The sequence below is a fragment of the Sardina pilchardus genome, chromosome 6 (assembly GCF_963854185.1).
Source record: "Sardina pilchardus chromosome 6, fSarPil1.1, whole genome shotgun sequence".
Taxonomy (NCBI): Eukaryota; Metazoa; Chordata; class Actinopteri; order Clupeiformes; family Clupeidae; genus Sardina; species Sardina pilchardus.
Genome location: NC_084999.1, coordinates 32,058,678 through 32,119,625, shown reverse-complemented (window position 1 = coordinate 32,119,625; position 60,948 = coordinate 32,058,678). Strand labels below are relative to the sequence as shown.

Genomic DNA, 60,948 nt, shown 5'->3' with positions numbered 1-60,948 from the left:
TCATTATGGGATGATAGTATCCTTCCACTATTCAATTAGTCATTGGATGATATGGATTGTCCGCAACGGTACGAAGGTGTGATTCTAGGAAGGTCCGCATCGGGGTGTCTCATCCTGAGACTGGTAGATCTAAGCAATGCCATGGCCCCGAGGGGCAAGTACGGACTTACACGCTGTTACACATTGCAAGTGTTCATTTGGTATATATACTCGACAATCACACGATGTTTCATACTGACGGTGTGTTTTGGATGATTTGTATTGACCTGAGCATTCTGGGTGAACTTCACTCCCAAATTCGGCGAAATACCGGAAGTAGAGCGGTCGCCCTGTCTGAGGATTTTAAGTTTCGTTTTCTGTTGTGATGATGAGCAGACGGCTGTGCACAAAAAACATAGATAATTAATTTACCCTTAGACAATTCCTGCAGTTATCCTGAGTAATCCAGCCCTTTACATTCAGAGATGCGATCATTGACAAAAAGTAAGTTTGATACATACATCGTTAATTCACACTGGTATGCAAGAGGTTTGCTAATACACTTAAACTTGCTCTTGACATGATTTCCATGAAGTAATATACTGTAAGTGTTCTCTGAAATTATAATACTTCATGTGTTTAGCTTGAGAATCTACTGTTTAGCGTTTCTACTGTAAGGACGTAGACTAGAACTCATAGACTGTATTCACCCCTTGCTGAAACGTCACAAAGTGACGTGACAGTGCCGGACGGCACCATGACGGACGGCAGAAAGATAGGAGATGTACGGCAAATTACATTATGAAGAAGTGAACACCTTCACTTTAACATCTTTTGTAGTTCAATGTATTACTTTGGTAAGCGTCTGGTAGTCAAATAAACATGCCAGATGTGTTGTAAGGTGAAATGGGTTGTGATCGCAAATTTACATAGTTATTAAACTAGTGATAACAGCACTAACATAGGGCTGCTAGATCGTAGTCTACTGCTAATATTAGCCTACTGTATATTAACACCCATATTAAGTATTTCTGGGCTAAAATATTTCAAACCGATTTGGCCACTTTATTTGTAATGCTCTTAACAGATGAAACATAGTCAAAACATAACATATCAGTATATGAAATAACGTTAGCGGTCATTGAACACTATTATTAGCTAACCTAGCTTACGTTTATCCTAGCACTGAACTCGTTGAACGTGCCGTCCCATTCAGAGTTTATGGTTGCTATAACAACCCTTGCTGAGCTAAGTAGACGGACCAGATGACAGTGCAATCGTGGTTGAAATACTCCCGAAACACTCAAGAAAACAAAGCAAAATATATCTGTTTCAAGTAATCAGATGTTGATTCATTACAGACAATATGCTAACAGTGGTGGAAGGACATTATGAAGGTACAATTTCAATATAATCTTTGAGCTAGCGCTATACGTCCCATCAGAACCCATTGATTCGACTCGTCTTCTTGCCGTCCAGTTAGCTATTTCGCTGTGGCGCGAACTTTTATGACATCATTGGCAAGGGGTGAATATATAGAACTGGACAGTGTGGCTGCATTCAGCAGTGTTCTATGGAATTGAAGCAACCGCGGCGACGCCATCTTGCAGCCAGTTTGAAGTACGCTTGCGCAGTAGGATTGGACGCATGCGCAGTGATGAGGAGGTCGGAGCAGACACGCCCACACAACGAGTGAAACACGCCCCTCACCGCACCGCGTCGACGCGCTGGCTGAGAAGCTACGGTATCGTTGACAGTTCGTTCGTGTGCCTAGGTTTACGTTGGTGAACTTTCTCTGGTAAGTGTAATGTATGTAACACAAACCTCTTGTCTGTTAGTGAAATACACAGCTTATATTTTATATTGTAGCCACCAGTTTACTAGCTAATAACTTCATTTAAATAACTTAGGCTATGTTAGGCTATATTAACGTTGTCAGCTCAAAAGCCTTGCCAAGCACATCAGACATTAGCAGCTAGCTGCTATCGTTTACGTTAGCATAGAAGCTAACGTTAGTAGCGATAGCTAGTTGGTTAAGTTAAGACTAACGTTAGCACACAGACGCTGACAATGTTATGTTTGGCTCGGCCTATTTTGTTTTGCCGTTATCAAAAGGCTGTTTTAATATGCCACCTCAACATGGAGAGTGAATCTATGTGTTTGGCGTAGCTGCTAGTTAATTTTAAACACAGCCTGCCTGTTGTCGTGCCCATTGGCAGAGTAATGAAATGTCCGCATTGAGAAACAAACTAATACGTTACTGCTAGTTTTGCATGCTTAGTATGCTTACCAGTATGTGTTAACAGTAAAGGATCAGCTATAAAACTTTGCCTTTTCTTGTAGGTGGCATTTCCCATGTCCTTTCTCCAGTCCCCGGACGTCCATCTCATCCACTTTGACAGGAACAACCTCAGACATGTCGAGCGTGATATTGAAAGGTGTAGATTGCCTGAACAGTGTAGGACACTTGCTATGTTCATGATCATGAACATATTGTATCATATTTTAAACTTGCAGTATATCCCTGAACTCAAACTTAAACTATTCTCATTTGCCCTCATTGTAAAGGTTGCTGGACTCTGTGTGCATTGGAAACTGACAATAAAAATGAAAAACTTAATGTTTACTTGCTATCAAAACCATTGTTATTCAAACGTTGACATGTTCACATTATATATGGGTCATGGTTATAGAATTTAACATGATATAACATGAACAAGTTCAAATTACCAGTAAACAGTTTTAAATGGTTGGTAAGCCTACATTAAGCAAAAATAATGATGATACAAAATATCCACAAATGACCATGTTTTATTGTGTTTGCCAAGGGGTGAGGGGGGGTTAGTCATTAACTTAGAGAGATTTCAGCTCTGGTGGCAGCAGCGTTGTAGACCTTCAGCTCTGGCGATGGTGGCGTAGACTTTCAGCTCTGGTGATGGTGGTGGTGTAGACCTTCAGCTCTGGCGATGGTGGCGTGGACCTTCAGCTCTGGCGATGGTGGCGTAGACCTTCAGCTCTGGTGATGGTGGTGGTGTAGACCTTCAGCTCTGGTGATGGTGGTGGTGTAGACCTTCAGCTCTGGCGATGGTGGCGTGGACCTTCAGCTCTGGTGATGGCGGTGGTGGTGCAGGAGGGAGGCGGAAGACAAAATACCCCCTTCCTGCACCACCACCGCCATGTGAAAAAACATACATAAAATCAAAACTTCCAGGAGGTATTACAGTTGTATAGCATTACAGACAACATATAAAAAAAGTTCTAAGTTTGTGTTATGCCATGAAACTTACTTTACACGTCTTACTTTCTCATCCTCTTTTAATATTTCTCCACAATCTCAACCATGACATCATTCTTTCGTTTTAATGTCTTGGGTGACACAAAAATGTAACTGCTCACTACTGACAAGCCACATTTTGATCTGATGTATTAACAGCCACCATTTCACATTCCTTCTCATTTGCAGCACTTGACAAAGAAAGGATAAGAAAATAACCACTTGCCTTTCTACTAGCAGGTCTCTTCACCAGGTGGTCAGGAAGGGAGAACACAGTTGGTACTGCAGTGCAAGTCAGACGATTCCCCTTAACATAATGAATTGGGTATTCATGAAATGGGTTGAGTTGGAATTTACATCACCACACAGTGTTGGTCAGGAAAATGATTGGCTTACATAGGTATAAATGGTGAATTCATGGTCTTCAAAATGAAGACTACAGAGATGAGATGACTTGCTGGGCTCCCAGTCTTGTCGTCTTATGTTCACCAGCCATCGTCTCAGTCTGTCTGCATGCTGCACACCTAAAGGAAAACTGTAAAAAAAAAAAAAAACATTCATATGTCAAGCGGTTGTGAAGGGGCATAGTGTATTTATTACAACCATTACATATTTAACTCATAATGCCTCCGGGCTGCTGATGACTGGGGCTGTAATGCCATGCTTTGATGTCTGGCGAGGCTGCTGGTTAATCCGTTCACATTTATTAATTCAGTCAGTCGTTGTATGACATTCATTTGACTACTACTAGGCTATAGTTCTACGTTCAAGAAACGTAGCTACGGAATCGCTGAATGCCGAGGTAGCACAGCTACATTAACTCGGTAGCATAAAGTTAGCTAAGTTAGACAGCCTTCATCGGAAAAACGGCTGTCATAACCATAGGGTCATTACATAGTGTTAACATATTTAATCTCATTAAATATAACCAAGAACTATTAATGTTAAAGTATACACCACGTACACGGCTTCGTCTAAGAACTATCACAACATTGTTAAATAAACGAGCAGCTAAACTGACAACAAGGCTAAGATAAATACCTGGTAAGGTAATGTAGCTAGCACCCGGTAACCTAACGTCAGCTAACTGGACCGCTATTCCTGGCACAATCAGACACATTGATATACTAATAACTACAACCATTCTTGTACCTAATCCTTTTAAGGATGTCTGACACAGATGACTGTAAAATTAAATTACCTTGCTAAAGTAAACGGCTAAGCGATCCCTAGAAGACTTCATAGCCTAGCTGCTACATACTGTAAGTTAGCAAGCTAATATTAAGTTAATATTCACTTACCGAAAAAAAACTGCACAGAGCTTCTCTGGGATGGCCCGTTAGTACAACCAACAGCACAGCACGACATGACTGTCAATGTATAAAGTGTAATAACAGCAAATAAAACAAATATGATAAGTTGCCTGACGAACGAACACCACCACAGCCGAGCCTACAGCTACTCCACGGACTGAACGGCTGCAAGCGGCTGACGCTGCGGTCACGCACTGTCAATCAACGCCCGTTTTAGAGTTGTTGAAATAACTTTAAAAAAATTAATTTCACAGAGAAAAGAAAAATGGTGTGTATTGAAGCACATTGAAAACAATTTTTTCGAATAACATGTTGTAAATATAACATTAGTTTTAGGTGAGAAAAGTGACACGGAAAGTTGGCTACTTGGCCATTGAAATACATGGGGATGGGCGGAGCTACGAATTGTACTGCAGCCAGCCACCAGGGGGCTCTGGACTAGCGGTTGCTTCAATTCCAACGGACGACACACTGTCCAGGTCTATGCTAGAACTAGTCTTGCATCTCTGTACTCTTCTTCTGTTGAGGTGTTGTTGCCTAGTGACGCCCTCTCGTGCAGCCTCATGCTAGTTCATTAGAGACGTTATCTAGTAGTACACCACAGTGTTGGTGAAGTTCATGACGTTAGTTTTGAGTGAGTTTACTGCCAATTACCTTAAGTTGAAGTTGTGTGCGTGTATGACAACAAAAGTAAGTGACCGTAACCTTCGGTCATGTGTATTGGGAGTGGGATGTATCTTTCACGTTGATATGCAAGGACTTAGCATGCTAAACGGAGCATTAGCATTAAGGGTTTGAAATGAAGGAAGCCTGTGTTACTTGTGTGAGAAGTTGAGCTTATAGAATGAGAGATAGCGATACAGTTTATTTAGTGACCATATTAATGACAGTTTATTTGGTTCTTTACAGACCACTATACATTATAAGTTTATTCATGCTGTTGTATGGTGGAAGAAAACTCAATAAAGAAACTAAGGAGAAACTACTGCTTCACAACCAGTATTCTAACCAAAGATTCTAGCGCTGTATGATCTTTGGTTCAAACTGACGCCACCCAAGCAACACAATCAATCAATCCAGTCCTTTAGCCCCATAGACAGTAAAATATAGCCCTCATTAACAATCTCCGACTGGAGGAAGTTTGTACCTGTGCTGTGCGAGTTAACGCTATTACACAGTACCGTTTACGCCGCTACATGGCGTTATTGACCACATAATAACTGTAGTCACGAACAAAAAGGTTTCTTTTCTTTCTTGAAGGGGTTAGCGTTGCCGTTGCTGTAGCCTATGTGTGTCCTGGCTTACAATTCAGTTTAATGAGCTTAGTATTCAATGCATATCTGTATGCTGCAGATATATTATCTATATAAATAGCCATCTACCTATATTTCTCTGTATGTATGGAATCCTGAATGTCTCTGCTGGAACAATACAAAGTTAAACCCCATCTCTTCTCCGTCCTATATTCTAACCGATATACCATCCAGTATAGTGCCACTACCCTACCTGAATCAGTGCAAACCTATAACCTTCCCAATAATAATAGTAATAATAATTAGGTAAAAATAATAGTTTCTGCTTTAGGGAGAAATCTCAGAATTCCCCTCCAGCTAAGGAAAGTGGGAGCTATGTTTTTAGACTCAGTAGGCAAGCTTATGTGTGGAGACTTAAACTGTGAAGTTTGGCCCACTTATTGTATAGCAGTTAACAATAGGTTCAATGAATTACATCCAACACAAAGTGTTATAGAAAGTATTACTGTGTGTTTTATTTAACTATTGTTCATAGTAAACATTTAATTAATTTAGGCTATGGGTGGTATAGGTGAATTATTACCACACAGTTACTATCTAAAACTACGTAATCCTTAATTGAGATTTCATTGAAAGTGATAGGTTGAACTTTTAAAAAGGGGTTTTAAAAACTGTTTTTGTACTTTCATTTTATTATGTCATAGCCTACTGAACTGAATTCTAAGAGTTAAAAACAAAGGATAAAATAAATGTTTTGTGATGCTTGCATTGCATAGTATTTCATTTAGGATACGCTATATCAAAGCAGTTAGAAGTAACAGTAGTCACTTGACATTTCTGAGGATTTGCATATTTCCACCAGGGCAGTGGTAAAGACATTCTTCAGTGGAGGCACCACACAGTTAATCACACTATCAACATCTTCTTACCTTTTCTTCTGTTATTACTATTCTTTAACTTTATGGTAGACAGTGAGTCCAGCAAATTGAGAACCTAGGATCCTGTTTATGTTTATGAATGTGACTATGTGTATAGTAGCCTATATGTTGAGACATAAGGGTGGAAAAATAGGTTACATTTATATAATGCAAATGATTAAGTTAACAATGTCATTGAATATGTTGTACAAACAAGAAGAGCGAAATGGTAAACTTTTAAGAAATCATCATCCACATCATAGTTTGACGCTGTGTGGGGTTATGGACTTGACAGTTTTGCATGGAATTGCTCATACAGTATATACATATATATATATATGTATATGTGTGTGTGTGTCTGTGTGTGTGTGTGTGTGTGTGTGCCTTGTTGCCGGTGTACAGTATTTCTGAATCTGAATATGGACAGGAAATGGCATAGCTTTTATCACATGCAACCAATCCAAAATCGATTTCATATTAGGGATGTTAACCGGTGACTGTTTGACCGATGGTTGACCGTATCCACGTTAACCGACCAAAGTTGTCGCTAGTCGGTTAACAAAAAAAAAAGAGAGGCATCTTTAAATTAGCCTAAAGACAGTGGACTAAACGTTACTACAGCTAGCCATCTCATTCCAAGAAGATCTTTTTTTCGTGAAGTTAACAAATTATCCCTCACACTCAATTTTTCATAACTCGCCTGCTTGTAGGCTAGGCTACGTAATAAACCAATAAAAACATTTGGCACGAGGTCACAGCGGTGGCCGGTGCGTCTTTTGCAATCTGGAAGTGCGCTGTTTTATCCATTGGTTTTATCGTGTTGCAGTCTAGGCAACTTTCCGCATAAGATGGGCTTAGATTTGGAAAGACATTACATCTACATTTCAGGAAGGGTCATCAATGGCAACAGATAAGGTAATGATCATCTTTCGTTATTATTGTTAGCACTTCCTCAAACTAAACTGGCGCTGTAGGGGATTTTAAAAAGTGATGTGAGTGAAAGGGCGGCGCCGGGGCTGTGTGTAGCCTATGAGCGGGGGACAGAGAGATGAGAGTTGGGAAATTGCGTGGCTGTTATTTCAAATAGCATAATTTATTTTAAACGAACCGGTTAACCGGTTTCAACCGGCTAATGAGCCTCGGTGGTCGGTCAAGAAAATTTGTAGTTTTCGCCATCCCTATTTCATATTCAGACACGTTAACCAGTAACAGCCTGGTTGCTTTGACATATCAACACCAAATTTGATCCTATTACACCATTTGAACAGGTGAGTCGTCCTATTTATTCTACCATCAATTTGAGGCTATAACACAGTGGTTCTCAAACGTTTCTTTCATTCCCCACTTTGATCAAGGGGGCTTTCTCGAGCCCCACCTGTCCATCATCGCTCTAAGAAAGTATAGGTCAAGCTCAAAATTGTCACATTTATAACGTCACTTCCTAAATATACATCAGTAACAAATAACAGTTAGGCTACTACAGATAAATATCAGTTCAAAAATAGAGAAAAAATAAAAATCTAAATCAATGACCAATAACATCAGTTTTTTGTCATTGACAAGGTGTCAATCCTTGCTTCAAAAAAAGCTGATTTCCAAAAATACAGCAAAAGGACCAACTATATGCTACCATTTTGTTATAAATTAAGTTCAACACTCTTACTATCTTATTCAGGTCAAGCCTTGACGCGAGCGCTTCCCTGAATGAAACAATCCGTCTGTTGCGCATCGGGCACTACCGTCTTTATCACGAAGATTGCATTTCTTTTACCTGCTATTATCTGGGCCCCAACCGAGCAAAGTCCCTCACAGTTTTCCCATTTGATGTCCTGTTCTGCCAGGTAGACTAATTGTTGAGATCAATGTTGAATAGTTCATCTGAAGTGGCCCTACTTTTGGCATACTCGCAGAATATCTTCGGCCGCTGTCAAGTTAACAAAGCGGACATGATACCTAAACCACCTTTGTAACTGTCAGTGGCCTTGTCCACTTGCAAGGCAAAACATGAGTGTTTGCGTTTGTCAAGCAGTTGTTCTTCGAGATCGCAGAACAGCAATTATGTCGTCGGACAGATAGCCAAGATATCCTTCAATTTCACTGCGCTCGTCTATAAAATGAATGTTTTTTTTTTCGTTTCCGCTGCAATTAAAATTACGACTTCAATCATTTTTTTCGGACTATGATTCCAGGACAGACTAACATTTTCATTTGGTCAATGATAAGCCTACAAGAGTCTAGATTACCTTGTTTGTGTTTGTTTTGTGAGATGGAGGTGCATTCTCGTAATTATCAATAAAGGAGGGCACAGGCTACAGATTAAAAAGAAGTATCCGGTTTTTCACGTCAGCTCGCGCCCCACCTGGCATGTCTCAGCGCCCCACTAGTGGGGCGCGCCCCACAGTTTGAGAAACGCTGCTATAACACATTGCAACTTACTCAACAGTGAGTAAACAGCAGATGTTCCCGCAATACTCCTAACATTACTCCTAACATTACTCGTATTATACATGCCTAGTTCCTTAGGCTCCTTCCTTCTTTCACTGGTTACGTGTTTCATGCTGGCTACACGTGAACAACTCATACATAATTCAACACAAGGTCTACAGACCTTAGAGGTGTACATTTCATTTCCATACATCAAAGCATTCGCCCATGGCAGCCAATCAAATTCGATGGCGAAGCCTCCAAACAGGAAGTGAGGTCAAATCTCGGAAACGCTTTGAGGTGTCAAGACCATATTTGGTGGGACGATTTTGGACACAATCCAAAGTAGCCTTAGTAAATTTGGTGTAATTTGGCCACTAGGGGGCGTCGCAATTAGCAAAAATGCATTTTGTCTCATATCTCTTTACATCTTTGGGATGACATCCACATTTTTACATTGGAGGTGCTCTGGGACATACCACTGATGAACCTAGGCAACCCGTCACGTCAGTGTAAGAATTTGGCAATCGAGGGTAACGCCGCCAAACTCGAAGCAGCTTTGCGTCTTGGCCAAACTTTAGCGTTTTGACCTGAGGGCGAGCGGTCGCGTCTCCTGCCGGAGCGCTTTCGCGGCGCGTCGGAGCAAGCACACTTCGCACTTTCCCACCGGGAAATGCATTCTAGTTTTTTATTGCAGAATCTATTCTAGAGGTTGGACGCTGAGACACTGATGTAACCACAGGTTAATAATGAAGGCTACAGTAGACTCACTCAGTGTTAACCATCACTGTGTTTTGATATTATTTGTTTATATGTGAGTTGTTGTTAAGGCCAACTGCCTTCATATGACAGATATTGTTTTTCTACATCAGATGTTCCAATTTGCTCATCTTTACTAAAGCCTGGTTATAATGTAGATACAATATTTGGGCTCATAAGATCATAAAATGTTGTGTTGCTGTTGTTGGACGTGAAACCATTTTAATCTGTATACGTTTCTCATGAAGCTGCCATGCACTAACCTTATCAAGACTCAACAATAATTTGAACATTTCGCACTTTGACATTGTTCGAGTGTTTTTATTATGAATTTTTGCCTTTTTTTCAGACGTTATCAATAACAATCAATCAATATAATCCATATCATTGTATCAATAAGTACAGTTAAATGTCCCAAGAGTAACCATAGTAATAATATATGTTATTAATGCAATTTTTTTCCATTCTTAATATTACACATTGGAAAAAGCAAACAGGCTTTTAAACTTGACATATTATCACTGTACACTGACACAGACAGTGCTAAAGACACAGGGGCAAGAGTGAGGAGGAGTGAGAGTGAAGAGAGACACATGTCTGTACATCTGCAGAAACTAAACAGACCGGAAGGATGGAGGAGGTGGGCTGGAAAACAAGGCGGGAGGGGTGTGAAGAGATGAGCAATTGGAGAAAGACAGACAGAAAGGGAGAATTTTGAGCATGGTGTGGAGCAAAGCACAGAGAGAGAGAGAGAGAGGGAGAGAGAGAGAGAGGAGATGACAAAACTGGTCATAAGAGCCATGTGCCTTCTGTTTCAGCATGATTCAGATTATTAACACGTTTTTTTTTTTATTAGGCTACACAATTCAACACACAAATGAATAGACACTCATCAAGCCAGTCATTATCATTCTTATTACTACTACTATTATTATTATTATGGTTTTAAATGATCACCAGAATATTGGAATATGAGTGACAGGAATACAAAAATAAAAAACACAAACAGAAAGCCATTAAATAACACAGAGTTCCCTTTGTAGATGGAAAAAAATAACTAACAAACAAACAATCACAATAATAATAATAATAATAATAATAATAATAATAATAATAATAATAATAATTCATATTTACATAAATTCAATACAATCAAAACTGCCCAGGCTGAGCTGACATTCTGGATACAGTAGAGGGTTTGTGTTGTGTTATCCTGTGTTATGTCATGCCATGTTGTATAATGTCTTGTGTTGCACTGTGCTGTCAGTTGGTGCTAAAAGTTATGATGCCGATTTTGGGTTGCTGAGGAGAACTCTGGAAGATTGGTTGGGTCACACAGTTACTGGACATTTCGTGATCCTTTTCTGATTCACCATCAATACTTGGGCACATATTTGGTGGTAAAGGAATGTGTAGAGAGAAAGGGGAAGAGATTGTGCAGCCGTTTGTTGGGCGTGTACGATTAGATAACTTTGTGTTAGACTAAGATGACGATATTAGGCCAATATACACATTGTAACTGTACAGTGAAGATCTTATTTTGTGTTGGTTTATAATTGCTTTACCATTTCCTAACAAGGCCTGTATCAGATGAATGAATGAGTATTGACCACAAATATGTTAATTATTCATGTCCAAAAATACCTTTGTGCCATCGTTTCATATTTTCAGAAGAAGAGTGAATGCATTTTGGGCATGTCTGATTATTATGTTTGCAAATGTAAGCATTATCTGGTGATTTGTGCATGGTGTTCGTAAGCATACATTCCAGAGAAGAGTGCAGAGGCTCGTAGTGGACACGTAGGTGCCGAGTTTGTGTGTGTGGGATGGTTTCCGTGGTATCCATATGTGTGTGGGCTTTCCGAACGGTAGCTGGTGGGCTCAGTAGCGCCGAGCAGCATCCCTGCCATCTTTTTTGATGATAATTCTCTGGTCATCGCTGCCATCGTCGGGCGAGTCCGCCACTTCCTCGTCCTCGTCTCCCTCCCCCTCTGTGTCAGCCGATATTCCCATTTGAGACTCGTAGGACTGAGACAGAGATGGAGATGGCCACCAAAATGGAGACAGACAAGGATGACTCAACATGTTTTTCAGTAGTTTGGAACAAGGTGGACAAGAACAAATGACTCAGAAGCCTCGTACGGACATTACCGCCTTCTACGCATCACATCTTAACAAAAGCTAAATTGGATCTCAGACAAGACCAGTTAATATGACAAGAGGCCACCATGATCACAGTACCCACCTCCATGGGGTTGACAATGATGGTGAGGGCAGAGTCGTCCCACTGGCTGCTTCCCTCTTTATCCCCGCCCCTGGCCCCCTCGCCACGGCGATGGATGGAACGGATTCGGAACACTCCCAGAATAACCATGACAACCAGGAACCCTACACACACCATGATGATGACCGTGGCTGCGCCTGGGACCACTAGAGGCAGAAACAGAAATATCAGTGATATATTCCTACACACACACACACACACACACACACACACACACACACACATACACATATGTACATACACACGGGATGGACATAAAACTGTCCAGAAACTCTGCAAATCCTGTTATTCATTGCCTTGGCCCTGCAGACTTCCTCCTATATAAACACAACACCCAGAGAGCCAGTGGTGCTGGCGGAGTACCTGAGTTGCGGTGAGGGTTGGGCAGTGTGTGGCCACTCAGCTCCCCGGTGTGGTGGGAGGGGTGCAGGAACTGCTGCTGGGAGGCCAGCAAGTGGGAGGGGTGGTACAGGCTGTCTAAAGAGTGCAGGAAATTCACCTGAGACACATTAGAGGCAAGAGACAGAGAGAGAGAGAGAGAGAGAGAGAGAGAGAGAGAGAGAGAGAGAGAGAGGGAGGAAACAAGGAGCCAAGGAGGAAGGAATAAAAAGAAGGTTACAGACATTAAGAGAAACAAGAGAGAGATTTCCTCGCGCTGCTATGCGCGGGTAGCCGTGGCGATGTGCTGAGTGAGCGGCCATGTGTGTCCAGTACCTCCAGAGTGAGCTCGTTGCTGGTGTAGCGTCCGTTCATCTCTGAGCAGGACAGGCGGAAGCGCCTCTCGAAGCGAGCAGAGCCCTTAGCCAGCCGGTAATGGATGGAGCGCAGGACATCCTCATACACTGAGATCGACTCAGCACCTGAGGAGAGGAAGAGGTGATCCTGACTTTAGTGTTTACTGTTATCATATCCAAAACCCCCCTATCTCTCACCACCAGCACGCGCACACACACACGCACACACACACACACACACACACACACACACGCACACACGCACACACGCAGTACCTGTGATGGCAATATAGGCTGTTGTGTTTATGATGTCCAGTCCCCTCTCCTTGATGGCTTCCATATCAACCAAAAGCTCCTCCTTCTCTGGGTTTAGCTCCTCCCCTAAGGGCTGGACTTCACATCCATCCAAGGTATGGGCCACGGCATCTGACATCAGAGCTGAGCCACGCAGACGATAAGGACAGAGACAACAGGGACGTCAGATCTCGGGTTACAGTATGTATGATTTCGCAATCATACAGCAATGTCAGATAAGACAAACAGAACAAGGGGGGAGGATAAGCTCTGTGTAAAAATGTAACTCAATCTCAAAGAGTAAAGTTCACATGAGTGAGGGAGACAGATAAAGGGTGGCGGGTGAATGAGTGAACCCTCTCTGTTAACCATTAAGGCTCTCCTCAGCAGTGCTGTCCAAAATAGCTCTATGAGTCACGGAGATGTCGAGGGCCCTTCTGGACTCACCTCCACCCTCCATGCCCTGGGCGGCGGTGTTGACCGCGTGGGAGAGGGAGCAGACGATGCGCAGCTCGGGGAAGAGGGGCACTCCACGGGGCCCCTCGAACTCAGGGGCGGGCCGGGCCAGGTGAGGCCCCACGCCGGACAGGGAGATCTGGGGCGCGTCGGGCTGCAGGACCACCAGGTAGCCCTCCAGAGCCCGGAGCGCGAGACAGCTCTCCTCGTTGAAACACCTGAGATGGACAGACAGACAGACAGACAGACAGGCGTGTGGGAGGAGATTTAGAGTGTGTGACAATAGCAAATCAGATGTCTGTTGTGTATGGGCTTGAGAGCGCATATGCCTAATTGAAATGACTAGAATTGGAAAAACTGCTATTGTTCCAAAGGGGTTCTTATTCAATACCAATCTCTGAGTGTGCGTGCTTGTGTGTGTGCGTGCATGGGCATATGTGTGTATGAGTGTGCGTGCGTGTGTGTGTGTGTGTGTGTGTGTGTGCATGGGCATACAGTATGTGTGTATGAGTGTGCGTGTGTATGTGCATATGCATGTCTACAAAGTATATCTATTAGAGAGCAGCTGGCTATGTTTAGCTGAGCCTAATGACTGCTGGTTCACCAGCTGGACATCACGATCCCACGACCTGAAATCTGATTAGTGGAGAAACGAGCTCTAAAAAATGACATTCAGTCCAGTAGTCTCCACAGACATGGCTCATTCCAGTTCCTGCAATTATCAGAGTGGCTCTGGGCTAGCACGGTACTGTTGACTGTTCATGTCACACTGTTCACTGCAGAGCTCTCATCCTCTCCAATTCATTTGTTTATGGTTCCATAAAACTCCACGGGACTTTAATAGCTTGCCAGGGCGAAAGAATAGACAACAACATAAATGGTGTCAGTTAACCATATGTAGTGTACACACTGATAATAAACTGCCATAAACTCACATAAGGATACAATACAAAAACACCCTTGTCCATTTTTTGTATATAACATATAGTATACAAAATTAACCATAGCATTAGCATAGGACTAATATACAATTGGATTTGATTTAATTATTATTTCTGTGCGTACCGTCAAATTAGCCCATTGATATCAATGAGTACACTCTCATAAAAGCCACTCTCCTTTAAAAAATTCAAAATAAGACCTCTCAAGTCCAAGGCTGCTGGACCACTCCCCTGATGCTTGACCTTGATAATGCAGGTGGATGTTTATGCTGAGCATGTAACCAGAGAGCTGCTTATACAAGGGAGACTGTCTATCTGTATTCCAGTGAGAGACTTCGGGCTGGAGACACCGAGGCTCACAGCACAAGGTCAGGAAATTGGTTCAAACCAGACAGTGAAGAGGATCTTTGAAGCTATTATGGTTCAATGTGAAATGACATGCAAATTACAGCGCAATGGAGTAAGCCAAAAATGACACAAAATGGATATTCCCTGACAGTGTTGTGGCATGTGGACAGTGTACATTGTGTGGTTTTAAAATGCAAATCAGAACTAGGAATTAATTACACACTGAAATTAAAGATGACGGGGGATGTCAGGCTCAAAGGCTTTTGCACATAATCTATTCATAGGTTTGTTCATTTGGTTGAGCCAAAGGCATTTATGGAAGATCCTTGAACATGTCTGAGGGAAAACTATATTAAACATAAAATTCAAATTTTATATCTAAAAGATTTTATATTTGACCAGAAATCGTATTCCAGCTTGTGCACACAGGCTCACACACACACACACACACACACACACACATCTACAGGCTTATTTCAAAGGAATGATCCTTTCATCTCAGGGCGGTCTCACCTAAGGGAGGTGGTGAGTTTGAGGGGTCGCACCCCAGGTGTGGCGAAGCGAAGAGAGTTCCTGTAGGTGACCTGCTGCACGGCGCGGTTGAAGCTCTCAATGTCATCTCCCTCCAGCACCAGCACGGACTGACTGGGGTTCACATGCACCTGCGCCACACACAGCACATGACATTGGGAGGGGGAGGACAGAGAAAGATGAGGGGGGGGGGGGGTCTTTGCATGTGATTTACTCCTTAATTAATATGTCAATCATGTGGTTGTGAGAATAGATTCTGTCTCTCTCTCATCAGTTAGCGCGCCCGTCAGCATTTTGCAACACTGGTAGCATACAGGCTTGGGACTCTTGGCTCACACGCTCATTACCTTCATGCCCGAGCCCAGCGTCTCCAGATCCCCAAAGTCCAGCCCCTCGCGGCAGGCGTACAGGCACTCCACAACACTGTGGGGCTCCACACTTCCTGGCCGCACCGTCACCCCCGACAACAGGCCTCGGTAACCGCCGACGTATTTCACTGTGAGAGCAACATATAGGGTGAACGTGAGAGGATTACAAATGTGCGCAGCATACCTACTTTCCATGATCCTATTTTCTGTTATCTGTGTGACTGACAGGGTGCCGGCCTCTCTCTGCCTGCACTGCCCCCCCCCCCCCCCCCCCCCCCACAACCCTGTGTGCCTCTCGGAACATCATGAAAATATACTGACAGTCCATTGGGAATTTAGTCAAGAGACACACGTGTGTGCACAGACACAGACACGCACACACACACATTCTCACTCTTTGCAGATGGCTCCCACTCACCTGTGTCTCTCCCCTCAGGAATGGTGTTGTTCAGAATTTCCTTCTGCTTCTCCTCGGGCTCTGAGGAATAAAGGGATAGAGAGGCAGAGAGAGGGATAGAGAATCAGAGATATAGAGAGAGTGAGACAGAGAGAGAGAGAGAGAGGAGGGAGGTATAAAGCGTAAATGAGAACAGATAGAAGCCTCATGTGTTGGTGAAGGTGAAGAGAAGTGAGGCAGATGGAGTGGGTGGAGAGAAGACAAAGAGACACAGAAATAACGAATGGCAAAAGCAAAGGCTCATTATTTCAACTCTAGCCCGATTACCACGCCACCAGTATTGATGGGGGTGTTTCCAGAGGTAATTAACTGACAATATGTCCCCTTTTAGCGATCGGATGGGCATAACTGACAGGCTAAGCAGCAAGCCCTCTCTGTTGTTCCCCTCAGCTGAATAATTGATGAGAGCGGGAGGTTTTATAAATAGCCTCAGAGATGCAGATGGCCTGTCTCTCAAAACATATAATTAGATGAAGGGAAGTGAATACTTCCTGTCCGCTGTAATTGGCTGTTAATAAGGTTGAATTGATTGACATCTGGCCAAAACCTGAGCATGCGTGTGTGAGTTCTGAATCCGGAACGTACCCCAGCAAGCACCGATGACCATTCGCTGGTGCGGGGCAGGGTTGGGGATGGCACCGTTGTCATGGATACGAGCAGGGTCGAAGGTCACCCCATCCACGTAAAGCGTGACAGAGGGGAACTGCACGCTGAGGGATAGGTGATGCCACTCGCTGTCACAGACCTGCCCAAAGAGAGACGGCACATGACGAGAGGTCGTTAGTGGGATGAGGAGGGGGAAGAGGAGGAAGCTCACTGAAGAGGGAGGAGATCTGGTTGAACTCCGCTCCTCAACAGATTGGGCCCCCGCATTAATCCAACATACTTAATTCCATCTGTCGGAGCAGACCTGTTACCCCAACCCAAATCACTTAAACCCCCGCATGATGCACACACGCAGACACACACACACACACACACACAGTCTGCAGCACATCTCAGACCTCACATGAAAAAACAAAACAAATCTAGAGTTTGTTATCCCCTGTTTATGCCCACAGAATTTCACCTGCTCCAGCTTCCAGAGGAACTTGACGGGCCGGTCAGCAGAGACGTCGGCCCAGTAGAGGAGGGACAGGCGGCAGCCGTGCACAGACAGAGAGTAGTGGGAGTAGGAGTCATCTGGGAGCACAAGAGGGACACAGAGATGGCCATGAGCCCAACACTCTCATATCCAATTTCCCCCTCCACGCACGTGCATTAGAGCGCGGGGGACAGAGGCAAGCGGCAGGAGGAATAAAGCAAACATATTTAAGATACAGGGGTGATGGCGACTGGAGCATAAACAACAAACTGCTGGCTGCAGGCTTTTTTCCTTATCCCTGCACAAATTTTGCTGATCAAGATCTGCATGGGGCATCTGATTAGTGGAATAAGGTGGTTCCCACTTGGGGAGTAAATCTGGCAGGAGGCAGTCCATCAAGCTGAGGGGGTGGGGAGGGGGAGGGGGAGGAGGAGGACGGAGGGGGGGGGGCACATGCATGGCTGTGCTCTCAAGCAGAGAGGAATGCATCCATCACAAGACAGCGCTGGACCGCAGCAGTATGGGAGCTGACACCTTAAGGACGTGACGACCTGAAGACGGATAATCAACCCACCGTTCTTGACCGTGCTGCAGACGATGGTCTCCTCCTCCTTCCGGAAGCTTCTGGCCTGGCTGGCGGACGCCTGCGTGTTGGCGCCTCCCCGACGCATCCACAGCTGGAGGGTGAAGTGATTCCCGGACACCCCCGAGACGACCGCGTCGGGGACCACGGCGACATGGGACGAGCCGTTGAAAGAGAAGACCAGGGACGAATCGGAGGACGGCAGCGTGGGCAAAGCTGCTGTCCAATTGGCTGCTGGGGAAGGAGGCGGGAGTAGGTCGACTTCTCCCCTCACGGCACCTGCACAGCACACAGAACGGGATATAAAAACACAAACACAGTCAAAATGGAGAAAATAAAAGTCACCTCCATCACATCACGTATACTTTTGATTATTATTATTAGTGAAGTGTTCTGCCTAATGTCTGCCTTGAAGACCTTGTAGCAATACCATTTGCAAACAGCATAGTGGCAGGCCTGCCAAAATCGCTGTCAGCATATTGAAGTTGTGCAAAATGGTAATGCCTGTTCGGCATTTTCCACCTTGGCGTTCTATTATCATGCACACTAATGAGACCAGTACCTAGCTTCCAGTCCATGTTACTTAGCAACAACAGATGGGACTGACCCTCTGTTTTCCTTAGTAACAGTGATGTTTAGACTGCCAATTCTACAGCCTATAATTTGAGATGACTGTGCGCCCTCATATTCACCACCATTATGAAGTCAGCTAAACAAATGTTTTGTGTTATGTCCATCTTGTTTCTTTGTAAATGCCGGAAATCTATAAATACCAAAATACGGCACTCACCACAGAGCCTGCGCACGGAGCGGTCAGAGTAGCTGTCTCGGTCACAGCCCTTGCCAATGTGTCCAGTCTGCAGCTCTACGGTGGCCTGAATATTCCAGACAGTCTCCTCGCATGTCTCCAGGTGGAGGCTTGGAAAGAGTGGAATGCTGCCAGAGCCAGGTGTGTATTCCACCCTCTTGGTCCAGCCTGGAAGATCAGCACACTGGATGTCATTGGCCCGCACTGAGGCGCTGGTGCAGTCGCCTGCTATTCAGTTACACATAGTACAAGGCTGGTGATATATGAGTACACAGAGAATACTGCTGCTGCCCCCACCCCAGCATCCTCCTCTCACACACTCAAATGATCTAGCAGCACACACACACGCACACACACACACACACACACACACACACACTCGTATATTCACACGCACACACACACACACACACACACACACACACACACACAGAGTCATTTACATGGACAAAGATATAAAGGCAATCAATTTCAGGCTATTGATTAAGCAGTGTGCATTGATTACCGATCCAGCCAGGCTTGCAGGACGGCTTGACCGTTATGGTAACCTGGGCATCAGCCTGGGCACGTCTCTTGCCGCAGTCGTACGCCGTCACCCAGAAGGTGTGGACGCGCTGGCGCTTGGAGTCCAGAGGCTCGGTGTTCTTGATGTTTCCTGGGAGAGGAGAGGAGCAGGCGACAGATGAGAGCGTTTACACAGCACTGTGATTCAGCAACTCGACACGAGAGCGCTCGCATCAAAGCTACAACATTCGTCCTCTTACACACACACCCACACACGCGCACACACACATACACACACACAAGCACACACACACACCAAAGTCAGTTCAATCTGAGAGAGATGAAAGAACAGGGGAGAAGAGCAGGACAGAAAGAGAGAGTGAGTGAAGCACAGAGAGAAAGACATACAGGGGCAATGCACACAGCCTGGAAACCCACCATCTCAGTCTTGCCGAGGGCAAAAATGCGCAATTTCACAAAGTTACATTTGGAAAGAAAAGGACAAAATCTATTTGATATCACAGGAAACAGGGTTAAAAGAAAGGGACAAGGACATAATTCGAGTAAAAGAGAGACACAATAGAGGAGCTTTCAGCCCTGACAAAAAGCCACTGTGTACCGTATGTCCCTTCTTGAGCCCAGACAAAAGGATGAAAAGAACTACATACCCCAGAGCACCATGCAGGGGGCACTTGCTCTCTCCAAGTGAAAAAAAATATGCAGAGTCATTGCTAAAGACAGGAGACACACAGTCCTTGTCTCCCCCCATCTCCCTTTCTCTCCCCTAACACGTTCTCTTTTCATAGAACAAAATGTCCACTCGTGACACCCTCTCACCTGCTCTGTTCCACACCTTTTACACATCAATGTGACACAGTCAGATATTACACTCCCACTACGTCCACAGGTGAAACACTTCTCGGGGGTTAAGAGACGGAGAGATGGAGGGCAGAGTTTCAGAAGTCCAGTTCACACACTGCTTGAACCAGTCTGGTGCATTCCCCCCCCCCCCCCACCCCCCCCCCCCCACCCCGCCCCATTCTGGGAGCTGCCGTTCTTACCGTCGTTGTCGATGGCGAATGGCACGTCGCGTGTGGCGATCTCGTAGAAGCAGATCTGGCTGTACTGAGGTGAGCAGTCGGCGTCCAGGGCCTCCACCTTGACGATGCGGTCGAAGAGGCGCCCCTCTGGCACCGAGGCCTCGTAGTGGCGCTCCACAAACACGGGCGAGAACTCGTTGACGTCATTCACACGCACATGAACCGTGGCCCTGCACAGCAACACAGAGACAGAGAATGAACGTTGAATAAAGGATTACACAACTTCAGTAATACTATTCAATATTTTGACGTTTGTCTAAACGGCTGTGGTTATTTGTATTGGTCTTTTTTATATAGTTTTATTTAATTTATTGTTTTTTTCGTGCTTAGTTTTTCGTAGAGAAGATGAAATCTGTTCTCCTCCAGGCAGTAGAGCATTTTCACCCTCTTGAGTTCACAGCAAGGGTCTCAATTACGACAGCACAGGCTGTGCCACCTGACTAGAGCGCTCTATTATTTCCAGAAAACCATAGCAACCACTTTTATATGGCAAAGACCTTTCAGTCACGGGTACCTTCTGAAAGTACTGGCTTTAAGGGACCAAAAGAGAACTTTTGGAAGAGAGAATCCTATGAGAGCAATGACTTTAAGGGACCAAAAGAGAACCTTTGGAGAACCTAAGGAGGATCCTATGAGAGCACTGACTTGTGAGACTTCTTGGTGTTGGCTCCGTCGGGACCCTCTCCGCAGTCGTAGGCCTGGATGGTGAAGCTGTGCTCCCGCTGGCTCTCACAGTCCAGAGGCTCCTTGGAGCGCACCAGACCCTCTCCCGTGGAGCGGTCCAGAACCACAGCCTCGAACTGAGCCGAGCCGGAACCGCTGGGACCGTTGTGGATCTTAAACCCGCATATCTCACCTGAATGATGCAGAGGGAGAGTCAGAATGATACAAAAAAAACCCAGAAAAATAGTCTTCCACCAATCTAAACCTTCAGCACATTCAGAAGCATTTATTGATGTCTGCACAAGAAAAAGATGGAAACAGGCAAGACTTGAACTAGCCTCATAGGGTGGAACTAAAAGAACATGAAAGATGTTTGCAGAAACTGGCAGGCAGCAGAAGGAATTAAGTACAAAAAAATAGAGAATCACTGAAATAAAGATAAAGGGAAACTCAGATGAACCCAAAGGAAATCTGAAAGCAAACAGAAGGTTCTAAAACAGACTGGATGAAAAGAACAGGCCAGAGAAAGATCTATTCTCACCAGCATAGTGAAGAGGGGCGTCCTTATCCAGGGCAAACAACGGAGGGTTGAGCAAAACGGTGTTGTCGTTCTCCATGACGATGCCCTGATACTCTGTCTCGATCCATGGCTTGTGCTTATTGGCTGAGAATGATGTAGAGGCCAGAAAGGACCATGGGTTAAACAGCAATGATGATGTGAAAATGCAGCATCACTAATGGCTCTTCTTACAACATGAGGGACAGAGAGTTAAGTTAATGCGCCATCACACACACACACACACACACACACACACACACACACGCACATACAATCAGCAGAACCACTGCACAAAGCAGGATAAATAATCTTTTTCAGTCATGCACATGCCTGCACACATGCGCACACACGCACACACACGCACACACATACACACACGCGTGCACACACACACTCTCGCTTTTCACACTCATCCACATATCTCTGGACACTCTGGACACACAGGCATACACAAACATCTGCAGCCACTTCACACCTGTCTCTGGTTGGCAGCATAATGAAGTGTGGGGAGGTTTCACCTTGTCTCTCTCTCACACACACACACACACACACACACACACACACATGCCACACTCACACGCCACACTCACACATACACACACAGCTATATTGCACCTATCATTCACACCAACCAACCACTGCCACTTGCCGTCGGCAGCACACGTAGAAATGCCAAATTAAATTGGGAGCTTTGCAGTGAAAACATTTCAAAAGGAAATCAATTATTAAATTCTCAAATGGCTCAGTTTGATTTTGAGCGGGGCAATTAAATGTGACACTTGGTTACTTTTAAAAAAATCTCAAATTTATGGTAGTAGATATACTTTCTTTCTTGAAAAAAAAAATCGCACTTTCTATTAGAGCCTCTGTTATTTAATGCCTACATACATCAACAACAGTAAAAATACTCTGGCTCTAAGCTGAAGTCCAGTTGATGTGGAGCAGAGTGGATGGTGCAGGTAAAAAGCCCACTCCGCCACAGCTGTGAGAGTTCGCCTCTGCCCTCTCCATATTTAGCGTCCGCACGGACTGACCACTTCATCTTTCCCCTCATCCTTCATCTCTGCCTCTTATTTTGTCATTTATCTCTCTATCTCATTTGCGCTCTCTCTCTCTCTCTCTCTCTCTCGCTCACTCACTCCCTCCCGCCTCATCTAACACTCACAACCTCCCTCTGCAATATAGCATTAATCTGAACATCAGGGCCATGGATTACACCCAGGATTACAGACTAAGAGACAGCACTTTTCTATCCTATCCCTCTCTCATTCGCTACCTTCCCATCCTCCTCTTGCTCTCCCTCTCTCCCTAATTTTTGTTTTTGGCACAGATTCTGTTTGGTCTTTCCACCCCCCCTCCCCCCCCCCCTTCCTCTCTGGTTCACTCTCTCTTCGTCTCCAGATCAGTTTCAGCCCTCATCCTAGTGGCCGCCTCTGTTCGGATTGAGGAACCTCATCCAGTCATTGTTATGGATAGCGCTACTTCGACCCTTGTCTTGATAGCTCTTTCTGTCACTTCCTCTGCACAAATTTACCCTTCTATCATCCCCCTGTCATTCTCTCTCTCTCTTTCTCCCTGTATTCCACCACTCCTACCTCTGCCCCTCTCTCTCTCTTTCACTATCTCTCTTCCTCTCCCTGTCTTTCTTATTCATTCTAAAGACAAACTGTCTGACTCAGAGTATCCTTCAGAGAGGTCTCACTGGTGGGAATTTAAACAATGTGCTGGCATTGCTAACAGACCTGAATATGAACAGATAGGCTATGAATGAATGACTTCATGGGTTAATATTGATGACAAGACCACATAAGCATGCATGGCAACACTCAGAAACACTCAGGGGGACACACATTTAAATGTGATTTAATGTAGACCTGGTGCTGCATTCATAATTACAACACAATTTTGAATATAACAAAATCACATTAAATCGAGGAAGTTGTGGATAGATTTTGCCATTACATTAGTCCGTATATGTTTGACAAACTGGGCTACTAAAAATATGGCACTAGATTACTGCTGAGTAGCAGGTGCATAACAATAATTGTATGTCATGATCAACAGTCAAAAGGAGAGAAACTGACCTTTGTTGCCATGGGCAACCGAAGTCAAGCAAAGGAGGAGAAAGGAGAGAAAATTCATTCTGTCCATCTGAGGGAGGAAGGGATAGGCAGAGGGGAGGGGGCAGGGGGGGACATACATGCATTAAACCAGTCAACACTTATAGAATACAGACAGAGGACAGATCAACGAGAGGACACATAGACAGACACACAGACAGCCAGATCAACACCAGTATCAATATCAGGTATCCAGGCAGTCATCCCTTGACACAGTGACACTGCAATCCTGGGAGATTAGATGAGTGTACCCATATGGATGTGTATCTTGCATAACCCAAAAGCCAAAAGGCTCTCATGTAGTTTGCCTTAGCCATACCTCAGAGGCAACACTACTGCAGCGGGGTCCAACTACTCTGATGGTGTAGGGCTGCAAACATTTGTATCAAGTCATACCCCAACATATTTGATATATCATATACACTACCGTCAAGTGGTGCGCACGGAGGCAGTGATCAGGCCATTGCGTCCATACAAACAGCCTACACGTATTGAGGTGAAGGATTCGTGTGTTCATGCATGTTTGGTATAGGCACCTTTTGGGCTATAATAAAGGGCTTATGTTGGAGTTATTTTGAAGACAACTGAAACCACATACATGCCTGCAGGAGAATGCGTAAAATAGCCTATATGGGCCAAAATCCATCCATAAATCCAGATATTCACGTCCAACTCACGTTAGTATAGCATAATCAGCAGCAAATCAGCAATATGACTTAGTAAGGCTACAACTATGACAAAACATTTCTACACTCACGGATTAGCCTACGTGACATTAAATTAAGTGGCCTTATGTTATGTGCACAGGCATGTGAAGCCAATATGCGACAACTGATGATCAGTTTTCAGAACATGAAAATTACTACTCATTCCAATGCATCGGTATGGACGCGCTGGACTCAATATTTCGAAAACAGATTAACATCATGTCATTCAATTACGGAAACCATCACACGACATTGGAATTCATCGTTACCCGTGAGGTGTGATGATGGTACCCCAAACTGCTCTTCGCAGCATCACACACACACACACACGCACGCAAACACACCTTTGGCGCCTTGCTGTCCTCCTCCGACACGGATGCAGACCACAGGTAATTGTAAGCCCCTTAATGCTTCGCCAATCTTCAGTATAGGTCAGGATCTCAAATAACTGTGAAATTGGGATGGGGTGAACTGCTGGGCTATTAGGAGACCAATGCCCTTGTTTTCGGCAGACACCGTGCAGAAAAAAACGACGGTGCGATAACGCCGATGTCCCCTCCCTCTCACTCCGTTTCTTCACCCGCCCACACTGCGTCTCTCTCTCTCTCTCTCTCTCTCTGTCAGCCCACAAGATAGGCTACTCCCCTTCTTGACATCGTACTGTGCGCTTTTACAGGGCCTGTCCGCGGCAAAGCGTGTGCGTGGGGTCTATAGCGTGATATATTACATGTCACAGACAAACCGCACAATATTAATTTCCATTTCTTTGCCATTAAATGAGTGACAAGCAGTGATGGTAGCACTGTCCACTCCCTCCTCTCCTTCCACCTCCAGTCTTCCCAGACTGCAAAATGACGTCATATCGACCACCACACCAGACAGATAGGCCAGTGTAGACCGCACATAATCCCCAAAAAGAGAGCAGCATGATGAACATCTTTTTTTAATCCAGCATTTTAATGAACATTACAAAAAGATTTCATTTAAAATTATTTTTCTTTTTTTTGTACATTTGGTAGGAATAAGGCAAAAGTAGTCTCTGAAATATTAACAATGGATTCACATCAGACTGAATCTTAAAATCAGTGAATATAAATATTAATAAAATATTGTCATTGCTACAGTGAGTTCCTGCTCCAGTTTGTCTGTAGGGCTGAGCGGGCCCCCCTCACTGAAGTTGCTGAGAATCCAGGTGAACTTTATTAATACAAAAACACTGTAGTTTTGGTAATTAGTTTGTAAAAGTTGGTTGTAGTTGTCGTTTTTGCTTTGTGCTCCAGTTCAAACAGACACATCCAGAACTGAGTGGGGAAGCCATGGAGACCACGGAACAAGACAATGATGGAGCGATGAAAACAAATTTCAAATGGATGCGTGTCATGGAAAAAAAAAAAAACATCTCCCTTTTGTGACGTCTTATCTAAAAACTAAAACTGCATTCTATCCCCACCTAAATTAAGTCTTCTCCAAAAAAAAAAAAAAAAAACCCAACAAAAAATAGAAATGACAAACAAAACACATTAAAACATTCATTGATAAGGCAAGGCAATTTTCATTCTTGTGTGTCTGTTGTATGTTACAGTGCTTAGTGTGAGTCTGAGAATTGGCGGGGGAGTTTTTAGAAAAGTGTTCTACACTAAGATAGTCATTCCCTGTAAAACAGCAGCGATCTTTCCCCCCCCCCCCTTCCTCCAACAACAGAAATCAATGTTACATTAAGCCGCAAAGTGCCAAATACATTTGACATTGTGCCTTTAGGTTAGAACCCATTCTTCTTCATAGGAGGAGGGACATGAAATTAGGAGATGAAGCCTCATCTAGGCTTCAGACATGTGACTGGCGAGTCATATTCTGAGTGAGGGATAAATCTGATGCCTCTTATCAGTGTGTCCATTCCAGCATCCTCTTCTCTACTCTCTTTCGCCCTCATCAGTTTCGGACATGGAGAAACGCATGCCATCAGTGGACAAGAGATGACCGGCACAGCAGTCTTCTCCTGGGAAATTGTCTCTCATCGTCTCCCATGAAGCAAAACAAAATATACACATATATATATGTATTTATATATATGTATGAAATGGAAAATAACTCTGTACATGTACAGTTTATATACATGTATAAATTACTAAAGGCCTAAAACACTTTCATGTTATTTTCATAGCCTGAATTCCCTTCGGTCAGCGGCAGGATCCCAAATAAAGAGACCTGAGGAAGACCAAGAGAGAGACAGTTACTGACCTCATCAGCTGGACAGGGGCACGAGGCAATCACAGATATTTTTTCAAGGGCAAAAGATGATTTGTCAAGATTACTGTGCACTTATTAATACTTATTGTACTGAAATTACGCTAAACCTACTAAACTTACTAATATAATGTATAGCAAACTTAAAGGTACACTATGCAAGATTTTCACCTTTACGTAGCCAATTTGATGGTAAACTAACTAATTGGTGAATCATTCACCGGTAGCATATATATAGCATAGACGTAATGAGTCGCTACCGAGAAAACTAGCCATGCAACTTTAAGAACAGCGATCTCGTGAGAATCATGAAACATTATCTTGTCAGCTATTGGTCTTTGGAGATAGAGACAGTTGGAGACCTGTTGTTAATTCTTCACATCCACAACAAAAGCATTTTCATTGTATACATGGGGGGATAAGTCACGAAAAGTTCGCTATTTACAACAGCAGAGTAAGATATAAATATATCGCCACTCTAGAGGGAGCTCTACAGTCGCAGAAAATACCTAAACCTGCAAAATGTACCTTTAATAAACAAATTATCCTGCTTTGTATACTTATTTAAAACTACTGTAGAATTTGATTGACATTACAGATGCATTGTAACACATATCAGACATGATCATGCCATTGGCTGCATTTACCTTTTTTTTTTTTTTTTACTCCTGTTTTTGATCTCCTTTCCTCGGCACCAGTGCCTTGCGGAGGTATGGCAGGATGAGATAGGCAATGAAGAAAAAGATGTGACCACAGAAATACACAGACGAGTACACCTGCGCAGATAGAAACAAAAAAAAAAAATCAGACAGACAAAATACATAAGATAGTGATAATATCACTTTAAGCCAGAAATAGTACCAGAACTGTTGTTATGACAAAGACTTCACACGTGTGTTATGTGCCCATAGCCCCATTGACTGTGAGGAGTCATCTGTTACATTAATATATCCAGAGGACTCAGAAGAGCTCATGATAGCTTGTCCAAATGATCTAAAATGCACAGTATCTGTGGCCAGTACTGCTTCAAATTCTGTAAAGCTGGCCAAGGCTCAATTTGGGAGGCACAATTTAAGGATCAGGGCACTAGAGGGAGCCAGGAGGTCGACCCTTAGAGGAGGTTCGCCTCGGCGTTAGCGTGGACTATTCTAGTGCCCAGACGCTTGAACCCGGCTGGAGGAGACAATCATGCGCAAGTGCAGCCAGCCAGCAGAATTTTGGTTAACGTGGTGGCTGATCATGAGTCTACTGCGGTCACCGGTCATGTGGGATTCCAAGCTTCTGGCTAATTATATTTTTGGTGCCAACACTGAACAGCTAAACACATAACATTGCTCTTGCACTCAGAGCTGAAGGCGCGCAAAGAGTGTGGTAGAGTGATAGAGGGAGCACATCGGCCCTTCATCCGGAGGCCATGGGTGCCGTACCTTGAGCCACTTGTCAAAGGTGAAGAGGCAGAAGGGCACCAGAGGGTAGCCCATGAAGAGCCAGTGGATGAACTGCTGGACTACATATATGAAGGGGTACAGGGGACTGTTGGCCAAGCTGTTCAGTAAAGGACTGTCCTTTACTAATGTGATGGCCTGAAAGAGAGAGAGAGAGAGAGAGAGAGAGAGAGAGAGAAAAACATTGTCAGTTTTTGCACATTTGTCAGCAGTTGCTTAGCTCAACTATTTTCACCACACGCTTTCGTATCAACCATGACCTGGAATGAGGAAGTGTGTTTTCTTCCCCCCACACCATTAATCCACATTCCAAAGCGTCTTCTAGGACTAAACATTTGAAAACCCTGTTATCATTATTTGCTCTGGGTTTGTGCGATTGTCATCTTCCATTTCAAATATTTAAACTTTATACAAACTCAGACTAGCATTTTCTAAAATATCAAATCCACTCCACTGAATCCTGTTCCACTTAAAAGCACAACAAATTAAGGAAAACCAATAAAGTACAAAAAAAATGCACCTAACATGGCAATTTGCTAGTGAACAGAGCAACACAAATCCTAAAGTGAGTAAAATGAAGGATCCCAATTGGCCAATTGTTCTCCCCACAGCAGAGAGAAAGGTAATAATGCATTCGAGTGAATCAGTGACACAATACTGCGCTACACTGAACAATGTTAATGGGGGAGAGATAATGCATTTCCTTCCCACGGACCTCTATATTTATGAGCTGGATGAGAATAGAGAAGCATAACATAAGACTCTGCAGTGCGCTAGTCATTTCCATGTGCACATTTGACTAGCACTTCACTACTTCACTCCATGTGCCACATTATCTTCTAGATGCTTCTAGATAAAGGGAGTCATCTTTTAGATGCCTATCAGATAAGGGAGGTGGATAAATGTGAAGTAGAAAGCCCATCTCCACTTTGAGATTCAGCAGTTACAATAGGCACCTGCTTCTCCACGTTGACGATGATGAACTCCATAGAGAAGCAGAGCAGGTAGCCGGAGTGGAGGCCATGCCAAATAGCCAAGAACACCAGGGTGGCCGTCTGAGACGCCATTTTGTTTCCCAAGAACTTTAACCTTTTAAAAATGTGTCTGAAAGACAGGAGGGGAGAGAGAAATAGACAATCAGATTCCATCTGTTCCATTCAATCACTGTACAAATAAACATATCTTAAAAGATTAATTGAGTTGAAGACCAAATGAATATGAATCTACTGGGATCAGAGGTCTAATGTTGAAGGAGGGTTTGAGATGTTATTGTTTAGCACTGGTAAAGCAAGAGAGAGAATGTCCGAGAGTAGCTCCAAACTTTTTAATTAATAACAGTGACGTTTTAACTTGCCTGGGTCTTCTTCGGACAAAACAACATGTTTCAGCACTGACCTTGCCACCCATGCGTTGGTGTTGATGTTGAAAGAATTGATGGTGCCTGTGAAGAGGGGCGTGGTCTCGTAGACCCACATCCTCATGTTGGCACAGGCGTTCCACTGGTGCTCCCCGTTCTGGTCCCTGCCATTGTAGCCAAGCCCAACAAGTATACACACTCCCTCCTAAACAATGCACAGATCATGCAGGTATGTTGAGCACATGGGCACAAAAGAATAGACAATTCGTTCAATTATGCCTGGGCAGTGGCACTAAACTATGGGGTGTGAACGCACAGAAACACGTGAGTCATAAAAGAAGCCTCCCATTTTTGTAAACAACTCATCGGTGTGACCCATGAGGATAAGCGCAGAGGAAATGTGAAGTCATACAGATGACAATACAGTGCATCACATACAACATACAACAATACTAGTCAACAGAAAAAGGGTTGCTGAGCAGTTGAGTCCTCTCAAGCTAACACCACAAGAGTCTTATCTCGGCAGCAACACTGCACACCCACTTCAGTCCTTGACAATCCCACTGAATGTACTGCTCAACTCATACTTACTGATATGAGCCAGCAGCTGACATATTTGTACAGGTTGACCTTGCACCAGAGCAGTATGAACACGCATCGGTACCAGAACGGCTGGGCCTGAGGGGGAAGTGGAGAGGTGTGATTGTGGTGAAATGATCCAGTTAAGCTTCAACACGTTTTTACATTCACTGACACGCAATGATTGCATCATTGCGACACCATTTTTTTTGGAGAAGTGTAACGGACCTCAAAGTCATCTGTCAGATAGTAGCTGTCTGGGTAGTAGGGGCCTGCTATCGTGAAGATGGTCAGACACAGCAGACCCAAGCTGAAGCGCTTCATGGCAGGCAGCACACTGTGGAGGGGGGACAGACAGAGACAAAAAAGAGGAATAAAGACAGTGATGCTGACACACACAGATGATAAGATCTTGTAAAGCAACAACTGATTAATAAGATATATTAAGCAAAGACACTTCAGTTACAGCTGTAGTTTTTTTGTAGCACAGTTTTTTTGTGTGTGTAAGTTCTGTGTTAATTTCCTGTCTAAGACAGGAAACCAAACAGTGGATAGGGAATCCGGTTTACAACAACATTGTAACAGAATGTTACAAAGAACATTATTCAGAGACCAGAAACGCCAGAAACAACATTCTTGCTTTTCTGGTCTTTGAATAATGTTCTTCTCAAGTTCCACCCAAGCTATTGTTTTCAAAATCTGGCATTGAACTGACACTCAGTATTAGCATTACAATGTACATCAATATAAAAGAAAATGTTTGTGCCATGGGTGTTCAGGGATGGCTTTGTCTTCATCCTCATTTGTCATTTCCCATAAGTGCCCATGTACAAAGCTGCAACCTTTGTATTACAGTTTTCTAATCTAGAAAAATCACTGAGTAGAAATGTATTCCACTTTGAAACCAACAGGTCTGCATCTTCACGACGGGGGGCGGGGGGCGATCCTCACCTGTCAGGTAATTCTCCTGGAGTGTCCGAGAGCTCCTTGGAGACCAACTTCTGATACGTGCGTAGGGTGAACTGTGGCCCGACCAGAAACCCTCCGTAGAAGTAGGAGAAGCCACACACCTCCAGCAGCGACGGCACCTCAGACAGCGCACTGCTCTTCTGCTCTGCATTCAGCTGAGACTAACCAAAGGAGAGACAGACGTGGAGAAAGACAAAAAGACCGACGCAGATATGGGGTGAGGGATCAGATTAGAGCAACACACACACATACACACCATTTAACAGTGGGAAGACAGTATGACCAAATCAGGTGTCACTTCACATCGACCATTCAATGCAATTGTCCAATTCATGTAAAGTTATATCAATAACTCCTGCACCTTGCCATTTGATTTATGAGGCATAAATATATATATTTAAATGTGCAATCCAAATGTGCAGAGATTTTGTTAAATTGAGATATTCCGTCATATATTGCTTGACAGATTAAAGGTCATTGGTCAGTATTCAGGATTTGACCAAATGGACAGTTGCATGAAAGTGCACATTTCCATTTACCCTGGGTTATCACTGAGCGAAAACAATCCTGCTGACCACAAACACAGCAGCACAATAGCTTCAATTGCTCTCCACTCAAATTGCCATTTTGTGCTTTCAGGAAACATTACCAGGAAAAATAAAGATTCCCTTTGGTGGTAGTTCCAACCCAGATGGATGACCAGCTGTAAGATTTATTTACTGATCGCCTTTGAAGACATTAATAGATTTCTTTGTCCCAAATAGTGTTCTATAGCTTTGCGTCATGGGGGACTATTTTGTTTGTTTAAGGATAACCCAAGGAAGTCCAATCAGACACAGATCACAACAGAAATGACAGGGGAGGAGCAACAGGACACGGTGGGGTGTCAACAGCACAAGACGGGCAGAAATAAACTGACAATATAAACAAACAAACAAACAAACAAACAATCTTGATGACAGTAGGACAGCAGGACCAGGAGCAGGAGAGAGACAGGGACACCTCGAGCGCTGACCTCCAGCTAGCCAGGAGGTCACACATGACAACGGATTACTGATGCCTACCGACTGCAACACACACAGTTTAAAAGATGAGCACTAGGCGTCACCTTCACAATATCAAGTACTGCTGGTCTAACCGATTGCCACACATCTCACATCTGGTTATCATGTTCCTTTGACTTAAAACCAGCACTCCCTCACAGAGCCACAAACAAATAACAAATAAAAGGGGATTTATAGAGAGGGGTTAATCATGATGACGACAACGACGACAGACAAACAAACAAACAAACAAACAAAAAGACTTAGTGGTGAAAGGGTAATGCAAAGCATCACAACATCACAAATACTTGACAGAACCGATCAATGATGGAATAGGCTGGAGTAAACTCACTGGTTCCTTTCCACCGTCATAGTAATCAAATGACAAACCTGCAATCAGAGAATGCAATGGAAATCAGTCACTAGGTCAGTAAGAGTTCTACGATTATGAGAGTTGGACCAAAGCAAGTCTGGGCCTGTTCCTCTGTTGATCCAACAAGGAACGCCAGGGAACATATTGGCCAATCAAGTATCATTAGCCTCTGTTTTAGTAGACATTAGTCATTAGCTGGAATATGGAAGTTTCTAATGCTAAACATTAAAACTGAATTATACTACTTAGAATGTGACAAATTGCATTAATGGAATTAAATTGTGTTGATGCAAACACACACACACACACACACACAAACCATACAGACACACAGACACAAATCACACAAATCATACACACATACACACACACACACACAAATCACACACAGACACGGCAATTGAAAAGAAAAGAGAAAGGACAGAGTACTTTCCAAAAAGTAAATAAATAAGTATGTTTTTTCTCTCATTTAACTAGAGGAAAAGCATACCAATCAGTTTGAGTGTCAGAACACAGTGTGGCATGGTCCATTTTATATCATACTCCTCTGTTGCAGTGTAGTAATATCCTAGCAGTAGATAGGTCTGTAGGAAAGAGGACAGGGTATAATTCAAACACACACACAGACAAAACTGGGGCAACTTGTGGGCAAACAGAATCAAGATGCAGCGTAAAAATATGGTGCTTAGGCGTATGCCATGGTATAGTCATGACATAACATTCTAGCAGATGGACAGAATATGATGCACCGTGACATTACACTGAGAACAAGGCACCGCTCAGCAGAAGAGTTAAGGCTGTCAAGTGCACATTGTGCGCATACCCTGCACAACAAAGAGCTGTGTGAGTGGGTGAGAGGGGTACGGAGAGAGAGAGAGAGAGAGCCAGGGACAGAATGAGGAAAGGAATGGCAGCCTCACCATCTGAAAGAGAAAGCTGCTCAGAACGGCTGTCACTGTCCTTCCCATGAGCCTCAGCAACAAGAACTGGATGACAATGCATAATGCAGAGTGATATACCTGAGAGCCTAGGGAGCCACATGAAGAGAGGGAGAGAGAGAGAGGGGGAGCACAGGGGGAAAAGGTGAAAGATATAAAAGGGGGAGGGGAGGGGAGGGGAGGTGTTAGATGTTAGTGCAGTCATGTGTGACCTGTCAAACTCAACTGTTGGCTGGCATTCATTCCCAGTGCAGCAGACAGGGGGTGAGGGGGGAGACAAAGGGAACTTTGCCAGATACTGAAATTCCATGACCATGATAAGCAAATCAACAGTTTTGTAGAATGTCAAAAAAGGAAAACGGTAAAGGGGACAAATAAAACCTCAACTAGATACACAAAGAGAAACAGAGTAGTTTAACCAAAGAGACACAGACCTGCTGTTAAGTCCAAATGCAGCATAAATGACAGAAAGAGATGGGGGAGGAAAAGTACACAATATACAATGAGACTTCAGTTACAATGAGACTTCAGATACTGGTTGCACTGGTTTGATCCCATTAGCATGCTCACTCTCATAGCACCATCCTGAATTTCCGGTCATGCACTCAACCATGACAAGTGCCCCTCACCCAGTTTTTTTGCCATGAAAGTATCTAACATCCTTCCTCTTTGTTTGCGGCCAGCGTCACCAAGAAAATCATTGATATGACCTTTGAACGTCAGCATATCTCTGTGTATGTGATCGCAGACAAAACAGGCCAAATAGGTCCTCACTCTTCCATGCTACAAAACATATTAAAGATCTTCAAAGTGGGAGTTGTGGATAATAAACTTACCTTACCTTAAAACAGCACTTCGCACAGTAACAACTGTTTACAACTGTTGTTAGCACAAAATGACATACCCACAAATCACTGATACTACAGACAGGTACCTAATGCCCTGACTATATCTGAAACTGTGAGATATCTAATATCTAAGCTGTGGGGCTAGCAGGGTTCTTTACAGCTGAATTACTGCTGACTCTTGAGTTCTGGTCTGAGACAAAGATTTCCTCTTTTTTATACGTTTACAGCTCCTCATCCTTTATCCATCTCACCAAAATTAAAAGCTGCCAGAGCCAGTCCAGAGCATGCGTGGTAAAGGTGGATGATCGACGGGGACTGGTAAAACATATATCGCCGGTAAATGACAGCAAAAGGGTACCCTGTAGAGACAGCAAGACAGAGAAAGAGAGAGACAGAGGGAGAGTCAGTTAATATCACTTATGCATCTGTTGTTGCAGACAAAAGAACTGGTTCAAGCATATGACCTTTTGTTAGTGCATGTGACACTGACACAACACTGCTTTCAGTGCAACAGATTCCCAATTCTGTTACAGTTTAAGAGATGAGCAGTCCAATTCCACGCATTTGCACAAAGTACACCACACAACACAGCTGGATAATCATTTATATTTGCACGGAGGAGAATCAGCAACAGCAGTAGCCTCAACCGCTATCTCTCAGTGATTACAAAGATAACAGTAGAGTGGTTTGAGTCTTATTAGAAGTTAAGAAATGTTCATGAGCGGCAAGATTAGGCCTATGCTTTCATAGACAACTTGGAACGAGGGTTCCGCCACTAACGTTATTGTTTAAAAAAGGGATTATTGGAATCTTTCTGGGTAGCTACAAGTTACAATTGTTGTAAGAAACTTGCAAAATATTTTGCAAGACGGATAAGTGAAAGATCCAAAGGTTCCAATGTGTCAGATCAAAGTTCATTACTCCCCTCTCACCGACTTATCTCCCCTGACAACTCAAGTACTATACGTGGAAGTAATGTGTAATGTGATGCCATGTATGTTTTTAGGCACAGAGCATACAGGTTAATACAAACATTTCTCTAATCACTTGTCAACGTCTACGCAGCGTTAACACTCGCCTGTACAGCAACTGATCTATCAATATGTATAATAATACACTATGTTACTTGGTCTGAACAATTCATCATCGGACTCGACCTCGTACTGTCATCCTCAAATAATTATTTGGCAGTTAATGCTAACGTTACTTTCAAGGCTAGACTGACAAGCGCCTAGCGGGCTACACTCACAGACAAGAACTATCAATAGCTAGAGTAAGCTCCTGCAACTCTAACACTAAAATGATAGCGAGTAGAGGAATCACATTAAAAACGTCACATTTCGATACACTACACTCACCCAACAAAATAGATAGAATCAGCCGAACAGCCGGTTCTGGGGAACCTAAATATTCCGACAATTCCTCCATCAAGGGAGCCGCCATCTTTCGTGTGGGCGGAAGTCACTCCGGTGTTGTTTGCTTGGATGTGTGAGGCACACGTCTACCCCTCTCTCCTTTACCTGCCCTCTGCACAACGTAGCGCGAGCTCTCTCCACCCCTTCCCACTCGCCTTTAACCTTCCCACGTTTTGATCATTATTTTCTTAGTGACAACGACCTTCAGTCTGCAATTTGATACTTTAGGGGGTTCTCCCACCGCGGTCTTTCTGAAGTCCCCTAGCTGCAGCTTTGTGTGTAGATGGCAGCTCACAATTTTATCTGCTTTCAGACGGCAAGTGTTCGAGTAGCTAGTACTTGGAGTGTTCGGGCCCATGTTCATGTCAACTTATCTTACCTGCATATTCCTGCTATTCTAAATAAGAGGAAATTAAGATGTTTTATATTTCATCCAGCACGCAAACATATACTGTTTTAATGCACAAAACAAAAACCCTCACGTTTGGAAGCTGCGATCACGGCTTCATGTCGAAACATAATTGAGATGCTTTGGCATGGCCGTCAATGTCTGGGGCGAAACTGCTGTTCACAGAATTGACAGTATTAGAGTAACAACAATTGTATTAATTGTTCCATTGTGATCGGACATTATGTCTTATTCAGAGTGTTATTTCGCTCCCTAGTGGTGGTCCTACAGCATCACCGATTTTATACTAGCATGCGCATATCTATACGTACCATCGGTTTAAATATTGCATACATACATCTGTTAAAACGAATCGATTGAAATCAGAATTCAAACATAACACGTAGACCCATCATTATTATCGCTAATGTTTTTGATATTAAACATATAGAGGTGGGCTTCTCTTTAAGAGAGGCCTGCTAGACAAATACTAAAAAGCAAATATTCCAATGGTCCACAAGAGGGCGAAGTTAGGGTATATGCTGTTGCACAAGTCGTGCCACCAGAGTGGGAGTACGTCGACCAAAAATAGCTAGAGTTTATTCAAATATGTTTGATACAAAGTAAATATAGTAATCCAAAACATAAATGCTGGAAGTGAGTAAGAATATCTCGGGCTATTTTAGCTATAGTGAAACATTTATTTTGAACGAAAAGCCTTCTGGGTAGACGGAAGGCACGCCCATTACACAATGTGTAGTAGAGATCTAATAGGCAATAGTGACCAATGCTCTTTGTAAAAATGTTAATATTATATGGATATTCTGAGCACATATTTGTAGGTACGCAAAACACGCAGCGCTGTGTGCATAGAAAGTGATGCATTTCTGCAACATATCTTGTTGTGCACGTTTTCTTTCAATGCACGCGCGTAACATGCACTTGGCAAAATTCCACCAACTTCAGATTCTGAATCCGAGTGCAATCCTCGCACTTTCCCCTGTCCATCCTTTGCTCGATACACTTTAAATAAGGAAGTGATTCAGCGGGCGTGCTTCAGTAAACCAATGATATGCTGCGAGAGGTGGAGTTGAATGCACGATGGTGATATAAGCACTGTCTGAACATTGAAAGGTCGCTGTTCTCTCCACAGGGTTACGCTGCCCATTCATACAGTTTATCCGTAGAGCCTTTGAAATCAGATATCTGCAAAGATGACCGGCAGGAAATTTTTCGTTGGTGGAAACTGGAAAATGAATGGAGACAAGAAGAGTCTCGGCGAGCTCATTAATACCCTGAACAGTGCCAAGCTGCATGCGGATACTGGTGCGTATGTCTGCCTGCCTCAGCTGGAGGACAATGTTGTCTAATGTGCGTTTAGGCTACAGTTAGCTGGTCAAGTTTTTCTGTAAACTCTTATCTATTTGGTCATTATAAATTAGGTAGCCTATAACAGGTGTAGGCCTGCTTATACTTTCCCCTTCACGCGTTGCCATTGTGTGAAAGAGCACAGAACAAAATGTGCCCTCTCAACTACCTGTACCACGGTTGTTCGCTCGTGTTATATACATTTTTAAAAATAACTGAGCGATTATCTATTGGAAGATTTTACAGATTTCTGACAGGTTTTGAGTCAGCTGTAGCTTGTGACCAAAATGGTGGACAATTCACGTTACAATTTGACAGCGATGCTGCTATATTGTCATTTTTACATGTATGTAATATAGTCTTTTTGCAGTCTTTTAATGACGGCTAAGATGATGTTTACATCTCTTGTGTGCTTATTGTAAAAATGCAGCATGGACTTTTGAAGCAAGAGAATGAATGAAGTGAAGGATTCCCTTATAGCCTACTGACGTTATGCTCGTGCACAGCTGCACGTAGCACCGTACACGTTTGTAATTTCCGTGATCATGAGATGGCAACAGTGGCAGCCAAGTTCTTTGTGCCTTGCTCAGAAACACTGGATTTCGCTTCCGTCGATAAGTCTGCTGTAACTGCTGCACTTCTACAGAATCTTACCGTAGCCTATTTCATGCCATATATCAGGTTTGAGTACTGTGCTCTGTTGTCAAAGTACAACCTCAAATTGTGTGAATGCGGGCTTCATCACCGGCAAGCCATTACAGGGCATTTAGAAACGAGGCGTGCGCTCAGGAACTGCAACATGAGCCCACTGCGCGCTCTCTCGCTCTCTCTAGACATAAAGTCAAAGTGCAAACATCTGACTGCCATTCATATGTAGGGTAGCAGGATAGTCTTCCAATTGTCGACCCTTGCCCTTTTGTTGCACTCTGACCCTTATGCTATAGTGGGGATGACCTTTCTATGTTGAACTCAGACCTTTACAAGGAAGGACATGCAAGCAGTGACTGCCCTTTGCAACTAGTGGTTACACTTGGTGTTTGACCTTCCCACTTGACTCAAGATAGGCTTACATTTAATTCCACTGATACTGTACAGGGGCACTGGGTTTGTTGCTATCATGATGTCATAATTCAGAAATCTCAGATTACACTGCACTCTGCCATGGTAATGTTGAATGCAGCTGAACATTGGCCGCATTTCTAAGTAATAAAGGTTAAATACTGCATTTGGTGGCCTAGGTTATTCTTTCCATTAGCTTGTTCCATTGTTTAATATATTCTACATCCTTCTTCTGTAGAAGTGGTATGCGGCTCCCCAGCCATCTACCTTGACTTTGTCAGGTCAAAGATGGATGCCAAGATTGGTGTGGCCGCCCAAAACTGCTACAAAGTTGCCAAGGGTGCCTTCACTGGAGAAATCAGGTATTGTGATTAGTGATGGTGTGGCCATCAGCGAAGTTGAAGTCAGAGAATGTGTGATCCTACTTTAAACAAACAAAAAAAGAGAATATTATGACAAGCCTTACATAGCATCTTGCCAATACCATGTTTTACAATACTTGAATGAAATGATGCCACAAGCATGTTTTCTTTTTGAGTCTGCATCATTGGCATTTTTGTTCTCTCAGCCCTGCAATGATCAAGGACTGTGGAGTACACTGGGTTATTCTTGGACACTCTGAGAGACGCCATGTCTTTGGTGAGAGTGACGAGGTATGTCATTTGTGAAGACCACCCTGTGTTTTTAATCTCCATTTTAAATAATATACTATGTGGATAGTAATACATTTGTGGTCGTGTGGCACACTGCAAATGCTGAATGAAGTGCCTCATCACAGATTAAGAGGACTAGACTGTGGAATATTTAAGACCAACACAGACATTACAAACTGTGTCAACTCTGCATGCCCCAACCCCCATCCCTGCCAAGCCTCTCTGATTTGATGTTTGTGTGTATCTGACAGCTGATTGGCCAGAAGACTGCTCATGCCCTGGAGAATGGTCTGAAAGTGATCGCCTGCATTGGTGAGAAGTTGGATGAGAGGGAAGCTGGCATCACAGAGAAGGTCGTCTTCGCACAGACTAAGGTTATTGCAGGTATGCTGAGAATATATCCAATTTTATTCAAATTAATGAAACTAGTGGAACAAGAATACTTATAAGTTTGATGCACTATTATTGTGTATCTATAGACAAAGTATAGTCTAGCCATATTTGTATATCTTCTATTTTGTACTATTATTGGTATGTTGGCATTGCATTAGAAATATTTTATATTGGTAGAGCTAATCTGTGACAAGTCTTACTTTTACTTTTTAAGAGACAGTGTGCAACATGGGATGGACCAGTAAACACACCTGTTGTTCAACAAGCTGCCTAGGCTATGCACTATGCAATTCTCTAGTCCATAGTACAGTAAGCCTATAGATTGTGCTGCTGTTGGTGTGAAGCCAGTTTTTGACCAAAACTCCCTTTGGCTCCTTCCCAATTAGGATGTGGGAGCCCCTCTGCCAGATGGTGTACATTACCCCAATAATCTGAAATTCTATTAGGCTGTTAAAATGAAAATAAAATAATAATTTAAAACATCTAATAATAACACACTAGTGCAGGTCATGGACAGGGGAGAAGCATTTGTTTTGATCCTGACATATGTTCATAACTATACTCAAACCTTTTGCAGATAACGTCAAGGACTGGAGCAAGGTTGTGCTTGCCTATGAGCCTGTGTGGGCCATTGGTACTGGCAAAACCGCTTCACCACAACAGGTAAGATCAACGTCAGACCAATGGGGAAACCAAACGGGAAAACCTTTTTGGATCTTACTGTTTTGTTATGACTGGTGAAAAGTATGTCTGTGACCAAGGACAAGTCAAACCAATTGCCAATTGCCATTTATTTTGTGAGCTAGTGTCTTTTATGCATTGAGAGCAAAAATTGTTAAGCTGGAGCAAGAAGCTTCATCAGAAGCCACTTCCAGGTGTCCGGGTCAAAATCCCCCTTTTTGCAGACCAATGTTCCATTGAAGTCTATGGCCTCTGCTCTGCATAAAGGGGGATTTTGACCCCCTTGTGCGATTCAGGTTCCCGGAAGTGGCTTCTGACAAAGTATCTTGCTCCGCCTTAACAATCTTTGTCTAGAGTGTCTTGAGGTCAGTTGTTAAGAACACCATGTGCTGAGATAAGTATTCCTTCTGACCAGGCCCAGGAGGTTCACGACAAACTCAGGCAGTGGATGAAGACCAACGTCTCTGAGGCTGTTGCCAACTCTGTCAGGATAATCTATGGAGGTCAGTAACACCCTATGGAGATATGACACAGTACATCACCATAGTATTTGTGATTTGTTTTTTGTCTTTTCTTATTTACATTTATTCAGTTCAGTTGTTTTATATGCCTTTATACTCCTGAATCTACCTACATCATTTGAAGTATTACCTGTGAGCAAGCATAAAGTATGACAAGCAATATCTAGATGTCATGTAATTTCATCAAAGACAGAAAAGATTTACATATACCTAATCCCGCAGCAACTCTCCTTTCTTTCTTGTCCAGGCTCTGTCACCGGGGGAACATGTAAGGAGCTGGCCTCTCAGAAGGACGTGGATGGCTTCCTGGTTGGTGGAGCCGCTCTGAAGCCCGAGTTTGTTGACATCATCAATGCAAAGGCATAAAAAGGAGATTCATAAGTGATATACAATGGTGGCCAACTCCATCTTCTTACCCATGCACTTAGACCCATCACCTTCAGTGTTTTTCTATCATTTTCTCCCAAGTGTCTTTGTGATGTTTCAGCCTTTTGATGCCTTTCCTTTTGTTTTTTATGTAATTTAAATGGACAGACGATTTGACTCATACACTGTATTGCACTGCACTTCTAGTGTGGAATTCAACTTTGACATAAATGTTTGTACCAACCCCAACTCAAGTGTTCAAAACAGTAAAAACACCACGGGGCATAACACCCCTGCCTTCTACTTGAAAGTTTACCAGCGTATTGTTAAAGCAGTGTCAATTAGGAGGACAATCCTGTCTTCTCATTGTAGGTTGCTTTTTTTTTTGTAATTTCTCGTTTTGACTGATCCTTTACTTCATTGATGTAGGACACTCTGCGTAGAGATGTCCATTACATGTCAATCATATTGTATTGTGGCCAATGGTAGTAAAGAAGAACCATCGTAAGAATACTGTAATGAACAATAAAAACTAGGCGAGAATATCCTGACTTCTGATTTTGATCTTCAATTGAGACCCAGGTTATGACGACATGCTGCACAGGAATGTCAGATATCTTTGTACGAGTTATAGTGAATTAGACAGGGGTGCATTTCCCAAAGCCATATAGCTGTGTTGGTAACCAACCAAGTTGCTAAAAGGTTAGCAATTATGGTTTTGGGAAACGCATCTCATAGGTTCTCCCATGGTCTACTGTCGCCCTCTAGTGGTTAGTACGGTCCCATACATTTCACCTCTTTCTTGTTGGTGCAAAGAGGTAAATGGGACTTTACCAACATCCTTTCATTAGTCCTTACAGATCAACCACCAAGCCTTCTAATTTTATCCTTCCCACACATTCCTTAATCCAGTGACTGGATTTCTCAGTCAGAACAGAGATATTAAAACTTTTTTTTAAGCAACTACTATAACACTGAATATTTTCTAAACTTCCTTTATTTCTTGTTTGAAGAATGAAAGTACATATGTACAGTATATTAATATTTACAGAAAAAAAACAACAGTATGAAAAAAATCAGGAGGAGGATCAAGGAGTTGTTTCCCACGGACGGGAAATAACATCCTCAGAAGTTCCAGGGAGTCAGCTGCAAGAGAAACAGGGCAACAAAGCAGCACAAATGCCATACTTACTACTGAGAGAATGTGCTAGTAGTACCAACATACAGTTCAGCAAAGACTACTCAACACATACTCCACAGAGTGGAAAGAGAAGGGGGAGGGCAGAGGAGGACAGGAACGATGATTGCACACAGGCCCAAAACAGCATCAAGACAGAAAGAATGAGGAAGTAACAAAAAGCAGGAGAAAGAAGATAGGAGGGTGGAGAACATTCACATGACTAGGCATGCTGGTTAAAATGCTTGGACAAAACCACTAACAGAACACGACTAAACAGAGAAAGTGGGGTGGGGGGGAGGGCGTCGTAAAAGAACGGAGGTTAGTGACACAAGGGGTTGGAAGCAGCTTCACTTTGATCTTTAGGGAGAATGAGTGCAGTTAGTTAATGGCAGATGGATTAACTTCACTGTGGTGGTAGATATAATGGCATGAGAGGGAAAAACAAGGGCACCAAATGTAAGCCTTTCGTTTAGGGGGAAAATAACACAGGTAAAAGAGAGGGCAGGGATAGTGGTTACGTTCCAGAGGAGTTGGGAGCATGTCAGCTAAGGGGAGTGGAGGCGGACTGAGGGAGTTAATGTCACAGATCACAATTACAGACAGCAACAAACAAGGAAATAAAACGCTATATCATAACATTCTGCCGAAAGAAAATAAAGAGCCTGAACAACTGGATGTAGTTGATAACGATCATCAAGACTAAAGGAAGCAGGTACTAACTTTTAACATCTGTAGAGTACTGTATGTCCAGATCGATTATGCACCACCAAAATAGTGAGAGTTTTACGCAGAGGAAAAACAAACAAATAAACAAAACAAAAAAACAACAAAACAAAAATGAACTCCTTCAAATATAGTGAATTTAACCTCTAATTTGCCATCTCAATTGAGCTACTTACTATATTAGCAAATGGAATAACAATGGCAAACCACAACCAGATGGGGTGAGGGAAAAACAATGGATGCAGAGACTTCTGAACAAACAGTAAACACTTCGTCTGATTGAAATAAAAACAAACATTGGGGAGAAAATATATAACTAACAGCATTTTCTTAGTTGAATTCAATGTCTTGAATCTACAGGTACACAACAGTAGCTTGTTGTTAACTGGCAGTCATGGTTACGGACTGGATAAGAGAATGTAGTGTTTTAGTTGGAAACAAGATCAAACAGGACATAGACGGCTCACTGCTTACATTCACCAAAACACAATCTTCATGTGCAGAGGCATTTAAGATCACATGAGACTTAGAGACTTAAGCTGTTGGTGCAAGTCTTCCAGTGCCCACAACTTTCTCCAGTTTTCCTTTGATGCGTTCTCCCCTTTTTATTTCAGAAGCCTCCTTTTGCTCCGAAAATGCAAAACTGCAGAGACAGAGAACAATCTTGTAATAAGTAAAAGATCAGTGAAAATGGGTGGGAGAGAGAGCAGACAGAGTAGGGTAGAAGCCATACATCTAGAACACAGAGTACTACGTTCTTAGCTGTGCATTTACTCTTTAAATGTAAAATGAAAAAAATAAAAGCTATAACATCAGAACTACTCCTGCAAATTTTTACATTAATGATGGATAGGACTTACTAACAGAACAGCAGAAAAAAAAAAAAAAAAAAAAAATCAGTGCTACCACCAATTTCCATTACTAACAAAACTGACTCCAGTGGGTAGGGGCAGAAATCGTTCATAAGCCTCTTACATACATGGTATACCCTTGCCAGGTATGCACATTCACTTAACGAGGAGTGATATTTTATGTAGATCAGTGCCATTTGCAGTCTACATAGATGAATGGATCCAGATGGAAAAACCCACCAAACACATCTTATTATCAAATGCATCAAGACAAGGAAGCAACAGCAGGTGCTTGTTTGGTAGCATTAAACCAAATCTTTCTCTTGCCAGTAAGGGGAACCATGTACTTAAAAATATTATGCTTCTAAAATTTGAGTGAATAATGAAGCAACAAAAAACAACAATTTGTTGTAAATAAGCAAATATGGCAACAGAAAAAAAAGAGAAAAACTTAGAGAAGGGAAAAGGGGAAGATTAGGTATAGATGAATAACCAGTGTGACATGGACTGAAATGTCCCAGTGGCATAGAGGCAGAGTGTGGAGTGAAGGGATTGAAAACATGCTACTAAACAAAGCTAGCTTTTCAAAAGGACAAGAAAAAGATTTGGTTTATTGAGAAAAATAATCATCACTTTATTACAATCCCTGTAAAGAAAAGTTAGTCTATCGGTGGCATTATTCACTAGGAGTGCTGCTGGTTGATCTCTGGTCAACAGTATCCATGTAGGACAGGGTCAAAGTCTTTTATCGTTTTATCACTGAGACTGGTCACATGACATGAGACATCTAAAGGCTGCATGGAGCCCTAGCAAGTACAATCTGTGATTGGCGCTTCAGACCGCCAACAGCTCCAGTTGTTTCTACTCATCATTACTAAAAATGTAATATGAGGTCTGAGATGACCCGTCTACACCAGCACAACAGGAGCTGCTTTAGGGCTGACCCATCAAAGCACAGATTGTCACATCATTCTGCTCCATTCATACACTTACCCTCTAAAAATAAAGGACAAATTAAAATACAAAAAGAAAAACAAAATATTCTGTACACTATTTACACTTCTAGAACCTGTGGAGGGAGCTTTACGACAGTCTGACTCAACGTGGCCAACTACATTGTTGGTCCTGAAAGATGGCACTGAGTGAAAAGTGAACTATTAATGGGGACAGACTCAAGTTCTGCCAGAATTCTGTGGCAATTTACCAACAGACTCTTTACAGCAGATTAACATTTCCAAATTCTTTAAATACTGTTCAAAGGGTCTAAAGTATTCACCAAAATAATCTCAAATTACCAAATGGACAAACCACTACAACCTTACTTCATGAGGAATTGACAAGATCAAAATGTAAAATGGTGGATAACAATACTGGTCCTTACACAATCTTCTGTGAGCCTCAACAGACTAAAAACCTCACCAATTAAGTTTTGGGATTGGACACTAAATTCATGAATTTTACTAAATGACCAAATTAATTGTCTAATTTTGAAAACATTGTTCCAAATTTAATTACAGTTTAATTCAGATATATTTGCTATGGTTAATACTGCATTTTGTTTGTGGGCAACATTTCAATTCTGAAAAAGTTGAACATTTGATTAGGAATTCTGAGTATGTTCAGATAAGCATAAAAACAGCACAAGCACATCAGAATACTTGCTGCGTTGTCATCTGCTCCTCTTCTCTCAGCCAGTAAAGTCCCTTTCTCTCTTACCAGACATACATACATACATACGTGCCTCGTATCTGGAAAATGGAGAGGTGTTGTGGGAGTGGCATACACATACAAACCCAAAACCCTCCAAGCTTGCGCCTGGAGCTGGACGTCACGAATGCAGCAGGTAGTGGCCTGGTGGTGGACAACAGCTGGTGCCACACTGGGGTGTGCCACGCCAGGTGCCATCTGGGGCATGGCGAGGAGGCCGGCGGCCTCTGGAGAGCTGCAAAGGGTGGCAATCGGCATCCGTCTTCTACACGGGTGGAAAACCTGGGCTGCCATCTTAACGCGAGGGGTGGAGATAAGCCTGATCACACTTGCTAGGACTGTGGCCTGCGATGACTTGCAGCAGGGCGAGGGTGGGCGCTCCTAATTGACTGTGGCGTCAGCTGGGGGTCTAGATGTAAGTAGGTGGCTGGCTGCATGTGTGTGAGCATGTGTATGTGGGAAACACATCTCCGTTAACACTTCATCCACAGCTACAATCAAGAGTCAATGCTTAGCACCAGCTGTGGGACTTGGCTAACCTAGCTCACTTTAAATAGAGGAGTGAGAGGTGGACAAGCAAGTGATGGATACCCAATTTTCTCAAGCTGTGACACCTGGTTAGAAAGGGGCCTTATTCCATGTGGAACGACTGGGTGGGGTAGAGGCTCTTGCACCAGGTATGGTATGGCCCACTAGCACTCAAGGCTAGCTCCAAGCCTCTTAGCTTTCTCAGTCAACAAACAGCTTCACAGAGCACAAGGCAGAGGACATGGGGGAGGGGGGGCACAGTGGAGGGAGGGGTGAGAAGAGACGACACCACCCCACACCCCACCATAAGATGGCGCTGGGTACACTGTAGACATCTCTGAGAGGGGGTGTGGGGGGCAGGTTAGGGCATACAAACCACCATCTTCTTCTTCACACTGGCTACGGAATTGCTGCGGCCGGCATCCCTGCGAAACACTGTGGGACAAGAGTCTCTGTGGGCTGGGCTGCGCACGTTGGATCACATCGCCAACAGGAAACAGGATATGACCTTTCACCAGAAACTCTTCTCTTGGGCTTGCTTGCTTGCTTTCTTTAGGCTGTGTAGGGCTTTTGTCTTCTCTTGAGCTTTGAGGCTGCTGGCTTGAAGGGGAAGAAAAAGACATGAGAACAGAACACTGTTAGCGTAGCAATAGTGTTGCTAGGGAGGGCTGCCACCTGGGAGACCCTGAGACTGTCCTGCCTCTGGCTGCCTGTGTGCTAGGCTAACCTCACGTGCAGGTTGGGGAGAACTTGAGTGTGCTTGAACGCATGGGCCTATGCTATGCAATTCAGTCGGAGTCTGAATGGGTCGCTATGGGTGTGTCAAATCACTGCTGTGACTGCAATAATGAAGGTGTCTGATGAGCATGTATCTGAGGTGTTGGCTGGTGAGAGCTAGTCTATCAGCGACAGTGAGAAGTCTGCCTAACCATTTCTCAGAGTGTATGTGTGTGAGAGAGACTACATCCCTTACTGGCTTAGGCAGTGCTGAACTAGGTCCCTTATCTAGGCTTTGCCATCTTTCCTTGGGAAAGCGCTCACATTCCCTCCCTCCTACCCAGGATCCCACTCCCCAAGATCCCCTCAGATCAGGAAGCAGCCAGACAGGCTGAACTGGCTTTGCAGTCTATCTTAGTGGGGTCAGAAGGCAGGTAGGACACCCCGAGACTTGTCAGAAAGGCCTGGCATGTGTCTAAAGAATCAAAGGCCAGGCTAGACTGCACATACTCCACCGGTGCTGACGGTCTGAATCTGTAAAGGAGGCAGAGGGGAAAGAGAGAGAAGACGAGATTAGACAAGACAAGTTTAGTCTCAAAGGGTGAAGAGCCAAAACACACCACAAATATAGTCATATTAATCTAGTTGGGCAGGTTTCTGTAATACGCCCTAAATCTGTTTTCCACACCACACATTTAGGAGAGAATCGGATTCTCCTGGCTTCACTCACGTTTTGAGTATGGCCTGGAGTGCCAGCTTCCTCTCTCTCTCTAAAAACTTGTCGATGAGGTAAGGGCCCATGCGCGGGGCTTTCCGGTAGAGCAGGAAGAAGCGGTGGTAGTTTCCGAGGGCCCAGGCAGCACGAAGCGCCAGAGCATGAGACACATACATGTCTTCTCGTAGAGCAGGGGTCAGGTACGTCAGCTCAGTCGTCATGTCTGAGGGTCAAACACACAAGTCACATCACAAATCCAGGCTGAATATTTATGAGTCAATGTTTTTGTTTTCTATTCTGGCCAAGCGGGGCAGTACTGTGTGAGGTTTATCTACAATGGGGAAACCAAAACACTCCACCAATAATCTGATTGCTGGGAAATGCACAGCTGTTCCATCAACCTGTCAAGCAACTGTAAGCACAACCCCCACAAAAGTAAAAGGCAAAATTACCTCCAGAGTTTTTGGTAAAGATGTAGTAGATGAGGCGGTAAGCTGTGAACTCTCCCACATTCTCTGAGGGGTAGTCCTTGTAGAGGGCCTTCAGCTGCGTCTGGCACTGGTTGAACTCCTCGTGGTCGCCCTGATGACGAGAAACAGACACACATTAGTGTCTCCCCCTCAAAATGACTCATGGGCCCCTGTGTTCCATCTGCCTGTTTAAATCTTAGATGCTCTCTAGCCTGACAGAGTTGGTGTCTGGTCAGTCCTACCTTCTCAAGGGCGATGCGAGCGTGGGTTTCGTAGACCTCTACAGTGAAGTCCGTCCTCACACCCTGGACCTACAGGAAGACAGGAAAATGAGTCAGACATGAGGAGGTGCATTATGGGACTTGGGATTGTAATAGACGGATGCTGGCTTTGTGTAACAAGGGACTCACTGTGAGGTCCTGCCGGATAGACTTCATCTGTTCGCAGGCGTATTGATAATCCTGTTTATTCTTCCAGTGGGCTTTCACTGCAGTCAGAGACTTCCTCAGAACCTTCAAAGGAAAACAAAATTATCTTTACAAAGAAAGGATGACATACTTGATCTTAAAAAAAAATTATCTTATAAAATATCTTGTATCTCATTCAAAACACATACGGTTTCACAGACATCATAGTTGTCTATGGCTAATCAATGATATACAACTTAATAAACTAGACTGAGGTTGGCTATGAAGTGTTCGAAGACTTACCGACACCGGTCTGACGGTGGAGGGGTCTGGGGCACAGGTGAGGCGCAGGTAGTTTTTGGTGATGTCCTGGCAGGTTCCCACGATAGGGCAGTCCTCCCAGCTGAGGCCCTCCTGGGTGGCGTTGGGCAGGTCAATTGAGTTGATGTTCAGCACCAGCGGCTCTGTGCGCAGCTTGGTGTGGAAGCGCGCTGCACGGCTCTGCTTCTTGGCCTCCCGCATGGGGTCGTGGAAATCCAGACCAGCAGAGCCGCCTTTCCGCTTCTTACCCATTCCCATGCCGGAGTCCTCAGCGTTCCTGGGAAGGGAGACTCAGTGCTATTACCTTTTTATACCACACAAAGTATGTGATTTCATTATAGCTGTAACACAAACATCCAAAATGGCTGCAGTATATAGCTTCAGCTGTTCTTACCTCCTTCCTCTGTTGGCTCTCCCTCCTCTTCCTCTTCCGCCACCGCGGCCCCGATCCCGATCATTACCGCGACCTCGTCCGCCTTTCTGGTTCCGGCGGGAGATCTGTGGCCGGTCGCTGGAGAAGCTGCTGTCGGACTGGGAGTCGGAGTCACTGAGGGGAGAGGAAGCATGCCAGATTCACTGAGAGTGTCGGTGGCCCCCTCACAACACATGAAACTTCTCATTACTAGCTTATCTGACACTGACTGAAAATGTACTCATGAGAGTGCAAATGACCTGTACTTAAACAATCACAGACATGAAGAGGCCTTTCTTTAAGCTTTGCAACTGGCTGTGCTAGGGATTCTCTGTTCCTCAGTCTCACCTGCGTCGGCGACGGTCCCGGTCGCGATGGCGGCTGTGTGAGGGGGAGGGCGATCGGGAGGAGGAGCGTGAGGAGCTGGACGAGGGGCTTCGCTGGGTGAACACGTTCCTGTAGTGTCCCAGGCGGCCACCGCCACCACGGCCTCGCGTGGCTCCACCTCTGCCCAAGGACATGTCCTGGTTTCGCTGAGGGGCCACCGCCTCCCAGCGGGACTGCTTGGCCTTCAACCTGCCAGACACACACAGACAATCCAATACTTAGGCTTTGAAGAGAAAAGACAACATCGTAATCATATACACAGATTCAAAACCCAAAAGTAAAACACCACAAGAACCAAAATAACGTGAATAAGTGGCAGAGCAGTGAATGAGTGGAGCCAGAGGGCGGGGCGGGACTCACTCGGGCAACGGCTCTCTGGTCCAGTCGATGGTGTAGGCCGAGCCGTCCTGCAGGCGGCCCTGCAGCACTTCCTTCAGCACTTTCTCGGTGCGGTCCTTGTCGTCCTCGGACTCGCAGGCAGTGAAGCAGCGCTGCACGTACTCCTTCATGGCCTGGGGCCAGTCCTGAGGCCTGCAGAGGGCGAGGAGAGAAGAGCTGTTACAGAACCTGCTCTAACTGCTATGTGACTGAACAGACCCCTTGAACTGAAGATTGACCAGATAACATACAACTGGTCACTTAACATCAAAGCAAGGGGATCTGCTTAAAGGGACACTTCACCGATTAGCATTAAGCTTTGTATTTTTAAAAATACAGTCATGTTTTTGAATGGTCGTGCATCATTCCCTCAGTTTGCCTTGAGTTGGGAGAAATACGGATTTCAATGAAACCCATGAAAAGGACTTCCTGCTTTCAATGATGTAAAAATGATGATTTTTGCAAATTGCTAAAAACATGCGATTATTTTTAATCTCTTTATCATCTTCTTCAACTTCAGTCACATTACTGGGTCTCACTCGAAAACATACATTAATCTAAATGTGTCAGAGTGACAAAGCAATGGTTGATTTGGTTAAAAAGTCACAGGTGAGGTTATTGATTATTATTGTAATGATGCTATTCATAAATAGTTAGGTGTAAAGTAACTCAGATTTTTACAAACATGTTTGTAAAAAGGATATCGACTTATAATCAGTCAAAATCACAAAGAATATCGCAATATGAAATTTGTCCATATTGACCACCGCTCCTGTCACTGTACTCTAATATCTCTTTTCGACCAGGGCTGTGCCGGTGCTGGTGCCGGTGCTGACGTTGAGCTGGTTCTGGTAAAGCACCGGCACGCATTTCCATAGGGTTCAGCACGGAGCAGAATGTTACTAGAGTGGAGTGTTACTATGCCGACGCACGTCTGAATCAGCTGTGAAAACAAAAAAAAAACATGGCTGCCGATATCGGTAAATGACTGCTGAATCGGTTGAAATGCCATTTGTGTGACGTTGTTTAGCTTGGATTTGTTTAAAGTAGATTGAAAATAAACGATTTACTATCTGGTTATACCATTGTTGTACCCACTAATAACGTCTGGTCTGAGATATTAGCTGTCAGTGAAACTATTTTATACCGTTAGCCTGCTAGCTTACGTAGGCTAATTTAGTTTAACGTCGGCTTTTGCTAACGTCATACCATAGTGATGACCAAAGATTCTAGAGTGCTACGCTCATTTTTAAATGACAGTTCAGTATATTTACTGTTGCCATGGTGCCACGACCCTTATTACGTAACGGCCCCAACTCTGGGACCAGCAATTTCACGGTGCCGTGCCGGTGCTGGCTTTTTGGCACCAGCACCTGTCATTGTTCGGTCGAAACACGCAGAACCAGTTCGAGATTGGGCACCGGCACGGCACCAGCACCGGCACCGCTGCGGTCGAAACGAGGTATAATAGGCCTGATAAACTGTCTCTGCCTGTCTTGACCCCTTCAAGTGGAAAGAAATCCAAAACACCAATCCCTATCTCACTACAGCCAAGACAAGCTTCCATGTTCACCCACCCTTTCTGGACACCTCCGGCTGTTGTGGCCGTGACCGCAGTAGAGACTGATGCCACCGTGGTTGCAGTGGCGGCAGCCACTGCCGAGGCCTGCTCGCCTATTGGAAAGTTCTGATTGGTCATTACATATGGGCGTTTTGGAATGTTGAACTTCATTCCGACCGCTCCAGGAGCCTCTGCAGACGACAAAGAGGGAATGTTACAGCCACAGCACACGAGAGACTGAAACCCAGCAATCAAGTCATGTATGTGCATTCTTTTCACACCAACTAAGGTCAAACTAGCAATCAGAGTAAGACTAGGCTATGTTTACCATAAAACCACACAGGAAAAACCTCACCGAATACTTGGCATTTTAGAATTCCTTATATTCAAGATATTATCTTTACCATGACGGTAGCACTCACGTTTCATTCGCTGCCACATTGGCTGTCCTCCTTTGTTGGCATTGTTAACATTGTTGGGCTTCTTGGCTCCTTCGCCCCGTCCTGCGCCACCATATGGCCCTGACTGGGGACCCTGCTGCTGTGTGTTGGCTTGGGAGGCCTGGTAGCCCTGACCCTGGTAGCCCTGGCCATAGCGAGGCTGGTTGTGGTTGTAGTTCCCTTGGTAGGGCGGCATGGCTCCATTGGGACTGTAAGGGGTCTGGGAGGGGGGTGGAGGGTACTGGGAGTTGGGAGGAGGGGGAACGGGAGGGGGTGGAGGGGGAGGGGGCTGCTCCGAAGCGGTGGGGCTTTGAGGAGGTGGCTGAGGGGCAGAGGTGGGAGGAGGCTGGGAGGGGTAACTTGAGGACTGGTCTTCCATCATAGACATAGCAGGAGGCTTGACCAGTAGATGGGAGAGAAGAGGAGGAAATGTTAAAAACATATACAAAAACTAATACAGCGAGCATGTGAACTTTCAAATCATCCACTATAACAACCAAAAAAAAGGTAATGATGCCAAAGACTGTTACCTGTCCTGTTGGGGTGCTGGGTGGCTGGTACGCCCCAGGAACGCCATATTGACCCTGAGGGTAACCGGCTGCAGCATACTGAGGAAAGAAAGCACAACCATTTCACACAAAGTCAGTCTAACACTCTTTATATACAGCTCTTTGAATGTACAGAGTACTGACTTGACAAGCTCATTTTAGAACACAACTGGGTTGGTTAGCTGATTGTCAACTACGCTACTCACAGTTAACATTAGCCTAGTAATTAATTAACGGAGACATGAAATGTTTGTGCCGGCAAGCCCCTTGGAAATCAGCAATAATAATAGCAGTTGGAGAAGTAAACTAAATTACCAGTGGGAGTTGCTTCACTTGATATGTGTAGCCTAAACAGCCGTTTTACTAGTCAGCTGGAAGAGTTAACAAAGTTACCAGTGTGACTTGCAGCACAGGGAGTTCAGAGAAACTACCAGGGACATGCAAATAATCCAGCAAAAGGCAAAGAAGAGATTTATTTTCAATCAAAGCAGCTCTACTGCTCAAACCTTTCATGACACTGTGAGCTGGTCTTCTAGTTTATGTTTTTTAACTTCTTTGAGGCTGTACAGTCCATGGCCATTGCCTCTCTACACTTTGAAGTAGGTAAGTGTCGCAACTCGCACTGACAACTAAGCACTCCAGTGGACAATCGTGACCAGAGTGTAATCACAGTCTTTTCTGGTGATTTTTCACATAGATCTGTTTGTCCAGGTCACCGGACATAAAATATAAAAACGAACATGAACATGGCCCCAGTGTGTGACACTGTAGCTGCCTGGCTCCTCTAGCTGTTGGCTGCAGAAAATCAAGCTAGTTAAAAACTATTCCTTTTGTTTTTTGGACAGTACTTGGTGGCCTCAAGAAACAGAAATCTCTGTGAATAATTGCAGGACTTTTCCTTCAATAATCTGATTTTATCACACTTTTCACACACACTTACCGGACTTACCGGAGGAACGGGATGGTAGTAGTAGTTGTATGGATATGAACCATACCCATACTGCTGGTTCTGTTGTTGCTGTTGTTGTTGTTGTTGTTGTTGTTGGTACCACTGGAAATACTGTTGTTGCTGCTGCTGCTGCTGTTGTTGTTGTTGTTGTGGTCGAAGTCCAGCCGAATCAGCTCCCATCATATACTGCCCGGTCTAAAACACCCACAAAACATATCACAAAAGTCAGCCCTGTAATTAACATTCACGAATTTAATACAGGAACTATACGAGACAATTAAACAAACCAATATGAATCACACAGAATATTACAAAAGCAGCAATTTTCTCACCTGTGTGTTGGTGGGGTTAGCCTGGGAGGTTTTAGTTGTGTTCTGACTCTTGCTGATGGAGGCAAGGGCCTGTCTGGCCTTCTCCCACTCTGGATTCTCATGTACAGGGGGATCTGTGCCTGGGGCACCCGCAAATGGCCTTAACAGATGCAGGAAGCAAGGTTTATACAAATCTAGCCATCCAAGGAATCCCAGGCCTCTTACTAACTGATAAAGCAAGATCAAGCAAATGCTTCTCAAACATTAGACAAGGGTGGAGAATAACTTTGCTAGTGAAGCGAGCTGGGTGTTAAACTATGCTAATTTCACAGAATTTTGTTTTTGTTTCCAGCCAGGGTGTATTGTCTTTAAAACATTTCAAGTGGGCCTAACTGAGATCTAGTACCAACTAAACTGGTGAGGTATTCATGGCATTTTGGTGACCTAACTAGCAACCATGGGATGTTTTGGAATATGCTGGAATGAACTCTTTACTGGAAATGTCTTTATCATCACGATACTGCCAAAGAATTTAACACAGGCCAGTGGCGTGGCCTATCAAGTCAGATCTGTGTCGGATATGCTTGTTACATTTATCAGTGACAGTGCTCATATAAAGTCACCAACTATAAGCTATTAAATCAGACGTAACCTATCATTACTGCATCTCACTCCCGTAACAGACCAGATCCAGATAACAGATCCAAACAGAGATTAAACGTAGTGGACCTAACGTCAATCAAAGGTAACGTTATAATATTGACATGGTTCTAAACAACTTCACATATCTTGCGGTGAATTGCTATCCGGTTCAGATGTTTTATTGCATTGTGTACAGTAAATGTGAATAAGAAAATAATAAATTATGAAGGTAAAGTACACTAGATAAGGTCAACATCGACGTAACACAATCCCAACTACTAATGCTAACCGACTAGCCACTCACAAAACAAGATATTTCTGAGGCACAAATTCTTTAGCAAGCTAACTTTAGCAAACAGCAATTGCTGTTCGGTCTTCTTGAACTTATCTCATTTTTTCATAACTAGACTAGGAAACCTGGTTGACTCAATTGGTCTATACACACTTCAACCAGAACAACATAGTCAAATGAATGTTACATAAGCGTTAAGTTAGCAGCCCCAACCATTTAGAGTTCAACACTGTCGATTAACATTTCAAACTCTTTGAACGCACGCTAACTGTTAGCTACGTTAACGTTAGCTAATAACATTATCGCTATGTTGCTAGCTAATTTAATGGCATTTTATCGATCAACTGCCATTTCACAATTACATGCTACATTGATTGGATGTTACAGTGGCTCGTTTTACACCAATACAACTAAATGCCATCAAGTATAAACAAAAACAGGAGTCATACCAGTTAGCTGGAGGTGCGGACTGCGTTGTATTCGCCGCCATTTCGCCACTAGCAAGTTAGCTAACTAACGTTAGCCTGCTAAACTTAGCAATTGCGATTTTTTTTTCAGCCTGACAACCTAGAAATATCACGAGAAAACAAACTACGCTAAACACAGTTTATCGTTGAATTCGTCGAGGTAATCGAAATGTACTGTTATATCGAATTCACATATATTATCTTCTCAGTATCAGTTTGATTAATGCCATCTCCTCGGTCGTTTTCTGGACGTAAACACAGAGAGCTAGCTTTCAGCTTCGAGAAAGGGCACTATGAACAAAATGGACGGTTGCTAAACGTGACGAAGAGTTTCTAGATCACTGTATCCAGGATGACTGTGGGCGTTCCTATCGGTGATTCCAGGTTCCAACCATGCTTACCATTTTTGCTGTAACTTAAATGTTTTTACACGAGACAGCAAAAAAAGACCTGTTGGTAAGATATTTAAAGTATCAAAAAGGCCTATCTGAAACTTGAGATGCTTCATCATTCGTTATAACCTATGTATAGGTGCTGGGAAGCCTATAGGCCCATGTTATAATTTCTTACAGGTTTAGTAATGAGTTAGAACCTAGGCTAATGCACGTATGATCTGTAGGCCTACACTACAGTAACATTTAGGCTACAGGCAACATGAGAGGGAGCCAAGAAATAGGACTAGGACTACATGAAATGTCAGGTTAATAAACAATGTAATGAATTTACGTAGATACATTAATGAGTTGCACATATAGCCATAAATAAATATGCTAGGCTATATAAATAAAAGTGTTTTGACCTGAACATTTAGCCTATAGCCAACAATTCAAAACACAAATGAGAGATGACAAGAGGGAGTTGTGCTAAGAAAGTACATAAAGTGAACATATATTCATGGGTTTCATCAGGTCCCTTTCCACAGGTGTATTAATCAAGCACCATGCAGTCTGCATTGATAATCAAGGTGCTTGATTCTATACACCTGTGGAAAGGGACCTGATGAAACCCATGAATATAATAAGTACAGGAATAGGAAGGGGCCATCCCCGAGCTGGGCTTGGCCTCTTAGTTCCAGTGAAAGGAATGCTGAATGCTTCCGCATTAATCAAGAGATTTTGAACAATTCCATGCTGCCTTTGTGGGAACAGTTTGGGGATGGCCACTTCCTGTTCCAACATGACTGTGTACCAGTGCACTAAGCAAGGTCCATTCAGAGATGGATGACAGAGTTTTGTGTGGATGAGATTGACCGGCCTGCACGGAGTCCTGACCTCAACCCAATAGAACGCCTTTTGGATGAATTAAAGTGTGTGTGACTTCACAAATACGCTTCTGAAAGAATGGTAAAAAAATGCCCATAAACACACTCCTAAACCTTGTCGAAAGCCTTCCCAGAAGAGTTGAAGCTGTTATAGCAAAGGGTGGACTGACGTCATATGGACCTGAAGATGGACTGAAGTTCATATGGGGGTCAAGGCAGGTGACCCAATACTTTTGGCCATATAGTGTGTGTATTAAATAATTTAACATTTTGGCATTTTGGAATCAAAAAGAGGAAGCCGTATCAAAAAGCAAAATCAGAACCGATGGCAATGTGAAATGACGTGCAATATGTGTGAGAGTATTTCAAACATCAGCTCTCCTCAAGAAACCCTTCAGATAGCTAAGCTCTGTCGCTCTGATGTCTGTGGGCATGATATCCTTGAATGACCAATGTTGGCCCAGTTAAGAGCATCACAGGACACCATGGATTTGCCACCAGGCCAACAGGTCAGTGGATGATGCAGTCACTTCATCCTAAGACACCTGTGAAGGGTGCAAGAGTTTAGTTCATGAGTCAGAGGGGTTGGTTGTTATCATCTGAGGGGAATACGTCTCATAATGATTTTTGAAAACATACCCTAGTTAAAAAATAAGTGATAGCATAGCTTTTTTTGTGTTATCACCCTCTTTATGTCTAACGCTTATGCAGGGATATGCAGGAGGCTAAAAATCTTGACTAATATATCCCCGCCAAATATCCTCATATCATAATTTTTGGTATTATGAGCATTGTCTAGTGAAATAGACAACTTTATTTATATAGCACATTTCATACACAGAGGTCATGAATGTGCTTTAACACAAACAAGCAATAGCCAATAAAAGCATAGAAGGTCAATAGTCAAATAAAAGTTTAGTTTAAAGAATTGAAGAATGAAAAAAAGAAATATAAAACATGCAATGCATAGTAGCCTACATAAAAGCATTTAAGGGCAATAGCTTACATTTTTTAAAAAGTGAAAAAGAAAACACATAAAAAAACAACAATTATCCTGGTCACCCAGGGAACTACAGGAACAGGATATACTGTATATGTAATAATTTGAGCGACACTCCTCAGCACCTGGGTGAACCCGGACCAAGATGAACCTGTTAGCATATTTGAATTTGCTCTGCTAGAATTTGTTCCATTATCCAACAGACCTGTGTCATCGGTGGAGTCCAAGTTTCACGGACGATTTCTCTACCAGTCTGGGAACTGACAGTATACTCCATCCTTATATTCTGTGTCAGCTGAGAGACATAGTCTATCATGTGAGCTGTTGATCCAGTGCTTCACTTCTGTCATTGAATCTGTCCTGTGCACATCCATCACAGTGTGGTTCAGGGCCAGCAGAAAAAAAACAAAACAATTGAGACTCCCCTGTTCATCTCCTAGGACATGTACGCCTGAGAGCTAGGAAGTGCTGAACACAACATGCTGAACACAACATGTTTCAACTCCACCCCGCAGAACCTCTTTTACCAGAACAACCATGCACAGGGGCAGCTTTTCTCCTAAGGTGATCACCCTGAATAGCTGATCAGTATGCTACTTGGTTCTTGGACAGTTTTGCTTCATCCATAAGGCTTGCTGCATTGATACCTGCACACACATCATACTAGGCTGGGTAAACCCATTCTGATCTGCTGGCGACTTGATTTCGGCCTGCAGCTCAGGATGGAAACCTGCACATTTATTGAAAGACTATGCAAGCATACAGTCATTTGAACTATGCCCATTGATCACACCTCTTGTAGAAATACAGCGCAGACTCCCCAGACTAATGTTCAATCTCAAAAGATTGAGCTAGTCTGGTGATAGCCAGGCTAACATCATACCACATATGATACACAATGCACATTCTGTTGCATTGGCCTTCCACGTCGCACTTCATACACATTGTTTGTATTTTATTACTCTTTATTGCTGAGTAAAATCTGATTCTTTACAACTCTGAATGATCTGTGAAGGAAAAAGAAAACAAGTATGTCTCCCCCTTGTGGTCAAAGTCATCTGACCAGAATCATTTAAGCACTGGCATTGCAAGAAACTTTGATGCACATTAAGAAGTACTTTAGAGCTGAGCAACATAATACACAACTCCTTTCTCTATTTCTTTGTTTTTATCCACATGTTTATGTATGGTTGAAACAGAGGGTCACATAGGCTACATACACACACGCGCGTGCGCACACACACACACACACACACACACACACACACACACACACACACACAATACATAGTTTTTTTGTCCCCACCCCCAATCCCCACATCAGCCTATTTCCTGTCCAAACTCTCACAGCTGTAAACCCATTTCCAGGATATAGCCTATGTTACAAATTCCTTCAACTGAAGTCTACAGATGTCATGGCACAGGACAAATATTCATTGCAGAAATATAGGCTACTGTGTGTGTGTGTGTGTGTGTGTGTGTGTGTGTGTGTGTGTGTGTGTGTGTGTGTGTGTGTGTGTGTGTGTGTGTGTGTGTGTGTGTGTGTGTGTGTGTGTGTAGGAAAAAGAGACTACTAAATGAATAAATCTTCCCTCTCTGTCTTGGTGACATCAAGTCTACGGCATTCTTTTTACAAAGCTTCACCTCTCTCATTTTATCATTCCAATTCAGATCATCCTTTGTAGCCAGCCAACTTACTAACCCTTTCCCAGGCATCTGGGTTCTGAGCCTCAGTGGAATTGACACATTTCCATCCTTTATCATTTTCTGAGGTCACTGGCATGCGTCAACAGTTTCCTGATGACTCATACCAATTGAATAGAAAGCAGGATGAAGTCATGCATGAGTGCTGCTAAAATAGGAGGTATTAATAAAGTACAAATATTAGTTTGGTTTATTTAGTTCTGCTATCAGGCCTACCCATATTGAACACCAAAACAATGTTGACAGTCAACGTTCCATGCTTTGACGTGTGCACGCCTGCAATTAAAAGCAGATAGTGCGCATTTTTTTAGTGTGACGTAAAGTGTGGCGAAACTTATTTCTGAAGCATGAACAATTCTGCAATAAATTCAGAAATAAATAAATAAATAAACAATAGTCTTAATAATCGAATTCATTTGCTGTAGGCCTATTGTAGGCTATTCATCAACATCTGCCGTCCGCGCTCGTAGCCTATAGCCTACGTAGTGCTCTTTCCCTCACTCCCTAGTAAAGGCGCGTCACTTCCTTGCCCATCCCAGTGGGAGAAAAAGAAATATTAGAAAGGAGCAAACGACGCTTGGAAAGAACGAGAAAAGAACGAAAAGATTGGGTGAGAAGGCCAGATGATAAGGATAGAGAGGAGGGCGGAAGCGAATCACAAACATAAACACAGAAAAGTAAGTTTCTTTAAAATTCGGCTTTTGAGACATTCCTATCTCAAAGTTGACCAAAGAGGTCAACTTCTTTTAATATTTCCTTTTCGACTGCTGTCTTTTCGATGGAACAGTCTGTAAAACGCTGCTGAATCGTATGGATAAGACATGGGCGGGTGTGGAAGAGGGAATATGCGAATAAGGAGTCTTTCCTAAATGTTGTCCAAGTAAAAAAAAAAAAAAAAGAAAAGAACACGATATGTTTGTAAATAAGGATAGGTTTGCTTATTTTCTAAAACAGCCAACCTCACTGCCAAATTAACATTCTGGCAGTTGGAAGTAGTTTAAGTAGTTTAAGGCTATTTGGAACAGAACATGGTATGACTTTCTGAGAGTTTTGGTTCTCCAGTTGTTGTCTCCGAGATTATGTGTCCAGCTGTTGATTCTTTCAGGTAGGCCTAGCCAAAGGCTCGCTAAAATGGCGAATTCAGTCTGCAGGCTGGTTCATTTGGTTAAATTCAGGTCTTATGTACACCATAACTCTTCTGTCTATAGATATCACTACAGCATTTTTTTTTTTTTTTTTAAGTTTTGACAGACCCTTGCAGTTAAGAGCCCTCATTTCCCTGTGCTTTATTGAAACCACACTCTTACTGATTTACCAGGTTATCACTGATTTAATCAAACATTAATGTATCGTTTTATTTTATATAACGACAGACTGAGAACCGCTTTCATGGTTCAGTTGAAACTGTAGACGCTCATGCGCTGTTCACCCTTGGGGAGAGAGGATTCAGAAGTATGTGCCTGCGTTGCATGCATATGTTTCACTTACAAGTCTGAGCATGGCAGCATGGGCGGCGTGCTCGTTTCTCACACTTCTTGCGCAACACTTCTATCGTGTTTTTCGTCTGCATGTGTAGGCTATGGCTGATGAGCTGAGCTGTCAGCCTACATGATATATTATGAATGTAATCTGAACTCCTGAACTAAACTGACAACGTGTATAGGCCTACCTCATGTAAAATATTTGACTTTAGCTTTCAAATGACACTCAACTTATCATTCTCTCTTCTTCCCTTATGGACAGAGTTACCATGCCTCTCCATAAGTCTGCACGGGGGCGCTTGGACCCCACAATGATATCTGCCCCACTTGGGGATTTCCGCCACACCATGCACATTGGTCGGGGTGGCGATGCCTTTGGAGACACTTCCTTCCTGG

At 43.5% G+C, this 60,948-nt stretch overlaps 5 protein-coding genes, 1 long non-coding RNA gene and 1 other non-coding gene across 8 annotated transcripts in view; 2 read left to right on the top strand and 5 right to left on the bottom strand.

Moving 5' to 3' along the window:
* Window positions 1-2,770: 2,770 nt before the first annotated feature.
* On the bottom strand, window positions 2,771-4,767 carry LOC134082185 (uncharacterized). Its single transcript, XR_009939593.1, has 3 exons — window positions 4,555-4,767; window positions 3,650-3,788; window positions 2,771-3,560 (listed from the first exon to the last, which is right to left on the bottom strand). It is a non-coding gene; the product is annotated as an uncharacterized LOC134082185 (long non-coding RNA).
* Window positions 4,768-10,219: 5,452 nt separating this feature from the next.
* Window positions 10,220-24,998, bottom strand: clstn3 (calsyntenin 3). Its single transcript, XM_062539465.1, has 19 exons — window positions 24,805-24,998; window positions 23,718-23,784; window positions 21,616-21,738; window positions 21,057-21,267; window positions 20,373-20,581; window positions 19,313-19,462; window positions 18,790-18,975; window positions 17,991-18,278; window positions 17,402-17,514; window positions 16,918-17,077; window positions 16,294-16,353; window positions 15,855-16,003; window positions 15,490-15,638; window positions 13,679-13,905; window positions 13,214-13,375; window positions 12,918-13,063; window positions 12,567-12,702; window positions 12,165-12,349; window positions 10,220-11,947 (listed from the first exon to the last, which is right to left on the bottom strand). Exons 2-19 carry the CDS (start codon window positions 23,782-23,784, stop codon window positions 11,801-11,803), a joined length of 2,868 nt encoding a protein of 955 aa, XP_062395449.1. The 5' UTR covers window positions 24,805-24,998; the 3' UTR covers window positions 10,220-11,800.
* Window positions 24,999-26,138: 1,140 nt separating this feature from the next.
* On the bottom strand, window positions 26,139-35,766 carry lpcat3 (lysophosphatidylcholine acyltransferase 3). The gene is made up of 13 exons (XM_062539461.1): window positions 35,615-35,766; window positions 34,508-34,615; window positions 33,391-33,497; window positions 32,961-33,054; window positions 32,450-32,487; window positions 31,037-31,215; window positions 30,314-30,422; window positions 30,098-30,184; window positions 29,545-29,711; window positions 29,106-29,253; window positions 28,132-28,287; window positions 27,352-27,480; window positions 26,139-26,665 (listed from the first exon to the last, which is right to left on the bottom strand). The coding sequence occupies exons 1-12, from the start codon at window positions 35,697-35,699 to the stop codon at window positions 27,367-27,369; spliced, it is 1,392 nt and encodes a 463-aa protein (XP_062395445.1). The 5' UTR covers window positions 35,700-35,766; the 3' UTR covers window positions 26,139-26,665; window positions 27,352-27,366.
* A 746-nt stretch (window positions 35,767-36,512) lies between these two features.
* On the bottom strand, window positions 36,513-36,566 carry LOC134083494 (U7 small nuclear RNA). The gene has a single exon (XR_009939738.1). It is a non-coding gene; the product is annotated as a U7 small nuclear RNA (small nuclear RNA).
* A 621-nt stretch (window positions 36,567-37,187) lies between these two features.
* tpi1b (triosephosphate isomerase 1b) lies at window positions 37,188-41,645 on the top strand. Its single transcript, XM_062539464.1, has 7 exons — window positions 37,188-37,385; window positions 38,725-38,848; window positions 39,055-39,139; window positions 39,391-39,523; window positions 40,110-40,195; window positions 40,629-40,716; window positions 40,982-41,645. The coding sequence occupies exons 1-7, from the start codon at window positions 37,274-37,276 to the stop codon at window positions 41,098-41,100; spliced, it is 747 nt and encodes a 248-aa protein (XP_062395448.1). The 5' UTR covers window positions 37,188-37,273; the 3' UTR covers window positions 41,101-41,645.
* A 434-nt stretch (window positions 41,646-42,079) lies between these two features.
* leng8 (leukocyte receptor cluster (LRC) member 8) lies at window positions 42,080-55,402 on the bottom strand. 2 transcript variants are annotated; one of them, XM_062539462.1, is made up of 15 exons: window positions 55,089-55,402; window positions 53,727-53,865; window positions 53,386-53,589; window positions 52,428-52,505; window positions 51,880-52,294; window positions 51,474-51,648; window positions 49,879-50,049; window positions 49,480-49,707; window positions 49,114-49,266; window positions 48,702-48,996; window positions 48,402-48,503; window positions 48,234-48,302; window positions 47,974-48,103; window positions 47,537-47,744; window positions 42,080-47,340 (listed from the first exon to the last, which is right to left on the bottom strand). In XM_062539462.1, exons 1-15 carry the CDS (start codon window positions 55,127-55,129, stop codon window positions 47,178-47,180), a joined length of 2,571 nt encoding a protein of 856 aa, XP_062395446.1. In that variant the 5' UTR covers window positions 55,130-55,402; the 3' UTR covers window positions 42,080-47,177. The 2 variants fall into 2 exon arrangements, with proteins under 2 accessions (XP_062395446.1, XP_062395447.1); XM_062539463.1 differs by having other exon boundaries at window positions 53,395-53,589.
* A 4,207-nt stretch (window positions 55,403-59,609) lies between these two features.
* Window positions 59,610-60,948, top strand: part of cdc42ep5 (CDC42 effector protein (Rho GTPase binding) 5) — a 3,565-nt gene continuing 2,226 nt past the window's right edge. Inside the window, exons 1-2 of the mRNA XM_062539460.1 lie at window positions 59,610-59,748; window positions 60,815-60,948. The exon at window positions 60,815-60,948 is cut by the window's right edge and continues 2,226 nt beyond it. Of these exons, the coding sequence (XP_062395444.1) occupies window positions 60,822-60,948 (127 nt within the window). The 5' untranslated portion in view covers window positions 59,610-59,748; window positions 60,815-60,821. The remainder of the gene's footprint in view (window positions 59,749-60,814) is intronic.

What these genes read in the sequence shown, in the direction of transcription:
- clstn3 (XM_062539465.1), bottom strand. Translation starts at nt 23,784, where the DNA reads ATGGACAGAATGAATTTTCTCTCCTTTCTCCTCCTTTGCTTGACTTCG. An exon ending in CTGCAAGCCTGGCTGGATCG is followed by an intron (nt 18,976 to 19,312) that starts GTAATCAATGCA and finishes CTGATCTTCCAG; the next exon opens with GCTGGACCAAGAGGGTGGAA. An exon ending in CAACCCTCACCGCAACTCAG is followed by an intron (nt 12,350 to 12,566) that starts GTACTCCGCCAG and finishes TTCTGCCTCTAG; the next exon opens with TGGTCCCAGGCGCAGCCACG.
- lpcat3 (XM_062539461.1), bottom strand. Translation starts at nt 35,699, where the DNA reads ATGGCGGCTCCCTTGATGGAGGAATTGTCGGAATATTTAGGTTCCCCA. An exon ending in GATTCTATCTATTTTGTTGG is followed by an intron (nt 34,616 to 35,614) that starts GTGAGTGTAGTG and finishes CTGTCTCTACAG; the next exon opens with GGTACCCTTTTGCTGTCATT. An exon ending in GCAGCTTTCTCTTTCAGATG is followed by an intron (nt 33,055 to 33,390) that starts GTGAGGCTGCCA and finishes TCTTTCCTACAG; the next exon opens with ACCTATCTACTGCTAGGATA.
- tpi1b (XM_062539464.1), top strand. Translation starts at nt 37,274, where the DNA reads ATGACCGGCAGGAAATTTTTCGTTGGTGGAAACTGGAAAATGAATGGA. An exon ending in TCTTTGGTGAGAGTGACGAG is followed by an intron (nt 39,140 to 39,390) that starts GTATGTCATTTG and finishes TGTATCTGACAG; the next exon opens with CTGATTGGCCAGAAGACTGC. An exon ending in AAACCGCTTCACCACAACAG is followed by an intron (nt 40,196 to 40,628) that starts GTAAGATCAACG and finishes CCTTCTGACCAG; the next exon opens with GCCCAGGAGGTTCACGACAA.
- leng8 (XM_062539462.1), bottom strand. Translation starts at nt 55,129, where the DNA reads ATGGCGGCGAATACAACGCAGTCCGCACCTCCAGCTAACTG. An exon ending in CCAGCACCCCAACAGGACAG is followed by an intron (nt 52,295 to 52,427) that starts GTAACAGTCTTT and finishes CTACTGGTCAAG; the next exon opens with CCTCCTGCTATGTCTATGAT. An exon ending in AGAGCCAACAGAGGAAGGAG is followed by an intron (nt 48,997 to 49,113) that starts GTAAGAACAGCT and finishes CTCCCTTCCCAG; the next exon opens with GAACGCTGAGGACTCCGGCA.